General features: G+C 39.3%; 1 long non-coding RNA gene across 1 annotated transcript; it reads left to right on the top strand.

Moving 5' to 3' along the window:
* Positions 1-33,351: 33,351 nt before the first annotated feature.
* Positions 33,352-60,600, top strand: LOC129636461 (uncharacterized). The gene is made up of 3 exons (XR_008706940.1): positions 33,352-33,492; positions 45,225-45,428; positions 60,497-60,600. It is a non-coding gene; the product is annotated as an uncharacterized LOC129636461 (long non-coding RNA).
* Positions 60,601-72,089: the final 11,489 nt, after the last annotated feature.

Here is a 72,089-nt window from a genome sequence, read left to right as displayed (position 1 = left end):
TCCAAGCATTTTATTGCATGATTTTAAATTTAAGAGTAAGACTCAGAAACCAAACCATCCTTCCTTAAATTGCCTCCCTAAGTGCATTTTGTAATATATGAGAGTTCTGTAAATCTCTTCAAATGATGCAAGGAAAGAACTAATGAAGAATACTGGCTCCTTATTCCTGTGTGTTTACAGAGGTCCCATTTTCCTTTATGGGCTTTTAATAAAGTTTAAGCAAAGTGATTCCCAACAAAGTGAGAAATTGTCAGTACAATTTTTAATTTAAACCAGGGCATTAAATGGTTTTATAACTCTCAGGAAAAACACATCCATAGGTAAAGTTCCTATCATCCTAATTGATATCCTACTTATATCATAAGAAATTACTTTTACATAAATATGATTAGTGAGATCCTATAAAGTCACAGTCTAAGTTGAAGATTTCAGCATTCTTCTTTCACTACCAAGACTAGTGAAGTGGTGAAAATGAAAGTCACTCAGTTGTGTTTGACTCTTTGAGACCCCATGAACTGAATTCTCCAGGCCAGAATACTGGAGTGGGGTAGCCTTTCCCTTCTCCAGGGGATCTTTCCAACCCAGGGATTGAACCCAGGTCTCCCACATTGCAGGAGAATTCTCTACCAGCTGAACCACAAGGGAAGCCCAAAAATACTGGAGTGGGTAGCCTATCCCTTCTCCAGTGGATCTTCACGACCCAGGAATGGAACCAGGGTCTCCTGCATTGCAGGAGGATTCTTTATCAACTGAGCTATCAGGGAAGCCCATGTGGTTATTCTCACCACATCCAAACTCCATGTAGAGTTTCCATCTTATCTTTAAAAGTACATTTACTGAAATGTGCTTAAAATTTTTCTACTCATTCTGCTTCCTTTGTTCTGGTTATAGTCATTTATCTTATAGAATTTCTGTGGTTCCATTCCCTACTTGCTTAACCTTGTGATCTGAGTGGGCAATTTATAAACATGTATTATTAAAGTACAGTTTGTGCTTTATTTGTGTTTCTGTTTCTCTCTTTTTTCTGAAACTGGTATTGTTCTTGATTTGAGAAATTTTGAGCTGGTAAAGACTTAAATGTTTATTTATATATACTGGTTCCTCACCAACCTCTTCAGAGCAATTCCTCAGGGCTGAGAGGCTGTTTCCCAGGCTATAGTCCTCAGTTAGCTTTCTGAATAAAACTGAAATTCACAACTCTTACGTTGTGTATTTCTCTTTCAGGTGACAGTTTGCACTAGATGAAAGATAGTTACTGAGCATTGAAACATGATTGGTCAAATTTGAGAGGTGCTGTTAGTTTACAATTCACACCAGATTTGGAAATCTTAATTGTTTAGTTGCTAAGTTATGTCCAACTCTTGCAACCCCATGGACTGTAGCCCATCAGGCTCCTCTGTTCATTACATTAAATAAAATACATACCTAAAGTTAATTCATCTGTTTCTTTCTACTTTTTTAATATGGCTACTAGAAAATTTAAAATTATATATATGGCTTGCATTTGTGGCTCTTTCACCTAGCATATTTTCAGCTTGCTGAAAATTCAGATAAAGCACATACCTTAGCTCAAATCCCTATTGCATATGAGGTTTCTTTATCACTTGGTTGAGACTTCTACTTCCAGTAATATAAATTCATATCACACTATATTTTAATGGGCAATTGTTCACATAACTAGCTTATAACCCATCCAGTATCTAAATAATTTAAATTTTTCTTGGTATGTGTGTGTGTGTGCATATGTTGAGAACCCATAATTTGCTCCCTTCACTGAAGAATTTTAAGTAGCCCTATTATCTTCTGCTGCCTATAAATGCACATTCTATTCTGTAACCTCACCAATTTTATAGATCAGTAGTTCTCAATCAATGATCCTTGCTACACCAGTGTACCATGAAGTTTTCATAACTGTGACACAGAAATGTTGATCATTAAAAATTTGTTTTTGCACTAAACATGCTGAAAACAGCTCTGTGTTAATATATATATGTATACATTATACATACATACATATATCAGTTATATGGAGCATCAAGCTGAGAAAGCAGAACTGAAAAAGCATGTATACATTTTCATGCAGTGCTGAGAGGTATAACGTAATATCAAGCAGGCACCACGGAACCAGAACACACAAAAATGTTGCCTCACACATGCATGTGAAAGTAGAATGCAGCTAAGACATTAAACTGTTCTATTCTGGTAAGACTACTCTAATAAGGAACTAGGAGAAAGGGTGACCAAGAGAAAAGCCCAGTAACTATGGTTGTCAATTATTTCAATCATAGTATTAAAAATTCTAGATTGGAAAATGTGCCACAAACTTAAAAACATTGAGAATTACTGCTTTAGATTAAAATATCACAGAAGAGGACCAGACTAGACTTACTGGACCCAGCACTGGAGAATTTACAAGACGACATTGAACTTAATTGGATATACTCTGAATATAAAATTCAGCCAATTTTGTCATAAGTAAGTCTATTTGTTATTATCTTTTCCATAAGTGCATAATATGTAACAAATTGTATAGTGTCTATAGCATTCATCTCTTTAACCAGTATACAATACTGTTTTTATGAAACCAGATTTAGCATTACATATTTTGCAGAAGCCTATAATAAACTGTGGAAAATTCTGAAGGAGATGGGAATACCAGACCACCCAACCAGCCTCTTGAGAAATTTTTGTGCAGGTCAGGAAGCAACAGTTAGAACTGGACATGAAACAACAGTCTGGTTCCAAATAGGAAAAGGAGTACATCAAGGCTGTATATTGTCACCCTGCTTATTTAACTTATATGTAGAGTACATCATGAGAAATGCTGGGCTGGACGAATCACAAGCTGGAATCAAGATTGCCAGGAGAAATATCAATAACCTCAGATATGAAGATGATACCACCCTTATGTAAGAAAGTGAAGAACTAAAAAGCCTCTTGATGAAAGTGAAGGTGGAGAGTGAAAAAGTTGGCTTAAAGCTCAACATTCAGAAAACGAAGATCATGGCATCTGGTCCCATCACTTCATGGCAAATAGATGGGAAAACAGTGGAAAGAGTGGCTGACTTTATTTTTTTGGGCTCCAAGATCACTGCAGATGGTAATTGCAGCCATGAAATTAAAATATGCTTACTCATTGAAAGGAAAGTTATGACCAACCTAGACAGCATATTCAAAAGCAGAGATATTACTTTGTCAACAAAGGTCCATCTAGTCAAGGCTATGGTTTTTCCAGTAGTCATGTATGAATGTGAGAGTTGGACTATAAAAAAAGCTGAGCACAGAAGAATTGATGCTTTTGAACTGTGGTATTGGAGAAGACTCTTGAGAGTCCCTTGGACTGCAAAGAGATCCAACCAGTCCATCCTAAAGGAGATCAGTCCTGGGTGTTCATTGGAAGAACTGATGTTGAAGCTGAAACTCCAATACTTTGGCCACCTGATGCGAAGAGCTGACTCATTTGAAAAGACCCTGATGCTGGAAAAGATTGAGGGCAGGAGGATAAGGGGACAACAAAAGATGAGATGGTTGGATGGCATCACTGAGTCAATGGACATGGGTTTGGGTAGACTCCGGCAGTTGGTGATGGACAGGGAAGCCTGGCGTGCTGCAATTCATGGGGTCGCAAAGAGTCAGACATGACTGAGTGACTGAACTGAACTGAACTGATGTTTGTCTTTAATGGTTCCTTCTTTCTTTTATAACTGTTCCTAAGTTATTTAATAATCAGTTTAAATGTCTGGATCAATATTGAGCTTATGAACTTTAGTTTTGGAGATTCAAATTTTCCTCTTTTTTGAAATTTGGAATATTTGTCCATTTCTAGAGTTTTGAAAAATTTAAAAAACGGTTTGGTGTAATATTTTTAAAAGATATTGTCTCAAGCCAAACTAGCTCCAGCTTTGGCACCGTCTATGGCATTTTAAGCAAGTTACTTTACCATAAGGCTTCAGTTTATTCATCAGTAAACTAAGAAAAATAAAACTACTTGCTGGGTATTTGCAAGGACAAATAGAACTTATAATTGTGAACTGAGAGGCATTCGATGGATCTAATTCTTAAAGAAAAAAAAAAACTGAAATGAACATTGTTTATGTAGATATATGCTATATCATTTTTAACCTATGAATGATTCAGCACAGCTTGTCATAACATGAGCAAAATGATAATAATTTAGCATAGTTAGCTCCATGATTATATTTTTTTTTAATTACAGGTAACAAACCTATAAGTGTTTCAAGAGAGATCACATAGCTCAGAGAGAGAAAAGATCTTTCTGTGTTCAATCACTAACAAGCTGGTAATGCTTGGGAAAATTTCTTCACATCTAGGAGATTTGTTCTTAATTTTTAAAATTAAAATAATCATATCTACCTTCAAGAGATATTTTAAGACTTATACAGAACATGCTGTACAACACATATCTGACACAGTGTTCCCCTGAAAAGAAAATAACAGTTGCTATTATTACCCTGGGATATAATTGTTATGGACTTATTGGTACAAATTTATTTGTTGTTCAGTCTCTTGGTTGTGTCTGACTCTGCAACCCCATGCCAGGCTTCCCTGCCTTCACTATCTCCCTGAGTTTGCTTTAGAGCAAACTCATGTCCATTGAGTCAATGATGCCATTCAACCATCTCATCCTCTGTCTCCCCCTTCTCCTCCTGCCCTCAATCTTTCCCAGCATCAGGGTCTTTTCCAGTGAGTCATCTCTTCACATCGGGTGGCCAAAGTATTGGAAATTCATCATCAGTCCTTCAAATGAATGACTGGTTTGGTTAGGGTTGACTGGTTTGATCTCCTTGTAGTCCAGGGGACTCTCAAGAGTCTACTCCAGAATCACAATTCAAAAGCATCAATTCTTTGGCACTCAGCCTTCTTTATGATCCAGCTCTCACATCCGTACATGACTACTGGAAAAACCAACTCTTTGACTATACAGACCTTTGTCTGCAAAGCAATGTCTCTGCTTTTTAATATGCTGTCTAGGTTGGTCATAGCTTTTCTTCCAAGGAGCAAGCATCTTTTAATTTCATGGCTGCAGTCACCATCTATAGTGATTTAGGAGCCCAAGAAAATAAAGTTTGTCACTGTTTCTATTGTTTCCCCATCTATTTGCCATAAAGTGATGGGCCCAGATACCATGATTTTAGTTTTTTGAAGGTTGAGTTTTAAGCCAGCTTTTTCACTCTCTTCCTTCACCTTCATCAAGAGGCTTCTTAGTACCTCTTCACTTTCTGATATTAGGGTGGTGTCATCTGCATATCTGAGGTTATTGATATTTCTCCCAGCAATCTTGAATCCAGCTTGAACTTCATCCAGCCCAGCGTTTCTCCTGATGCACTCTGAATAGAAGTTGAATAAGCAGGGTGACAATATACAATGTTGACATACTCCTTTCCCAATTTGGAACCAGTCCGTTGTTCCATGTCTGGTTCTGTTGCTTCTTGACCTGCATACAGGTTTCTCACGAGGCAGGTAATGTGGTACTGATACTCACACCTCTTTAAGAATTTTCCACAGTTTGTTGTGATCCACACAGTCAAAGGTTTTAGTGTAGTCAATGAAGCAGATATTTTTCTGGAATTCCCTTGCTTTTTCTATGATCCAACAGATGTTGGCAATTTGATCTCTGGTTCCTCTACCTTTTCTAAAATCAACTTGTTGAACTTCATCTGGAAGTTCTTGGTTCACATACTGTTGGAGCCTAGCTTGGAGAATTGTGAGAATTACTTTGCTAGCATGTGAAATTAATGCAATTGTGTAGTAGTTTGAACATTCTTTGGCATTGCCCTTCTTTGGAATTGGAATGAAAACTGACCTTTTCCCTGTCCTGTGGCCACTGCTGAGTTCTCCAAATTTGCTAGCCTATGGAGTGCAGCACTTTCACAGCATTTTCTTTTAGGATTTGAAATAGCTCAACTGGAATTCTATCACTTCCACCAGCTCTGTTCATAGTGATGCTTCCTGAGGCCCACTTGACTTCACACTCCAGGTTATCTGGCTCAAAGTGAGTGATAACATCATGGTTTTCTGGGTCATTAAGACCTTTAATTTAAATTTACAAAGTACTTTTTCTTAACAATACTAGTTTCATAGAGTTTTAATATTTCTTTGCTATTTCTTTTTTCCTTTCCAGTTCAAGCATCATTTTTCCAGCTTATGAATAAGTTATTTATTTAGGCCACCACCTCTCATAAGCAAAGCGATACAAAATCAGCACAATGGTGATCAAGTATAATAGTCATCACTGGATACAAGATGCTGAGCTTAAGGTCCTGTATACTTTTCTGGCCCGTTTATGCAGAGCAATTGTCCAAACAAGTGCTGTGTTCCCCACTGGTTAGTGGCCCATGTTCTCTTTATTCAAATTCATAGCCAGTTGGAACTGGATTCACACAAAGTTTATGGAATAGAGTATGGTTACCATTTCCCCAGGGAAAGGGCTTGGAAGAGGTAGGCTATGAGCTCAGGTCTCTTCTCTCCATGGTGCAACTTTAGAAAGACATTCATAATGCTCACACCACCCTGGGAAGCACCATGAAGTAGGTGAGGGCCTTCCACAGGCAAGCTGAACCTTCTTCACCACTGACACCACTAGACATAGGCTGACTCAGCTGCAACCAGGAACAACTTAGCAGTCCAGAAACCTGGAATCCAGCTGCCACTGCCATTTTGAATCTAGATCCTAAGCATCACCTTACACCCCTAGCCAGGTAAAATCTGACTCCTGCCCTTCCCACATTTCTCATATCTAATTAGGCATCCCACCCTATTCACTCAGCTTAAGTGATGTGTCTTTCCACAGCCCCTCCTCTCCTCTCCCACCACGATCATCTGTGTTCAAATACTCATTGCCTCTAACCTGGACTATTAAAATAAATGTTTACCTCCTGTTGCTTTCCCATCCAATGAATTCTACACACCAATGTCAAATTAATCTTCTACAGTTCAGAATAAGTTACTGCCCTGCTAAGAAACCTTCAAAGACTCCCCATTGCCTACAGAATAAAATTCTCACCTTCACTTTCTTACCCTTCATGAAATGGCCTGAACTTTTTTTCCAATTTAATTTCCCACAGCCTCCTGCAGTTTACCTTCTGGACAAGTGGGTAAAGAACTGCTTGAAGACATGATGGCTATTTCTGATTTTCTGACTTCTGTGAGTTATTTAAGTTAAGAAAAAAGTTCAGAAGGAATTGCTTGCATAATAAATAAATTCAATAAAAATATCAAATTTGTAAATTGCTTAGTTCAATTTCCTTATTCATAAATACTAAACATATCATTGGTGGAGACTTACTTCGGCTATTTTGATTGAGGTTACTTAAATTTTCTCTTAAATGTTGAGGATATTTTCCTGTCTTATTAAGTAGTAGATAAGAGCATTTCTTTTTTTGCTTCTCTAGTGTATGACAGGATCACAGGGATTACATTTTGAATCACATACTTAAAAGGAATATTAAGACAGTTTCACCTCTGTGAAAGAGGCAAGGCAATGAGTATTAGAAGCCAACTGACTAGACAGCATATTAAAAAGCAGAGACATTAATTTGCCAACAAAGGTCTGTCTAGTCAAGGCTATGGTTTTTCCAGTGGTCATGTATAGATGTGAGAGTTGGACTGTGAAGAAAGCTGAGCACTGAAGAATTGGTGCTTTTGAACTGTGGTGTTGGAGAAGACTCTTGAGAGTCCCTTGGACTGCAAGGAGATCCAACCACTCCATCCAGGAGGTTAAGTCCAATGTGTATACTAGCCACAAAGATTTTTTTTTCCTTATTTTTGTTTGTTGAAATGGTTTGTATATTTGTTTGGAAACACTTCATATGTAAGTGTATCATACCCATTTTCCTATAACCTCTAAAAATCAAATATAATTAAGAGATAGTTTAAAATTTACCATTTTGGTGAATCACATGCCAAGTATTGTTGTAATAAATAAATGCTATCACACAGACTTCTACTTCCAGTAAAGAAAACTGTCTCCAAAAGTTTTTCAGTGTCAAGGTTTTTAATAAAATATTTATTAATCTTTTTGTTTTATGTCCAATTCTATCTTTCCCCAAAAATCATAATCATTGATAGTGCAGGGAGCAAGATATGAAATTATTTTGTAACTGATATCATTTGCAACAGAGGGCTGTGCACTCAAAAAATACATTTTAAAATGAATTTTGCCTACAATTTTCTAAGTCTCAAGCAGTTATATAATTATTTACATCATAGAAATTGTTATTCCCTGACAAATTGGAAATAAAAAATACAGACATGGTGTGTAACTATAGGAGAGGCAAATTTTTACTTCTTCATCAGTTCGGTTAAGTTGCTCAGTCGTGTCCAACCCTTTGTGACCCCATGAATTGCAGCACGCCAGGCCTCCCTGTCCATCACCAACTCCCGGAGTTCACTGAGACTCATGTCCATTGAGTCAGTGATGCCATCCAGCCATCTCATCCTCTGTCATCCCCTTCTCCTCCTGCCCCCAATCCCTCCCAGCATCAGAGTCTTTTCCAATGAATCAACTCTTTGCATGAGGTGGCCAAAGTACTGGAGTTTCAGCTTTAGCATCAGTCCTTCCAAAGAAGTCCTAGGGTTGATCTCCTTCAGAATGGACTGGTTGAATCTCCTTGCAGTTCAAAGGACTCTGAAGCATCTTCTCCAACACCACAGTTCAAAATCATCCATTCTTCGGTGCTCAGCTTTCTTCACAGTCCAACTCTCACATCCATACATGACCACTGGAAAAACCATAGCCTTGACTTTACTTCTTCATACTTAGGGTTTTTAAGCTGGGCCTGAGAATTAATCTGACATAAAACAGACTAACAAGAGAAAAGCATACAAATTTGTATAAATTTTATGTGACACAAGAGCCTCATACCAAAAAGAAGACCCAAAGAAATGGCAAAACCTACATACACAAAGAGGCAAACGTGGAAAAGTACTAAAATTTATAGGGAGGCTAAAAGAAGATAGTAATTAGTTTAATGTGATCTGTTCATACAGAATTCTCATAGCTTTGACTCTGTAAAAGAATGTTTATTTCTGCTGTTCAAGGAGCACATCTTTCATATAGGAGTTTTTATCTCCTCCTTTCTGGAATAAAAGAGGAGATTGGAATGCCCTTCTTGCATCTGCTGTTTTTTTATGTCCAGAATAATTCTTTGACTCAGAGTAAACCTTATGCCAAAGTGGCCAATTTAGGGTGGCATGTATTGTCATTCTTTATAACTAACATCCATTTATTCAAAGTAAAAAGTAAGGCACACAAGTTCTTTCTTGACTCTTGAACTCCAGATAGATTTGATTTAAAAAAAAAAAATAAAAAAAGGTGGCTGTTTTTCACCTGCCACAAAGACAAATAGACTCCTGGCAGGGTCACATAAATGAGCAGGGAGCATTAACACAGGTGAGAGAGCTCCAAGAACTGCAGCTGGGACTTGCTGTTATGAATGATGTGTTATAGCACCAAATTGGAAAGCAGACATTATCTGTTTTGTTAAGTTTTACAACAGAATAAGGAAAACAAAGAGTATTTACTTCTTGGTAAACATTTAACATTTGAGGAAGATTGGGAACATTTGATCCAAGTCTCCACTAGGCCAACAACTCACTTTTGAAGTACTAAAGGCAACAGTCTGCCTACATACATGTTCAAATGGACCAGTGGGTCCATTGACCAAAGACCTGCAAACTGTTTTTCAGTCAACTTTTATTATTCATCTCATTCTTACATGGGGTATAAATTCATAAGCTATACCAGGTCTAATGAATGACACCACCAAAGTGTCAGATAATAAGAACTTTTTCCGAGGACCAAAGATTTCAGTCTAAATCACTAGTACTTCATCTTACCACTATCCTACAGAGTTATAATTCTACCCTTTGTCATAACTTTGCATTAGTCCAGGGTCCAATCAACTCTCCCCTGCGAATTTGCAGCAAGCCTCTAACATCCTTCATTTCAATCCCTACTGTGGCACATTCTTTTAACTGCCCTTTAACTCATTCTGCACACTGCAGCCAGAATGATGTTTCAAAAGTGCAATTCTGAAAAGTTCCTCCTCTGCTGAAACCTTGCCAGGGTTTCCCATGCCCTCTAGGACAAAAATGGTTTAACATCATTGCAAGATTTTCTATCTAGTCTTTCATCAGTCATATGGTTTCATCTAGCCCAATGGTTCCAATGGACATGGTACCTAGAATCCTCAAGTTTTTCAGGTATTTATGGAAAGGTTTGAAAGTTAAATAAAAAGTTGACTTTGAAACATAAAAGAAATCAGATATCAAATTTAGAAAATATTGCATGAAATTTCCCCAAAGCATAACATTTTTCAACTATTCAGTTGCTGTTCAATATAGTTTGTATGACATTATCTATGAGGTCTTATAATTTGGGATATGGGCACTAGATATAGTGTGAACTGAGAGCTTCAGGGTAAAAGTGGGGGATGCTAGTATCTTTAAACCACCCTGAGATCTTATCACTTTCTCATCCTCCATCCTACCCCACTCTCACTCTTCACTCGAGACACACTGAACCTATTTTGGTACTTTAACATGTCATGCTATGTTTTTTTCTATAGTCTTCCTCAATGCCATTCCTTCTTGTTGGATGACTCCTTTACATATTTGGCCCCTGTTTACTTGGCTGACTGCACAATTTAAACTACATGAATTCAGTGGCCTCCCATCAATTTCCACAGCATCCAGCACTCTCTGCTGTCATTAACACTTAGCACACATGACAGTACCTGATTGTCCGGCTGGTGGTATCCCCACTCAGGAACATAGTTTCTGGAAAGACATGGGCTGTTTCTGTCCTTTCTCCTGTTTACCACCAAGTCCCCAGAGGTTAATACAAAGCCAGACATGTAGTAATGAACGTCTGTTGATTGAATATGTAAAACCCTCGGCCTTGCTGCTGCTGCTGCTGCTGCTAAGTCACTTCAGTAGTGTCCAACTCTGTGCGACCCCAGAGACGGCAGCCCACCAGGCTTCCCCATCCCTGGGATTTTCCAGGCAAGAACACTGGAGTGGGTTGCCATTTCCTTCTCCAATGCATGAAAGTGAAAAGTGAAAGTGAAGTCGCTCAGTCGTGTCCCAACTCCTAGCGACCCCATGGACTGCAGCCTACCAGGTTTCTCTGTCCATGGGATTTTCCAGGCAAGAGTACTGGAGTTGGGTGTCATTGCCTTCTCCTTACCCAACCACAATTCCACTGTTTCTGTTAAATCTTTATATAAAACAGCTGATTGGTATTTTTATTTGGCAGTTGATCTCACTGGTCTTATAAAAACTGCGAAGTGTGGGGATCTCATTCATTTCTCTTACATTTGAGGTATTCTTATTTCTCTTTCAAACTTACCCTACCTTACAGGAAATATGATATGAAGGGTCGAAAATTTTCTCTTTACTTTGTATTTGTCTTTACATTGAAATACCATCTGTGTTTGAATTGTTCATATGTCTATAAACTGAATTTTCCAAAGTTTTTGCAAATTATACTATCACTGTTTCACTATATTTTTTATTGTTTAAGTGAATTTGTTTCATTCTGCAGCTGAAAAGAATAACTGATATGTATCTCAAAGAGGCAATAAAAGGATAGGTAGTTTCTCAGTAAATAGTAACTTCTGTTATGAGGATCTCGCATAGCAACCTCTGGAAAACAGCCCTTTCCTTCTTTCCTGACAGGAAGAAAGCAGTGTGATATCGTGGAAACAGTAGTCAAGCCTGTGTTCAATCCTGCGTCTATTCTAGCATTTACAATTCATTTATCTTGCCAAGTTACATATGTGCAACTAGTTTCCCCTTCTATAAAATGGAAAAACTAAAACCCACGACTTCCCTGCAGCTCAGATGGTAAAGAATCTGCCTGCAATGCAGGAGACCCAGGTTCTGTCCCTGAGTCAGGAAGATCCCCTAGAGAAGGAAATGGTAACCCACTCCAGTAGTATTGCCTGGAGAATTCCATGGACAAAGGAGCCTGGTGGGCTACAGTCCATGGGATCTCAAAGAGTTGGACGCAACTGAGCGACTAACACACACGCAGATAACTTGGACAGAATACATTGCTCATTTAATAAAAACCAGCATTCTTTTTATGCAGATTTTAAAATATTTTTAACTCTGTGCAAATGAGGTATTCCTGAAACAGTTTCTTGTAAAGCAATATTCTTCATTCAAATTCCTTTCACCATATTGGCTCTAATTATAATATGTAAATTTTCTGAGGGGTGGGAAGCAAGAGGAATTTTAAAATGTGACTTTAACTTTTTTTAAGCCTGTAAATTTTCTAAAACATGTGTTTAAATAGAAGAAACATGATCACTTTTGGCCAAAAGAAAGTGTTTAAAGTCCTATATGTTTATATGAAGGGTACACAGTAAATTTTATTTGTGGCATGATAGCTTAAGTTCAGAATAGAATAGTTTAGAATATAACTTCTAAACAGTCGATCCTAAAGGAAATCAACCCTGAATATTCATTGAAAGGACTGATGCTAAAGCTGAAGCTTCAATAATTTGGCCTCCTAATGTGAAGAGCTGATTCATTGGAAATAGACCCTGATGCTAGGAAATATTGAAGTTAGGGGGAGAAGGAGGCAACACAGGACAAGATGGTTGGATGGAATCACTGACTCAGTGGACATGCATTTGGTCAAATTCTGGGAAATAATGAAGGACAGGGAAACTTAGCATGCTTCCATGGAGTCACAATGAGTCAGACATGACTGAACAACAAAAAGAACATAACTTAAGTATATACTCAACAAACCCAGTGGAAAGAAATACAATCACATTGTAATCTGAATAGATTTGAACTGTAAATAAAGCTATAAAAATAACAATTTTTTTAAAATAAAATAACTATCTTAAGATTATCTTGTAGTAATTTGAGGCCAGTCTCCTCCTTTTTCAAATGATAGATCTGGTTGAGATAATATCAGTGGTCCCTCCAGCTGTAATAAATATTCCTTGACTCATTTATCTGATTCTATAGATAGACTATGAGAAACGTTGAGTCAAATGAGGTTGGTCATCATAATCTACCAAGGATGACAGTTTTGTGTCAATCTCAATAAAACATCATAGCTTAAAGCAGTTGTTCTTTTTTTTTTTTTTTTTTTTTATATTCATACCTTTTATTTTTTTTTATTTTTTTTTTTAATTTTATTTTATTTTTAAACTTTACATAACTGTATTAGATTTGCCAAATATCAAAATGAATCCGCCACAGGTATACATGTGTTCCCCATCCTGAACCCTCCTCCCTCTTGTTCTTAACCTTCAGGAGGTCACAGACTCTTTAAGAAGCTGAGGAAAGCTATGATTTGTCTCATAAGAACAAAATTTATAAATCCACATGCTATCTCAGGGAACCCATAAGCTGCAGATTAAGAACCTCTGCATTAGGGAGTTTCCTGCTTTGGGGCTGTCTTGTCAGTTCAGGTTACTATAAAAAAATACCATAAAGTGGGTGGCTTATAAACAATAGTAATGTACTTCTCATAGTTCTGGAGTCAAGAAGTCAGGGGTATTTATTCACCAACTGCCAGCACTCTTTGAATGAGGGCTACTCCTAAGGTGACATTACTTCTTAAGCATGTAGACACTTCTGGATTGCCATTACACAGAACTGAAGCCTAACAGCTGCTTTTAATAGAAAAGGTCCTTAAGCAAAGAGATACATGCTGCTGGTAATTCAAGTCCAGCAATAGTGAAAGTGAAAGTCCCTCCGTCATGTCTGACTCTGCGACCCCATGGACTGTATAGTCCATGGAATTCTCCAGGCCAGAATACTGGAGTGGGTAGTCTTTCCCTTCTCCAGGAAATCATCCAAACCCAGGTCTCACACATTACAGGCAGATTCTTTACCAGCTAAGCCACCAGGGAAGCCCAAGAATACTGGAGTGAGTAACCTATCCCTTCTCCAGTGGATCTTCCCAACCCAGGAATCAAACCAGGGTCTGCTGCATTGCAGGCGGATTCTTTACCAACTGAGCTATGCTGCTGCTGCTGCTGCTGCTGCTAAGTCCTTCAGTCGTGTCCGACTCTGTGCGACCCCATAGACGGCAGCTCACCAGGCTCCCCCGTCCCTGGGATTCTCCAGGCAAGAACACTGGAGTGGGTTGCCATTTCCTTCTCCAATGCATGAAAGTGAAAAGTGAAAGTGAAGTCGTTCAGTCATGTCCGACTCCTAGCGACCCCATGGACTGCAGTCTACCAGGCTCTTCTGTCCATAGGATTTTCCAGGCAAGAGTACTGGAGTGGGTTGCCATTGCCCTCTCCGAACTGAGCTATGAGGGAAGCGCAAATATGCAAGGCACAAACAGCATTTGCTGCCCTTAAAGTTCCCTTGGCTGCAAAATGTGGAGAAGACCTACACTTCAGGTGCTGTAAAATGAACCACAGTGTCTCTTAGTTGCCTGGAAATGAAGGGGCCTCTAGTATCAGTCTCTGCTCCTCAGCAATAAAGCCAATGCCCTTTTGGGCAGCTACTAACTTTCAGTTCCTATATTTGTTAATAGGTAGGCAAATCTACATAGAATACATGCATAATATGAAAACAAAGGAGTTAACCCAAGAACAAATTTGGATTTCTAAAAACAAACAGTACTATTTAAAGTCAAACTACTCCACTAACTTTTACATTCTAAGGCAAATTGAAAGAAATAAATAGAAGACCAAACATCCCAGCAAATGGGCCAATGCTTATTCATATACCCTTCAAAACAGTAGATACAGCTCAATAGGAATACACTAATAATCAGTATAACTTAGTAATGCAGCAATTCACATTGTATTTAAAGAGAAGTGAGACTCAGAAATGTTGAATGACTTGCCCAAGGTCACAAGGGTAGTTTCTGGCATTGCACAGCTCTTGATTCACTGTCCTTTTCCCTACATCATTCAGCCTTCTGTGGCTTTCCCAGGATTACAGAAGTGAAGTCTGCGAATTCCTGGAGTGATTATTTGCTCCAGTATTAACACTTAATATTATTAGTTCACAAGGAGCTGCCTTTCTAACTGGCTTTGCATTTCAACCTAAACTATAATTTAAGCTAACACTGATTTTTCAGGTGCTCATCTTTATAAAAGATTAGAAAAATGTCCTCACTGAACCTACTAACAAAAATCACAACCTGAAGTCAATACACATTTTCCAAATTAAAATACACACTATGCTTCGGCCACCTGATGCGAAGAATTGACTCATTTGCAAAGACCCTGATGCTGGGAAAGATTGAGGGCAAGAGAAGAAGGGGACGACAGAGGATGAGATGGTTGGATGGCATCACCGACTCGATGGATATGGGTTTGGGTAAACTCTGGGAGTTGGTGATGGACAGGGAGGCCTGGCGTGCTGCGGTTCATGGGGTCGCAGAGTCGGACACGACTGAGTGACTGAACTGAAATGAACTGAAAATGTGTAGTGCTCTAATAGATCAGGATGTGTTATCATTCAAGCCATGTATCACAAGCATGCCTTTCTACTACTGTATGTTACTTAACTGTGGACTGAGCAAAAAGCAGATATTTTTAAAAACCTTCAAAAAAAACTCTGTAAGTTCAAAAAAATTCCAAAAATTCAGCATTATCTATCTATCTATCTATCTATATATTTTAAAAGCAGAAAGAGGAAAAGCAATTCAATTAATATTTCTTTAGGAATGTCCTTGGGACTATCTCGATCTAAGGAAAGCATCTTCTATGCGTCATGCACTGTGATCTTTCTTCCACTGAGAGGTTACCTCAGTAATAACACCACACTTCAGGAAGAGCTATTGATTGTTTATAGTCATTCATTTTCTGTGACAGGAAGAAGATGGAAACCTTCACCTAACCTGACTTAAAGAAAGAAAAATTAGCCAAAAGTAATGGGCTAAGGGCTTTGTACAAATTTTAAAAACTGTCATTTACTAGCTGTGCAGCCTTAAGCAAGTTGCTCAACTTCTCTGTGCCTCAGGTATCTTCATCCCTGAGAACACAGATAACAAAAACTACTTGGTGAAGTGTGAGGATGAAATGAGATAATATATAAATATCATGAATCACAGAGCTTGGCAAGGAATAGGAATTTTTTATAAAAGTTGTTACGAAAGATTCTCCAAACTTGGAGGAAAAAATAAAAAAAGATAATTATGTGATCTTCTACTGTCCTGTGTGTGCATGCTCAGTTGCTCAGTCATGTCTGACTTTGCAAACCCCATGAACTGTAACCTACCAGGCTCTTCTGTCCATGGGATTCTCAGGCAAGAATACTGGAGTAGGTTGCCATTTCTATTCCACGTGTTAGTGGTGTTTTTTAAACGAATCAGCTTCAGAGCTATCTGACTTTGTAAGAGAATCCAAGTGTGTTGGCATAACTAATTAGCATGCAAACATTTTACTACACAAAAAGCTGTTAAGGTATATATAGTTGGTTGAAGGAGAAGGCAATGGCACCGCACTCCAGTACTCTTGCCTGGCAAATCCCAGGGACGGAGGAGCCTGGTGGGCTGCAGTCCATGGGGTTGCTAGGAGTCAGACACGACTGAACGACTTCACTTTCATTTTTCACTTTCATGCATTGGAGAAGGAAATGGCAACCCACTCCAGTGTTCTTGCCTGGAGAATCCCAGGGATGGGGGAGCCTGGTGGGCTGCCATCTATGGGGTCACACAGAGTCGGACACGACTGAAGTGACTTAGCAGCAACAGCAGCAGTTGGTTGAACACTTTCACCCCAAAACTCACATCTTCTTAAAACCTCAAAAGTGTTAGTTGCTCAGTCGTGTCTGCCAGGGTTCTCTGTCCATGGAGTTCTCCAGGCAAGAGTACGGGGATGGGCTGCCATTCCCTTCTCCAGGGGATCTTCTTGACCCAAGGATTGAACACAGTTCTCCTACATTGCAGGCAGATTCTTTACCATCTGAGCTACCAAGGAAGTCCTTGGAACCTCAGAATGTGACTTTATTTGGAAATAGGGCCCTTATTTATTTATTTATATTTATTTATTTGGAAATAGGGCCCTTGTGGATGTAATTAATTAAGGATCCTGAGATTAAGTCATCCTTGATTTAGGGTTATTGGTGTTTTCCCAAGAAGGGAGGAAACAGAGATAAAGAGGGAAGAGCCCAGTGAAAATGAAGGCAGAAACTGGAGTTATGCTGCCGCAAGCCGAGGAATACTAAGGAATGCTTCTATAAGCAGGAACTAACTTGCCCTGCCTAGAAAAAGGCAAGAAAGGGTTCTTCCCCAGACCCTTTAGGAGGGAGCATGGCTCTGCCAGAACCTTAATTTCAGACTTACAACCTCAAGAAAGGTGAGAATAAATATGTGTTGTTTTAAGCCATAGTATTTGTGGTAATTTGTTACAGCAGCCCTAGGAAACCAATAGAGTATGATTGTCTTACTTTCTGTTTCTTGGAGAAGGAAACCTCAATATATGGGCTTAATATGGTTTTATTCCTCTATGAGACGTGAATCAGTTTTGTTTCTAATTTGGCAATCATCTCAGCATTCTTTTTTGTATTTCTACCAATTAAAAAGACAAAAATAAGCCCTAGTTTCTCCTGTTCTCTGTTAACTATTCTGTCATGCTATTGGCACTTTTTTAATTGCATTAAATAAAACTTGGCATATGCTATGCTAAGTCACTTCAGTCGTGTCCGACTCTGTGAGACCCCATAGACGGCAGCCCACCAGGCTCCCTCGTCCCTGGGATTCTCCAGGCAAGAACACTGGAGTGGGCTGCCATCTCCTTCTCCAATGCATGAAAGTGAAAAGTGAAAGTGAAGTCGCTCAGTCGTGTCCCAACTCCTAGCGACCCCATGGATTGTAGCCTAACAGGCTCCTCCATCCATGGGATTTTCCAAGCAAGAGTACTGGAGTGGGGTGCCATTGCCTTCTCCAAAAACTTGGCATAGGCCTACATTATGTATGAGAATCATGGTTTTAACATCTAAAAAATTACACTGTGATGAAGTACTCACTGATGACTAACAATGATGATGATGTTAGAGATGGTTATGAGGATGGAAAAGATAAATATGATGATGATTCCTTGTTTTCCCATCATACAAGCTTTCATATGGGACAGAAGACAGGGCATTACTCTTAGGCTCTTGAGCCACCCAGGCCATGGCACATACAACAGACAATGTGAGACTTCCTCAAGCCACCAAGGATGATGTGTGACAACCAAGCTGTCATGGCCTGGAGAGTATTGTCTTACTGACTTTAGGAAATTACCTTAAGTTCCCACCAGCAGCCTTTCAAACAGCCTTGTCAGGGAATAAACATGCAGACGTACAGAATGGACTTGTGGACACAGAGCAGGAAGGAGAAGGTGGGACGAACTGAGAGAGTAGCATTGACAAATATACACTACCATGTGTGAAACAGACAGCCAGTACATAGCACAGGGAGCTCAATTCAGTGTTCCGCGATGACCTAGAGGGTAGGACGGAGAGAAGGCTCAAGAGGGAGGGGATATATTTACATATTGCTGATTCATATTGTTGTACAGCAGGAACTAACACAACATTGTAAAGAACTGTACTCAAATTAAAAAAAAAAAAAAAAAATTTTAAAGCCCTGTCAGAAAAAGGCCCATTCCCATGATGCCCAATCAGATTTTAGTCAAAGGCTCATTCTCAGATCTGGAACAATCCTAAAATATTTCAGGGGAACTTAAACTTGATTTTCTGGTGGGTTTTGTGAGGCATAATTCAATGTAAACACTTTCCACACACACAGATGCTCTTTTTTGTGAATTCTGGTGAATACAAATTTTATTATAGTTGAAGCCCATTTTTTCCCCTTAGAACACAGAATTTTGAAAGCCATGATTTTATCATCCTAATCAGTGAGGAAATGATTCAGTTCTCAAAAATTCTCATATGAGTTAAATTTGCCACTATGGAAGAATTCTTATAATTTTTGTGACAAGCTATATGTTTGTCTCCTTTCGGGAGACAAAAACAAATGAATAGATACAGAAAAAGAACAAACCAATTACTTTATTCTGTGTTCTTTTGACCTCCAAAATCACATCTTGCTGGATCATGATTCTTAGAAAGAGGGAAAGATGCAGGATAATAACCCCAGAAAGAAAGAGGATGATGGCACAAATCTGTCATTTTCTCAGCTGGTCAGTGGTGAGGTTCCTATTCTATCCTGTTGCCTAGTGGTTTCCTTAACCCTCCTGAAAACAATCTGTACCAATTACCTAAGAAATGGGGATGTCCATCTTCCTCTGTTTCATTTATAAACTAAATGGATAGTTTTCAGTCATGGATCACCCCATGAAAAGCATCTTGTCCATTTCAAAGCAATTAAGAGTGGTAATTGCTCCAGGGCCATTTTTCCCTCTTCATTTCTCACTGAGAGAGGCCAGCAGTGTGACCTTCCTGCCTGTACCCTCCACTGTGTCTCTGAGGGCTCAAACGGGGAAAGCAACACCCCAGGGACCTAGTCCATTTTGACAGCAATTTTCTCACTTATGTTCCCTTGCTGCAGGCTAAATCACCAATCAGATCAATAGCCCCCAAATGACAGTCTCAGAGGTGTGGGATGGGATGTCAGCATCAGGGGTTGGAGCTGAAGGCACTGAGTTGAGTATCAGACACAGAACAAGAGGCCTTGGTTCTGTTTTCAGCTGTCCTGGAAACTTAAGCAGGCCATTTACCCTTCTGCATCCATGTGATCTCATTAGATCTATTTTGACATTTCTTATGCTAAAGTCTTGGGATAGAGGTCTTTCCAGAAACATACATATTTTAATAATCTAAATGAAAAACTTAAAAATTATAATAGATCCAAAAAATGGAACATAATGTGGTCATTACAAATAATGTTAATAAAGGATTCTTACTGACAGTTAAACGTTTGCAACATAATATTAAGTGAGCAAAGCTAAGGTGGAACTTGTTTTACATTATGTTTAAAATATACTGAGAAGGAAAAACATCAAAGTGTTATCAAGTGGTTGCATCTGGTCAACCACTTTTTCTCAATACTTTTCTGAATTTTCTGCAAAAAAAAATGAACAATTTTATTATTTGCCAAAGAGTTACTGAATATATGTATTTATATGCATATATATGTGTGAAACAGCTACAGTGAAAATGTCTTACAAGTTGTTCCTCTCTTATCCACCTCTTACTATTTCTTTGTCTTACGTTTCTACCCAAACTGGCAGGTTCAAACTAGGTTCCCGTAAGCAACCTAGTTTGAATGTTACCTGTGCAGAAAAATTATAGTTTGACTCTTAATAGAAATACTAAGAGAGAGGAGATATGTTTTCTATTCTCAAAAAACCAAAAGAAAGATTTTGACTATCACCATGCACATGTGAGAAATCATATCCTCTGATGGCTTTACATCCAACCCTAGTGACTTTAAACCCCACTTGAAAAGATATCTTTCTTTAATTCCAGTTCTTTAAATATTTACTTAATTTGTCTGTGCCAGGTCTTAGTTGCAACACAGGAGATCCTCTATCTTAATTGTAGCATGCGAGATCTCATTTGCTGACCAGGGATCAAATTCCAGGCCCCTTGCATTGGGGGCATGGAGTCCTAGCCACCGGACCACCAGGGAAGTAAGTCCCTAATTCCAATAATTAAAAGCTTAAAGCAGTGATGTACCTGTTCTCTCTAGACACCCTGCTCCTGCTTTATACTTTCCCAAAGTTTTCTCAATTGGATAGTGGTTGCTGGTTAAAACACCATATAGCTAACTGGTACCCAAACAACATTCTGTGGCAATGTTATGGAGTATGACCTACCAATCTTTTACAAGATATGTGGCCAAGGAGGCTGGGGTTAAGATTCCTGGGTAAACTTTTCAGATCAATTTTACTTGGGGAACAACAAAATGAAATCGATTTCTTTATTGACAACCTCCTGAAGGCCATTAGTATACTAATGTGTATTGCTCATTGTTGCTAAGTCACTTCAATCGTGTCCGACTCTGTGCGACCCCATAGATGGCAGCCCACCAGGCTCCCCCAGTCCCTGGGATCCTCCAGGCAAGAACACTGGAGTGGGTTGCCATTTCCTTCTCCAATGCATGAAAGCAAAAAGTGAAAGTGAAGTCGCTCAGTCGTGTCCGACTCTTAGCGACCCCATGGACTGCAGCCTACCAGGCTCCTCCATCCATAGAATTTTCCAGGCAAGAGTACTGGAGTGGGTTGCCATTGCCTTCTTTGAATGTGTATTGCTCATACAGAGAGTAAATATTGTATCTAGCATTTACCCAAAACATGCAACCACAGAAATTTTTTGCTTCTCCTAAGACTCTAAAGTTCTGAGGGGAACCATTTTGGAAGTACTTCTCTAAAGAGTTGAGTCAGTTTGTCAGGTTTGACAAATGAGATCAAAATGGACCACCCTATAACATATAATTCAATGTATGATACCAATTCATTCTGAATCAAGCCACCTAGCCTACAGCATTCTGTTGAGTGGTCAGTTGTGGGTGGTGAAAGGACAGGCAACAGATCCAGGAGAAAGAATAGTCTCTGCCTCTAATTGTTTTAGGTATTCACAAGAACTGCTGTTGAACTCAGTGAGCTTAATCTTTGCTGGTCAAACCCTAGAGATTCTATCTCCCATAAACTATTTTTTAGTGTTGCAGCCTCTTCTCTCCTTAGCTACAAGAATCATGGCAAAACCACTTTGAACTGAGAATTACTGGCCACTGAAGACTCTGATGCTGGGAGGGATTGGGGGCAGGAGGAGAAGGGAATGACAGAGGATGAGATGGCTGGATGGCATCACCAACTCGATGGACATGAGTTTGGATGAACTCCGGGTGTTGGTGATGGACAGGGAGGCCTGGCGTGCTGCAATTCATGGGGTCACAAAGAGTCGGACGTGACTGAGAGACTGAACTGAACTGAACTGAACTAAAGAGAATCTGAGACTTGACTGTTTTGTTGGGCTAGTTGAGTAGCTGGGCTGGATGAGGGAATTCATGTTACACCTAAAAGCAGCAGCTGCTTGGTTGCTACTGATTGCTTGGTCCCTACTGATGTGGGAATGTAGGTTCAAGATTGCCAGATAGTTTGGATTTTTCAAAAGAAACAGGAAATATAGCTTTGTAATAGCTTTGCTAAATCTAATTTATAAAATATACAACCCATCCACTTTAAGTATCTTCACATAGGATAGTCACAGAATTGTGTAACCATTACTACAATCCAATTTTACAATTCATTCAATTTTTAAATCTTAGTTCAAATATATTAAAAACGAAATACAAGACCAAAAAAAAAAAAAAAAGTGCATCTATTATCCATGTTCAGCATGTAGGCTACTAATCAAAATGGCTTCTTCCATAGACACAAAGGGGAAAATCACCACATACCTCTTTATGACATTGTAATCAGTAGGATTGAGCTAGTACCCAGGAAATAAACAGGACTAATAGTCTAGTTAGAAACCTATTTATTGCATATTTGGGGACATTTTATACACATGTAGCAAAGAAGTACATGGGAATAGCCCAATTTTATGGGCTATCTGTAAGGAATTTTAAGCAATAAAGCACAACAACAAAAAAGTCATCCCTTGAGGATGGGAATTAAGTCTACTTTGTTTAGACATGACATGTCATGCCCAGTACGAGAGCTGGTACAGAGATGGTACTTATTAGATTGTGCTATAACTCTGTGCTCAATAATTTGTACATAAGATTATGATGATTTTCCTTTCACTAATGACCACTTATCTTTCAAGAGGAATATAAGAGGAGATAGTCTGAGACTAGATAAAAAATACACGAAAATTCTTAAGACTCTATGATTCTATTCCTTAAGAACATTTCCAAAATAATGCATTTGAGAATTAATATAAAATAAATGAGGCTTCCCTGATAGCTCAGCTGTTAAAGAATCCACCTGAAATGCAGGAGACCCCAGTTTGATTCCTGGGTAGGGAAGATTCCCCCGGAGAAAGGATAGGCTACCCACTCCAGTATTCATGGGCTTCCCTGGTGGTTCAAACGGTAAAGAATCGACGTGCAATGCTGTTCGATCCCCAGGTTGAAAAGATCCCCTGGAGGAGGAAATAGCAAACCACTCTAGTATTCTTGCCTGGAGAATCCCCATAGAAAGAGGAGCCTGGCGGGCTACAGTCCATGGGGTCGCAAAAAGTTTGACACAACTAAGCACAGCACATAAAATATATGAAAACCTGATTCACTTATATCAATTCTCTACTAAGCAATACCCCAGCACTCTGAATGTTACTAAGTCACTCTGTCAATAAGAACTCACTATATAAACATAGGGTATAGAGCATAATAAAGCCCTTGAAGCCAGGAAGTCACATCTAGGAGACAGGAACTGAATAATCTTCTCTTGCTTATCAGACCTGCAAATTGTCCTGTTATGGCCCAAGGTGATCCAGGACTGTTCTCTTCTAGGTCAGCAGAGCCTTAAGACTAGGTCAGAGGTCAGGCTCAGTTCAAAGCATTCACAGAAGTGGGGTTGATTAAGTACTCTGGGTCATCTCCAAAGTGACCAATAGCCCGTTAAGTAATAGGACCCTCGACTTAACCTCAAATGAACATACACATTCAAGGGATATGCAGAGCAAGCCCAGCTTCCTGATTTAGTCAAATCATTTGCCCCATTACATAAAAAAAGATCTCAGTTTATCAGTCCAAACTTGATGGCATTTCCAAGACAGAGTTAAAACCAAAACAACCTGATAGAATAGAGGATTGAGGGTTGGCTGAACAAGATTTTAAAAGCCTGGTAAGTAAGGATAAAGAACAAAGAAGAAACTAGCATTCTCATCTTAGACATTTAACTGTTAAATCCAGCAATAAGATTGTATCAAAACACTTGCAGAGTTGAATATATCTGAGTATGTAATCTATGAATTTTTAACATTAAGGCCAAGCTAGCAACCTTTGCAAAATGTCAAGAGCTTAAGATTAAACTCCCCTACCGACACTTGGACTTAGGTCACTGAGAGGAAGGTAACCAATTCCCAAAAGAAAGAAAACATTAAGAACAACTATTTCCTCCAATAAGGAAAGCAAGAATTAAAATTAGCAATCGAATTGGCAAATATTAATATATATTTATGCCACAAAAGAATTCTTAGTTATTTCAGAGGATTTATAAGAAAAGTGCTTTTTAAAATACAATTTTACAGGGAATTCTCTGGCAGTCCAGTGGTTAGGACTTGGCACTTTCACTGCTGTGGCCTGGATTCAGTCCCTGGTCAGAGGACTAAGATCCCACAAGCCACATAAGTGTGGCCAAAAAAAAAAAAAGAAAGAAAATTTTACGTGCAAAAATTTGAATTGCATTTCAGAGAGAACTCTGTATTCTATATCCCATAAATATAAATAATCCATAAATAAGTATACATATAAATGTATATGTATATTTATAAGTATAAAGATAAATACATCTATAAATATATTAATATTACATAAGTATTTTTATGTAGTCAGATATATTCTTGTTATCTAACACAGTAGTTTTTTCCCAGGTATTTCCCCACATCCTGGGCATAGCTATGGACATCTGGAATTAAAGAGAGCAAAACCTCCCACTCATTTTTGTTTTTTAGCTTTTCCTTTGAAAGCTATATACATCTAATGTAGAAAGCTCAGTTTCTCATCCAGTTTACCACCAGCTACTAGCCCATGAAAACCTAATTCAGCATCTTTGGCCAAGCTAGTTTTACTGTCTTGTTCTCTCCACAACTTCAAAGTCTGACCAACAGAAAAAGAAAGACAATTGGCTGATGCTTAGAGTCATCAACATGCATTCTCCATTCCCTATCATCAAGACATTAAGAACTTTGACAAATTAAAGGATTTGAGAAATCAAAAGGAAATTCCTAAACCTGAAATAGATGGGGATATTCTCTTGTTTTGATCTGGTATTTTGTGAGATAGCTTCTTCTTTCTGTCTACCTCACACTGGATCATCATCAGTCTCCTGCAACTTGAAGGCCAGAGAGTTATTAGAAGTTTAATTTCATTTCATCCCCTAAGCTCTTTTCTTCATGACACTCACACTGACAGTTTAAAGAAAAAAAGTTCTGTGCAAAATTCTTTCCAGGGCAGAATTATCCACAGTTCTTAACTGAAAAGTGAATTTTATGACAATTTCTGATCCTAAAAGTTTGTTGGGGTTAAAACTGGCAGCAAGAAATACTATTAGTGAGAAATAAATTACGACAGCACAATTGTTCCAGTCCTACAATCTTTTGGTGCTCACTTATATTGAAGATAATTTCACTTGCCCATTCCATAGCTGTTTTGATTCTTAAGACCCAAGGGAGAGAAAAATGGAAACTGAGACTTGCATCTGCTCAGATTTCCATCTGATTTTAGTCCTAAAATTATCATCATTTGTCAAATAGCTCTTCCAGAGCTACTGCTGTACTTTCTGAATTGATGTGATTAATTGGTATTCTATTTCTAACATACTGATCTATTTCAATTATTTTTCCTTTATTTTCTTCCAAACTGTTCTAACCACAAATAGATATGAATAAGAGAGCATTAATATTCAAATTCATGTGAGAGCTTGATGTTCAAAATGAGAAGCCAAAGTAAAAAGACCCGAGACGTTTACCCTTTCTCAGATGATTTGGGAAAGTGTTAGAAATGAAGAATCACAAGCCCCATCCTCCCCAGGCCTACCAAATAGGAATCTGCATTGTACCAGTTCCCGAGAATTCCCCCAACTGATTCAAATACACATAAAAATGTGGGAAGTACTGCTCTAAGTCACTTAAGTGATACATGCTTTTTGTCATAATGTGTAGTTTTTAATATTTAAAGTCAGTACAAGGTCAGGGGCTGCGGCCGAGAGGAGCAACCCCATGTCCAAGGAGCAGTGGCTGCATGGGCACAGGAGGGTTGAGAGGAGGTACCCCACGTTCAAGGTCAGGAGGAGCAGCAGTGAGGAGATATCCCTCGTCCAAGGTAGAGAAACCCAAGTAATACGGTAGGTGTTGCAAGAGGGCATCAGAGGGAAGACACACTGAAACCATAATCACAGAAAACTAGTCAATCTAATCACAGGACCACAGCCTTGTCTAACTCAATGAAACTAAGCCATGCCATGTGGGGCCACCCAAGATGGGCAGGTCATGGTGCAGAGGTTTGACACCATGTGGTCCACTGGAGAAGGGAGTGGCAAACCACTTCAGTATTCATGCCTTGAGAACCCCATGAACAGTATGAAAAGGCAAAATGATAGGATACTGAAAGAGGAACTCCCCAGGTCAGTAGGTGCCCAATATGCTACTGAAGATCAGGGGAGAAATAACTCCAGAAAGAATGAAGGGATGGAGCCAAAGCAAAAACAATATCCAGCTGTGGATGTGACTGGTGACAGAAGCAAGGTCCAATGCTGTAAAGAGCAATATTGCACAGGAACCTGTAATGTCAGGTCCATGAATCAAGGCAAATTGGAAGTAGTCAAACAAGAGATGGCAAGAGTGAACATTGACATTCTAGGAATCAGTGAACTAAAATAGACTGGAATGGGTGAATTTAACTCAGATGACCATTATATCTACTACTGTGGACAGGAATCCCTTAGAAGAAATGGAGTAGCCATCATGGTCAACAGAAGAGTCCAGAATGCAGTACTTGGATGCAATCTCAAAAACAACAGAATGATTTCTGTTGGTTTCCAAGGCAAACCATTCAATATCACAGTAATCCAAGTCTATACCTCACTAGTAATGCTGAAGAAGCTGAAGTTGAATGGTCCTATGAAGACCTACAAGAACTTTTAGAACTAACATCCAAAAAAGATATCCTTTTCATTATAGGGGACTGGAATGCAAAATTAGGAAGTCAAGAAACACCTGGAATAACAGGCAAATTTGGCCTTGGAGTACAGAATGAAGCAGGGCAAAGGCTAATATAGTTTTGCCAAGAGAATGCACTGGTCATAGCAAACACCCTCTTCCAACAACACAAGGGAAGACTCTACACATGGACATCACCAGATGGTCAAAACCGAAATCAGATTGATTATATTCTTTGCAGCCAAAGATGGAGAAACTCTATACAGTCAGCAAAAACAAGACCGGGAGCTGAGTGTGACTCAGATCATGAACTCCTTATTGCCAAATTCAGACTTAAATTGAAGAAAGTAGGGAAAACCACTAGACCTATTCAGGTATGACCTAAATCAAATCCCTTATGATTATATGGTGGAAGTGAGAAATAGATTTAAGGAACTAGATCTGATAGATATAGTGCCTGATGAACTATGGACGGAAGTTCGTGACATTGTACAGGAGACAGGGATCAAGATCATCCCCATGGAAAAGAAATGCAAAAAAAACAAAAAGGCTGTCTGGGGAGGCCTTACAAATAGCTGTGAAAAGAAGAGAAGCAAAATGCAAAGGAGAAAAGGAAAGATATAAGCATCTGAATGCAGAGTTCCAAAGAATAGCAAGGAGAGATAAAAAGGCCTTCCTCAGCGATCAATGCAAAGAAATAGAGGAAAACAACAGAATGGGAAAGACTGGAGATCTCTTCAAGAAAATTAGAGATACCAAGGGAATATTTCATACAAAGATGGTCTCGATAAAGGACAGAAATGGTAGGGATCTAACAGAAGCAGAAGATGTTAAGAAGAGGTGGCAAGAATACACAGAAGAACTGTACAAAAAAGATTTTCATGACCCAGATAATCACGATGGTGTGATCACTCACCTAGAGCCAGACATCCTGAAATGTGAAGTCAAGTGGGCCTTAGAAACCATCACTATGAACAAAGCTGGTGGAAGTGACGGAATTCCAGTTGAGCTATTTCAAATCCTAAAAGATGATGCTGTGAAAGTTCTGCACTCAATATGCCAGCAAATTTGGAAAACTCAGCAGTGGCCACAGGACTGGAAAAGATCAGTTTTCATTCCAATCTCAAAAAAAGGCAATGCCAAAGAATGTCAAACTACTGTACAATTGCACTCATCTCACACGCTAGTAAAGTAATGCTCAAAATTCTCCAAGCAGGGCTTCAGCAATATGTGAACATGAACTTCCTGATGTTCAAGCAGGTTTTAGAAAAGGCAGAAGAACCAGAGATCAAATTGCCAACATCCACTGGATCATCGAAAAAGCAAGAGAGTTCCAGAAAAACATCTATTTCTGCTTTATTGACTATGCCAAAGCCTTTGACTGTGTGGAACACAATAACCTGTGGAAAATTCTGAAAGCGATGGGAATACCAGACCACCTGACCTGCCTCTTGAGAAACCTATATGCAGGTGAGGAAGCAACAGTTAAACTGGACATGGAACAACAGACTGGTTCCAAAGAGGAAAAGCAGTTTTTCAAGGCTGTATATTGTCACCCTGCTTATTTAACTTCTATGCAGAGTACATCATGATAAACGCTGGGCTGGAAGAAGCACAAGCTGGAATCAAGATTGCTGGGAGAAATATCAATAACCTCAGATATGCAGATGACACCACCCTTATGATACAAAGTGAAAAAGTGAAGAGAAACTAAAAAGCCTCTTTATGAAAGTGAGAGTGGAGAGTGAAAAAGTTGGCTTAAAGCTCAACATTCAGAAAACTTAGATCTTGGCATCTGGTCCCATCACATCATAGGAAATAGATGGGGAAACTGTGGAAATAGTGTCAGACTTTATTTTTTTGGGCTCCAGAATCACTGCAGATGGTGATTGCAGCCATGAAATTAAAGGACGCTTACTCCTTGGAAGAAAAGTTATGACCAACCTAGATAGCATATTCAAAAGCAGAGACTACTTTGCCAACAAAGGTTCGTCTAGTCAAGGCTATGGTTTTTCCTGTGGTCATGTATGGATGTGAGAGTTGGACTGTGAAGAAGGCTGAGCACCAAAGAATTGATGCTTTTGAACTGTGGTGTTGGAGAAAACTCTTGAGAGTCCCTTGGACTGCAAGGAGATCCAACCAGTCCATTCTAAAGGAGATCAGCCCTGGGATTTCTTTGGAAGGAATGATGCTAAAGCTGAAACTCCAGTACTTTGGCCACCTCATGTGAAGGGTTGACTCATTGGAAAAGACTCTGATGCTGGGAAAGATTGGGTGCAGGAGGAGAAGGGGACAACAGAGGATGAGATGGCTGGATGGCATCACTGACTCGATGGACGTGAGTCTGGGTGAACTCCAGGAGTTGGTGATGGACAGGGAGGCCTGGCGTGCTGCGATTTATGGGGTCGCAAAGAGTCGGACACGACTGAGCGACTGAACTGAACTGAACTGAATGAACTTTGAGTCAATTATGTCATCCAACCATCTTACCCTTATCACCCCCTTCTCCTCCTGCACTCAATCTTTCCCAACATCAGGGTCTTTTCCAATGAGTCAGCTTTTCTCATCAAGTGACCAAAGTATTGGAGCTTCAGCTTCAGCGTCAGCCCTTCCAATGAATATTCAGGGTTGATTTCACTTAGGATTGACTGACTTGATCTCCTTGCTGTCCAAGAGACTCTCAAGAGTCTTCTCCAGCACCACAATTTGAAAACATCAATTCTTCAATGCTCAGCCTTTATAGTCCACTGTTATGTCTATACTGGAGTACTGGAAAAACCATAGCTTTGACTATACAGACCTTTGTCAGCAAAGAGATGTCTCTGCTTTTTAATATGCTGCCTGGGTTGGTCATAGCTTTCCTTCCAAGGAGCAAGTGTCTTTTAATTTCATGACTGAAGTCACCATCCACAGTGATTTTGGAGCCCAAGAAAATAAAATCTGCCACTGTTTCCACTTATTCCCCATCTATTTGTCGTAAAGTGTTGGGACTGGATGCTGTGATTTTAGTTTTTTGAACACTGAGTTTTAAGCCAGCTTTTTCACTCTCCTCTCTTACCTTTATCAAGAAGTTCTTTAGGTCCTCTTCCTTTTCTGCCATTAGACTGCTTTCATCTGCATATCTGAGGCTGTTGATATTCCCCCCAGAAATCATGATTCCAGCTTGTGAGTCATCCATCCTGGCATTTCACATGATGTACTCTGCATAGAAATTAAATAAGCAGGGTGACAATATACAGCCTTGTTGTACTCCCTTTCCCAATTTTTAACCTGCCCATTTGTCCATTTCTGGTTCTAACTATTACTTCTTGACCTGCATACAGGTTTCTCAAGAGGTAGATAAGGTGGTCTGGCATTTCCATCTGTAAGAATTTTCTAGTTTGTTGTGATCCACACAGTCAAAGTCTTTAGTGTAGTCAATGAAGCAGAAGTAGATGATCATCTGGAATTCCCTTGCTTTTCCTATGATCCAACCAATGTTGGCAATTTGATCTCTTGTTCCTCTACCTTTTCTAAATCCAGCTTGTATATCTGGAAGTCCTCGGTTCATACACTGTTGAAGTCTAGCCTGAGGGATTTTGAGCATGACTTTGCTAGCATGTGAAATGAATACAATTGTGTGGTAGTTTGAACATTCTTTGGCATTTCCTTTCTTTGGGATTTGGATGAAAATTGACATTTTCCAGTCCTGTGGCCACTGCTGAGTTTTTCAAATTTGCTGACATATTGAGTGAAGCACTTTAACAGCATTATCTTTTAGGATTTGAAATAGCTCATCTGGAATTCCATCACCTCCACTATTATTCATAGTAATGCTTCCTAAGGCGCATTTGACTTCACTCTCCAGGATTCTGGTTCTAGGTGAGTGACCACACCATCATGATTATCCCAGTCATTAAGACCTTTTTTGTATAGTTCTTCTGTGTATTCTTGCCACCTTTTCTTAATCTCTTCAGCTTCATGCAAGGGAGAGTGTGATAACTCCTGTTGGGAATAGGGAACAAGGAATAATGATCCTGATAAGGTAATTCACAAGGATTAACCCTCCTCAATATTAAGAAACATAGTACTAGTGGCCTAGATATAAGAGGTAAAAAGATGGTGTCTCATCCAAGATTTGGCACTGACTTCCACTCCTTCATAAAGACTGTTCATCAACTCTCTAGCACTTTCATGAATCATTCCATTATCTATAAACTTTTAGTTTACCAAGCCATGAGTATATTTGTTGCCTCTGAAACTTGGATTTTTGCACAAAAAGAAAGAGTATGTTACAAAGTAATGATGTCTCATACAATGTTCCAGAATTCATCATAAACATTTATGTGTGTACCATATACAAAAGTTCTGTGATAGCATTAACAGTGATTATGACTAAAAGTGCCTGAAAAAGGAGGGGGTTGGGGAAATTTAGGAGAAAACAACCATATACTCTGTGTGTGATACTGGACCTTTTTAAAGGCTCTACTGCTGCTGCTGCTAAGTCGCTTCAGTCATGTCTGACTCTGTGAGACCCCATAGATGGCAGCCTACCAGGCTCCGCCGTCCCTGGGATTCTCCAGGCAAGAACACTGGAGTGGGTTGCCATTTCCTTCTCCAATGTATGAAAGTGAAAAGTGAAAGTGAAGTCGCTCAGTCGTGTCCGACTCTTCGCGACCCCATGGACTGCAGCCTACCAGGCCGCTCCATCCATGGGATTTTCCAGGCAAGAGTACTGGAGTGGGGTGCCATTGCCTTCTCCTTTAAAGGCTCTAACTAGTCCCCAAATCCCTTCTCTGTAATCACTGTTGGAATAGTCCTAGCTCCAGGAGACTCTTAACACATATAATTATTGAATCACTCCAATACTTAAAAACATTTTGACTTACCATTTGAGAAGTCCTTTTCATGGGACATGAGACTATCTGTAGCAAACAATTGTTTCTTCTTATGGAAAGCAATGATTGTCATCTAGTCTTAAAAGTAGTGAAGTCGCTCAGTTGTCTCTGATTCTTTGCGACACCATGGACTGTAGCCTACTAGGCTCCTCTGTTCATGGGACTTTCCAGGCTAGAGTACCAGAGTGGGTTGCCATTTCCTTCTCCAGGGGATCTTCCTGACCCAGGGATTGAACCCGGATCTCCTGCATTACAGGCAGATGCTTTATTGTCTGAGCCACCAGGAAAGCCCATCTTGTCTTAAATGAGGTATCAAAAATGCAAGTGCCCCTTCACAGAGGATAGACCACATATCTGCAAAAAACTGAAAGAAATGCATTCTGTCCACAAATCCTCTGTGTAACATCCCCCCTCCTTTTTTATAGAAATTATGTGTGGTCTGCTTTCTTTAAAAAAAAAATTATTTTGTATTGGGGTATAGCTGACTAACAATGTTGTGACAGTTTCAGGTGTATATAGAGGGTCATCCGTCCATATTCCTGCAAGAGAACAGAGAGAAAAGTATACCATAGTTTCCCAAATGGCAGTTGTGTTTGACATCATTATGCACACACAATTTTCACCCTGAGTGAAACAATATGAGAGTTCAGTACTTTGCACACCCACTCCAACCCCTGAAATGATTAATAGTGCTGGATAGAGGGATCCTTGCCCCTCTGCCTGTCTTGAGTTCTTGTGGTTTAACTAATAATAAAATTAATGCAAGACAGATTAACAGAAGAAAAAGAAACACATTTAATTTTTGCACACAGAGGTCTCATAGAAAGGGACTTAAGAATGGTTCTTACACTTTTTACACAAAGAAATAATAAATTTGTAAATAATTTACAGAAAAAATCTTTTGTTTGAGTGCTTAATTGTTAAGAAATTTAAGTGGGAGTTTGAGCTTGAGTAGTAAATTAGTATGGAGAAGGCAATGGCACCCCACTCCAGTACTCTTGCCTGGAAAATCCCATGGATGGAGGAGCCTGGTAGGCTGTAGTCCATGGGGTCGCTAGGATTCGGACACAACTGAGCGACTTCCCTTTCACTTTTCACTTTCATGCATTGGAGAAGGAAATGGCAACCCACTCCAGTGTTCTTGCCTGGAGAACCCCAGGGACAGGGGAGCCTGGTAGGCTTCTGTCTATGGGGTCACACAGAGTCAGACACGACTGAAGCGACTTAGCAGCAGCAGTAAATTAGTAAAGAGGTTTACTTCTTTACTTCTTTACTTTCTTTAAATTAGTAAAGAGGTTTACAAGGTTTACTTCTCAGCCCTGAATTCCCTGCATCTGTTGATAATGGTGCCTTTCTATCTCCAGGTACAGGAAGGGCCCCTTTCATATGGCAGGTTTATTTCCTGCTTTCAGTGAGACAGAGAGGAATGTGTCTCTCATCCATTGTCTGTTTCCTAAGTAACTAAATCAAAATAATCAATATGCTATTGAGACATATTTTGGGGTGACTTGTCCCAGGCTGCAGTGCTGATCAGCATAACCAGGGTGGGAGGCAGTTTACTTCATATGGTCATTCAGAGACCTAGACTTATGGAGGAGTCATCATCTTGAACCACATCAGCCAGAAAATATAATCTGATCATCATGGGGGAGAAGATGGCATTGGAGGATCTCAGATCAGGCATGAAATACCAGCCTGGAAGTGACACACACCCTTCCGCTGCTGATTCATTGACCAGGACTGTGAATTTCACAGCTGCTAAGAAGGTGAAAAACACAGTCCTCCAAGTTCTTGGAAAAAGACAACTGAATATTGGTGAGCTCTGGTAATGACTGCTTCAGGTCTCTTTGGTATCTTTCCTTTTTCAAATTAAGCATCCATAATTCCATGAACTGATCTTTATGTGATATGGTTTCCACAGCCCTCATCTTTCTGATTGCCCATTGGTCATCTCTACTTTTACAAGTTCTCAACCTGCACCTAAAAATCATAAAACTCCCACAAATTATATATGATTTTTGTGATTATATTTATATTCTTTGGATAAAGGATGCAGCCTTCAAAAGGGTCAGCCCAAGAAAAGGGAGCTCTAAGGGATCAACCTGGGAATATTTAGGAACCTCCACTTCAGCACTTCATTACTGCCTTTCAAGGGCCATGCTTATGATGCAATAGCTTAGCAACAGTCTGACTCTTGGTGAATGCCATTATGCCTATTATATCATTGCTGAATACTATCATTCTGTTATATCTTCTGATTGGAACATAAATACATCACCTCTCATGAAAATGGCCTAAGAGCACTTAACTTTTTGACAGAATACTGCACTACATGGATTTTATGAGCAGTTAAAACACCTAAATATGTACCAATTAAACTGCTGTCAAGTGGTATATCACCAGTCCTGACACCACCCTTATAGCAGAAAGTGAGGAAGAACTAAAGAGCCTCTTGATGAAAGTGAAAGAGAAGAGTAAAAAAGTTGGCTTAAAGCTCAACGTTCAGAAAACTAAGATCATGGCATCCAGTCCCATCAATCCATGGCAAATAGATGGGGAAACAGTGGAAACAGTGGCTGACTTTATTTTTGGGGGATCCAAAATCACTGCAGATGGTGATTACAGCCATGAAATTAAAAGATGCTTACTCTTGGAAGGAAAGTTATGACCAACCTGGCTGCTGCTGACCAACCTGAACAGCATATTAAAAAGCAGAGACATTAATTTGTCAACAAAGGTCCATCTAGTCAAGGCTATGGTTTTTCCAGTAGTCATGTATGTATGTGAGAGTGGACTATAAAGAAAGCTGAGTGCCAAAGAATTGATGTTTTTAAACTGTGGTGTTGGAGAAGACTCTTGAGAGTCCCTTGGACTTCAAAGAGATCAAACCAGTCAATCCTAAAGCAAATCAACCCTGAATATTCATTGGAAGGACTGATGCTGAAGCTGAAGCTCCAATATTTTGGCCAACTGATATGAAGAGCCAACTCATTGGAAAAGACCCTGATGCTAGGAAAGATTGAGAGCAGGAGGAGAAGGGGGCGACAGAGGATGAGATGGTTGGATGGCATCACCGACTCAATGGACATGAGTTTGAGTAAACTCTGGCAGTTGATGATGGACAGGGAGGCCTGGCGTGTTGCAGCTCATGGGGTCTCAAAGAATCAGACACGACTGAGTGACTGAACTGAACTGAGCTTCTACAAGTTCTTTGCAATTGTTTTAGTTACTTCTCCTGGCTCTGTTCTCATGTCCATTCATCTCTTTAGGCTAAAGGTTCATATCTGCATAAATGGCCTTGAATGTTAATTCTGTCATTAAACATAGAGAAGGCAAGGCACCCCACTCCAGTACTCTTGCCTGGAAAATCCCATGGATGGAGGAGCCTGGTAGGCTGCAGTCCATGGGGTTGCTAAGAGTCAGACATGACCGAGCGACTTCACTTTCACGCATTGGAGAAGGAAATGGCAACCCACTCCAGTGTTATTGCTTGGAGAATCCCAGGGATTGGGGAGCCTGGTGGGCTGCTGTCTCTGGGATCGCAGAGTCGGACACGACTGAAGTGACTTAGCAGCAGCAAATGTATTACATGTTCTTTACGCCTATATTTTTATTTTCTGATTGCCATCTATTATATGGATTTATCCAAGTCAACTGCATAAAACACTGGGCATTTCAGTACGAAGGACTAAGCTGTGGAGCATACCACATGAGAACTCCCTCCAGGATGACACAACTCTGGTCACCCACATTCTGGATTGTCACCCTTTTCTGCATCTATTCCCAGGTTTCTCATTTTTTTGTGAATGTGTTTACCTGCCTATCATGGTTCACGTCCCCTGCCTTTTCATAAATGAGCAGGTTTCTGGTCTCATGCACACTCTTGGTGGTGCCTTCAGTCCAGTTGATCTGTGTGTATTTGTTTTTTCAAATTTCTTTGATCTAAAATGTGGTTTACTCTTTTTTTTTTTTTATTTTTAAACTTTACATAACTGTATTAGTTTTGCCAAATATCAAAATGTGGTTTACTCTTTACTTACTTACTCTTGGAAGGAAAGTTATGACCAACCTGGCTGCTGCTGTGTTTAGATGTGTTTTTTAACATTAAAATTTTGATCACAACTCTTACAGCAGATCTGAATTCAGGCAAATCACTTAATGACTCTGGGGAATATTTTTTTCATCAATAAAGAAATGGTTGGACCAGAAACCTTACAGTCCATTGTAACTCGAAAAGTGTAAGATTCTCTGAATTTTGCTAGACACTTGCATCTGAAGAGCAAAAAACTTCCCAGATATAATTGTACCAATGCTGTAATGACAAAGACACTGAAGCATGAAGGGGTTTTCCAAACTGTTTTACACAGTCTATTATGGACAGGGAAGAATCCCACTTTATCAATATTCCCTCTAGAAAGATAGCATTTTCCTCTCCTTCTAGACATTACAATGGTCCATGTGCCACCTAACAGTATTAACTATATAACCTTGGCTAATGCCACCTATCAATTCACATTACTTTGGCTTGTTAGCTTCAAAAAACCTCACAAGGTTAACTGTGTGATAATTCATTGACATTTATCTAAGGATCAAAATATTATGAGATCACAGTACAGAAAATAATATAGATGTCATACACTTGTTATAGCTATTCAGAAAAAAAAATGGAAAATTTATGGCTGTATTGCTCTGCCTATTCTTGTGTGAAATATTTATCCTAGACAACCACTATTTGCAGACTAATCCCGTTTAATCTTATTTAAAAGGATTGGTAGTCATGCCTTTCCTCCCTTACTAGGGTCCTGCCTGATAATCACACAATATTCCAGAAGCACTTCCTATATTAAGTCACCAGAAGACATTTTATGGGTTTCAGTGAGCTCTGTTCCTTTCAATATGAGAGGACCATTGGTTTACTTTTTAAAGTAAAAGAAAAACAACAACAACAACAAAAAAACCCCATAGCATATACTCTGGATCTCAAATGAATAGAGAGCTTAAATGCATTTCAATACACTACATCTTAATACATTACAATAGCTTAATGTATTCCTTAAGAAATTTAAAAAATCTATAAATAAACCCTATGCCTGAGATGCCAGGCCAGCCACTGATGCCCCCAGGGAAAATGGGAGTTGTTTTTAGGAAGAAATTAGGCTGATCATTGTTTTTCTGCCCTCTTGCCTCTGTTCTCTTCACTTTAAACTAACATTCCCTTATAAAGGAATCTTTCACTCAGGGACATCTAAAGCATCAAATAATTGTCTTATGCTTTACTGTAAGAATAAACATGTTTATTGCTGGCCTAAGCTTAAGAGGGCCACAACTTTCTCCATCTCTAGTGGCAATGAAACCACTTTGAATTGAATACTTTTTAAAGGCTTTCCTCAGGTCTTTCATGGGTGAAAATATGAGTTATGTAAAGACATCAATCATTTCAAGGGCTTTTATGAACTACTTATCTAGCAAGAAAAAAATCTTTCTGAAACCAACTACCCTCTTCCGGGGGAATGGACAAACATCCTTTGTCAACCTGGCAGAAAAAAGTCCTTAATTATTATTTTTACCAACTGATAAAGCAACAATGGCTTGCATAGTATAGGTCCTCAAGAAATATCTGTATATATGTTGACTGAAGAGTGTTTATTCAGTGCTATGCTTCCAGGACCAGAAAAAAAGTAATTTAAAAGTATAAGACATAGCATGGGGTTTCAAAAAATTTATAGTACATTTGAGGATAGCAATGACATATTTAATATAACTTGAAATCAATATCATAAAAATACACATTTTAAAAGACTTATAGATTTAAAATTCTTTGCAGACTTTGGAAAAGGAAAAACAAATATAAATTAGAATAAACACTAAAAACTTTGTGGAAGAAGTGGATATGGAACTTTTGTTTGTTTATGCTGGGTTACAACACTAAACAAATAAAATTTTCAATGGCTTACCACACATTTATTTTTGATTCAGTTACATGATACCTGGGGTTGGCTTCAGTTCTGTTCCATATCTTCCTTATTCAAGGACTCAGGCTAAAGGACCAGTCTCATTATAATCTGCTGGCACAGAGAAGTAATAGAAAAAATGAAACCAGACAATAGATCTTAAAGCTTCTATTTGGTCATGGCATATATTACTTCCACCCTCACTCCACCAGCTAACAAGTCATGTGAACAAGACTGCCATCGATGGAGAACCAAATATAGTTTTCCTACTTGGAGGAGCATAGCAAATCACTTATAACTAATGAAGATATAAAATCCTCTTAGAGTGAAGACAGCATATAATACAACAGTAATACATTACTGTAATATAACAATACAGTAATATAATCTGCTAAGAGTTTTACCATAAAGTAGATATGGAATGTGGGTTGGAGATACAAATAGCAGAAATATCTGGATCAAAAGGTATGCCTATATTGATTTTATCTGAGACTTCCAAAGGATTTTGCAAAACTGTTAAAATAATTCACATTTCAACAGTGTATGAAAAGACATTTCCAACCCATATTATCAACTGCTCAATATGCCACTTAGTAAGATAGGGTAATTCATGTTCCCATTTTCATTCCTCTGGTTATAAGGATGAATATTTGTTCATATATTTTATGGCTATTTTCCCTATTTATATACTTTAAAAACAATAACATTTTAGTATATGGAGACAATTTATACAGCTTGTTAAAATTCATCACAATCTGCTCAGATTTTAGGCCTTGACTAAAGTAAAGTGTTCTTGCCTGGAGAATCCCAGGGACAGGGGAGCCTGGTGGGCTGCCGTCTGTGGGGTCGCACAGAGTCGGACACGACTGAAGCGACTTAGCAGCAGGAGCAGCAAAGTAAAGTGGTTGAGCATTGTTGTTTATGTGGTATCTGTCAGAATTTATTTTGCTTTTTTATAAAACTAAAATACTGCTCCACACACACTCAACTTGCCAGATAAGGCATGAAATTGCCTAGAAAATTTGGCGAAACTAATACAATTTTGTAAAGTTTAAAAATAAAATAAAATTTAAAAAAATTAAAAAAAAATAAAATGCTGAATTCTGGCCATAAACAGTGTACATCTAATCATTTACGAGGCTAGTATTCAGCCTAGTGCACAACGTGATTAACTGTTCAAGAATCCTCCAATTCCTTTGGACTAAACTCTACCAAAACATAGATTATTTTTGAAATTCTGTAACATTCACATATTCATCATACACTTTTCTTTACTACTAGATGGAAGGTCTCTGATGGTAAGCTGCGTTCTGGCCTGTTTACCATGAATCACTAATGACAAGTACAGTGGTCCAAATACGTGGCCCATGAATTTTTGTTGAGGAAGATAATGAATGAATGTACACAACAGTTCAAGGGAAAGCTTTAAATCAATAAAAGTAAATTGCAAATAATTTTTCATATTGTTTAATCATTCAGTGCACCAAAAAGAATACTGAATGGCTTCAGTCAGACTTATGATTTGCTTAAAGATAAAAATATAAACTAGTTTGAATGAAATTTGCATTGGCAGAAGTTTTAAATTTTCATTTCTAGCTTAACATACATCAAGAGGTAGCTGAACCAATTCTAAGTTCTTACCAAGTGTCTGCAATAGAGCCCAGTATAAACCTAAATGCTCAGGTTTGACTGACTAAAAAATAAAGTTAACTGAATATTAAGAAAATACTGTATTTTTGCATGATAGAGACATAACACTGAATGACCAGATTCAATTCCATTAAAAAGTATATTGTGTCAGAGGTCTCCTAAGACCATCCCCAGTTTCAAAGATTCACAAGGAAGATGCACAGGACATAACCACATTAACCCTTTTCTAAATGATAATCGAAATTTCCATCAGTATCTGGAATCCTCTTCCTTTACACACTAGATGAAGTATATTGGATTTTCCCACTGTTTCTAAATCTTGTGTCTTGCACGTATTTGGGAATGATTACCTAATGCTAATAAATGAACAGGGAAGTATTCATACAAAAATGCCTATGACAAAACTGGCTAGCATTAAAATACTGACAAATTTTACATTGAGTTGCAGAAATGTATGGGGCACCAAGAACAATAAATATTATCATGACATTAATAGGTAACTCTGAAACATGCACCAATTTAAATTCAATAATATGCAAATGTTTTTTGTTTAAAGTGATATATTTTGTGCTAGATGTTTGAGGAAACATTTAAGAAAATAAATATTTATGTTATGAGCAAGAAAGCATAAAAAAGCAAAATCTAATTTTTAGATTATAAAAGCTAACATGTTGAGCAGATAATTCAGCTTAAATACATTTATTTAACATATAACTTATGTTATTTTATATATATATACACACTCAGTACATAATTTTGGCATATGAGTTACACATTTTACTATTAATCTTTCTCGCTACACCTTCTTTTACAATATCTATTTGTCTCACAAAATTAAAATCTGTAATTTCTAAAAGCCTGGGCAACATTTACCTTTGTGCTATCCATAAAAAAATAAAAAATAATCAAGTCAATAATATCAGCAAGATTAAAGGTGAGCATCTACCTCCGTAACAGAATATATTGTCTTGTCGGTTTGTTCAGCATTTCCTAAGCAAATACATCAGGACTAGAGAAAATACTGAGAATAAGTAGAGAATAATACAGATTTCATCCTGCCAGTAAAGAATCTGCTTGTAAGGCAGAAGACCTGAGCTTGATCCCTGAGCTGGGAACATCCCCTGGAAATCTTGCTCCAGCATTCTTGTAATACTGGAGTAATCACCCCAGTCTCTGGGGTCACCAAAAGTCAGACAAGACTGAGCAACTAACACACCTCCCTAAAAGACTTAACCTCTAGGAGAGGAAATAAGCTCTCAAACTAATTTACTAAGAGTGTTACAGCTTCAACAAGCAAGTGATACAGCTTCAACTTAAGCAAGTGATACAGCTTCAACTTAAGGAAGGCATTAAGTAAATTCAGAAGAGAGGGGTGACAAAATCAGGCAAGGGAAGACTTATGAAGAGAATAAAACCTCAGATTGAACTATATGAAGCTTAGGGGGCAGACAGAGGAAGGACTACCACATCCAGTGCACAGAGAATACACCAAGTTTTCTGTGGGCAGGGCTGGTTTGTCCTGTTCCCTGCTCCAGTTCAAGCCCAGGGTCAGGAGTTGGGCAACCCACCAGCTAAACACATGTTCCCTTTCCTCCACAGGCCCCCAGTGTCCCAACTACCATGGGTCAAGGAAATATTGCTGCACAGCTATTTTATGTCTTAATCTGCCAGGCTCACAAGTGTTTCATGGGTCAGAAACTAGTTTTAATCAGAATTTCTTGGCTTGGAGATTTCAGTACAATGTGCATATTATTAAGACTCAGCTTGGTCCTGCAGTAGATGGGGCTCTGATTTCTTGTGAGGCCTTGCTTCCACGAGTCAAAATGGTAGTTTTTTCTATTATTCATAGACTAGTTCCCATACCCGGAGAAGGCAATGGCACCCCACTCCAGTACTCTTGCCTGGAAAATCCCATGGATGGAGAGCCTGGTGGGCCACAGTCCATGGTGTCACTAAGAGTCAGACAAGACTCAGTGACTTCACTTTCACTTTTCACTTTCCTGCATTGGAGAAGGCAATGGCAACCCACTCCAGTGTTCTTGCCTGGAGAATCCCAGGGACGGGGGAGCCTCGTGGGCCGCCGTCTATGGGGTTGCACAGAGTCGGACACGACCAAAGCGACTTAGCAGCAGCAGCAGCAGCAGCAGCAGCAGTTCCCATACCATGCCTGGGTCTCAGTAAGTACAAAGAACACCATTTAGCGGGCTTTGACATACTAATCATTGTTACCTGTTCTTAGAATAGAAACTCTAGAAAAGAATGTTAGGATATTTCTGGCTAACCTGAGAATTTTAAAGATACAAGTCTCCACTTACTTTTAAGAAGTCATAAATCTTCTTTGTAATTTAGCTGCAATATCCCAGGTGGCTCAGATGGTAAACAATCTGTCTGCAAATGAGGAGACGCAAGAAACATGGGTTTGATTCATGAGTCAGGTAGATTCCCTGGAGTAGGAAATGCCACCCCACAACAGTCCTCTTGCCTGGAAAATTTCAGGGAAAGAGAAGCCTGGCAGGCTACAGTTAGAAATGAGTAAGCAACTAAACACACACACACACACACACACACACACACACACACACACACATTCCCCCATTAATTAACTTCCACTGACTAATGGAATTTGCTGCACTTTTGCTCTACCTACTCAGAGACGCTGATGTGGACATGGTATTACCCAGAAGTGGAGAAATGTTATACTAACAGCTATCATTTTTAAGTATGTAGTAAATACTAGGCATGGAACCAAACACTTTACATGTACTGTTTTACTGAATCTTCAACTCTATATTCAGGTTCTTTTAAAATCTTCATCTTACAGAGATTTATTTAACAGATAAGTGGATTTTGTAAGGTCACACAAGCTAAGTGTCAGAGCTAAAATTCCAATGTAGATTTGTTTGACTGCTAAGTACAAAAGATTAAACATTGTACTTTATGGCCCTTCAATCTGAAGATCAGTCAGTTCAGTTCAGTTGCTCAGTCGTGTCCGACTCTGAAACCCCATGAATCACAGCACGCCAGGCCTCCCTCTCCATCACCAACTCCCGGAGTTCACTCAGACTCACGTCCATCGAGTCAGTGATGCCATCCAGCCATCTCATCCTCTGTCGTCCCCTTCTTCTCCTGCCCCCAATCCATCCCAGCATCAGAGTCTTTTCCAATGAGTCAACTCTTCGCATGAGGTGGCCAAAGTACTGGAGTTTCAGCTTTAGCATCATTCCTTCCATACAAATCCCAGGGCTGATCTCCTTCAGAATGGACTGGTTGGATCTCCTTGCAGTCCAAGGGACTCTCAAGAGTCTTCTTAATATGAAGATAGAAAATTACAAAAAACACTCTCATAAAGAGAAATCAGTCTTTCTACACTGTGATAATGTTATCTGTGTTAGCACAACACCTGGCAAGTATGGATATCCAATAAATACAGGATGGATAACTAATTTTAATTGTCACCTTAAAGACAAATATTGCATGGTGGCAATATTATGTGGAACCAAAAAAAAAAAAAAGGCAAACTCACAGAACAGAACATAGTAGAATTACAATTGCCAGGGGCTAGGGGATGAGGCAAATGGGAAGAGATTGATTAAAGGGTATAAACTTTCAGTCCTAAGATGAATAAAGTCTGAGAATCTATTTATAACATGGTGATCATAGTTGATAATGCTGTACTGTGTAACTGAAATTTGCTAAGAGAGTAGAACTTAAGCATTCCTACCAACTGTACAAACAAAAGTAAATATGTGAGGTAATAGATGTGTTAATTCACTCAATTGTTGGAATTCTTTCACAATGTATTTGTTGTTTAGTCACTAAGTCAAGTCCAATTCTTTTGAGAACCCATGAACTGTAGCCCACCAGGCTCCTCTGTCCATGGGATTTCCCAAGCAAGAATACTGGAGTGGGTTGCCATTTCCTTCTCCAGGGGATCTTCCCAACCCAGGAATCAAACCCGGATCTCCTACATTGGCAGGCAGATTCTTTACCACTGAGCCACTAGGATATCAAATTATCACACTGTGTACTTTAAATATATTACAATTTTATTCGGCAACCATACATCAATAAATCTGAAAAAAACTCTCTTGTAGTCTTGTTCACATTATTAATTTATTTGTATTGTCTGTAATACATAGTCATATGGCATGGAGGAATGAACACAGAGCTCAGAATCCCACTCTGTCCATTTGTTTCATCCCTTCATCTTCATTTCAGAGGGTGGAGAAAGTGGAGGGAAAATGATAAGAGGCTGGGAATGATTTGCATCAATTTTGCTGCATTTCATGCCAGTGGATCATTTAATCTAATTCCCCAGAAACAGTCTCAGTCACTGTTATTTTAAAGAAAAGAGTGAAACAGAAATCAGAGATGAGAGTATCCCATCTGGTGCTACTACTCTCTTTAAACTGAACAGAGATCCTTTTATATCCAGTCTTCAGAGCCCTCCTTATGACAAGAATGATGCATATCTTTATTTGAAATGTCATCCCTGCCCCTTCCTCCATGGTAAGAATGAATTTCCTGGATATTCATTACAAAACCTCTGATCAATTTGGTTTGAAACTTTTCACACAAATACGCCCAGATGAATTGTATTTACTGCTCTGAAACAAGAATATTGCTGTTACAAAACTATTTTCTCTAATGAAACTGACATTTTCCCCCCATGATGATTAATAGCTTCAGGCACCAGAAACAATAAAGAAGATAGCTCTTAATACTCGGCTGGCAAGCAGCTGTTTCAATGGAGGATGCAGGGGAAGAAACTAGGAGCTAGCCTTGGTTCAGAGGTGACCTCTAACTATGAGCCACTCTGCTTAGTGGGAACAAAACAAAGGCAGAAATGGCAGTTTCAGCTGATTCCATCTTTACTGAGCAAAGTAAAAAATTTTGAGGGGGGCAGGGGTACATTCCAGCAATAAAGAATAAGAATTGAAAGATGGGGCCATGGAAGAATATTTCCTTCCAAGTCAGTAGTCTTTTTAAAGTGAGTCTGGAGTAAGTTGTTAAAATCAGAAGTGACTGATGGTCTTATTTTCTTAAGATAATTCATTGCAGGTGTAATTAAAGGCAATTAACTGTCTCCATGATACAGATGAGCACAAGAAGTATACCTAAAATTATGCTCATTTTTTATTAAACAATGAGCAGTTTTGTAGGTGACTGCAAATCATCACAAGGTTTTCTTGAAATTGCAGGAGGCAAGAAGGCAAATATTAACCCACAGAATTGCATGAAATCTTGCTGTCTCCTCGATCTTCCTCACTGTAAGCCATCCTACAGTCTTATAGACAGATGTATCTCCCTCATCTTCACACTTGGCTCCTCTCCCTAGGTCACTTTGAACCCCATTATTGATCTCAGGACAGCATATTGGTTAAAAGAAGTGTTCAGGAACCAGACTGCCTGGGTTGAATCCTGCCTTGGCTTTTTGCTCTAAATCACTCACTTCACCTCTCTTGGGATGATATTTACTCTAGGACTAAACGAGTTTATTGCATGTAGAGTGTATTACATGTAGTGTTATTCAGAATAACGCTTGGCACACAGTGACTGTGGTTGTTGCTGCTAGAGGTTTGTAGCTGTTTTGCTGCTATTTAAAATCAGATATGCTCTAAGTCATGGATTTCAAAGTCTTATCCTTCCCCTCCATTTATCTTGAGCTTCTAGTATGTTCTACCTTAGTAGTTTTCAAAGCAGGAGTTCAGGAACAGGGTACACATGAGAATCCCCCAGAGCACTCCTGCCAAACATTCACTTTTTTATCCTCAGTCCAGACTGTATGAATCAAATTCTCAAGAGAGAAAAGAATCTCAGGAGGCATTCGCTGGGCCTACGTCTTGGGAAAAAAAAAAATCTCTTCTAGTTAACTTCCAGTTAACAATAAATGTGACTTGTAGTCAACTGACAACCGTATGACTTTGAATAAATAATCCTTTCCTTTCCCTCGTAGCTCAGTCGGTAAAGAATCTGCCTGCAATGCAGGAGACCCAGGTTCAATTCCTGGATCAGGAGGATGCCCTGGAGAAGGAAATGACAACTCACTCCAGTATTCTTGCCTGGAGCATCCCATGGACAAAGGAGCCTGGCAGGCTACCGTCCATGGGTTCACAAGAGTCGGACACGACTGAGCGACTAAACCACCAGCAAGGAACAGGTTAGCCTCTCATTATAAGAAACCAAGCACAAGTCTCATTTGAAATGCTAATAAGCATCATTACTTCCTCTATGAAATTATTCTAAATGTAACTCATTTCTACCCACTGTTTTGTTTACTCTGATTCCCACACATTCCTGTTCGAGTAAAGCTTGTTGACTATGTACTATAAACTTTACACACTATAAACTTTTCCTTTGGTGGTCAAGGTTGGCAAGCTCAAATACCTATGGGAGCCAAGCCAATCATGGAAATTAGACAAATGTGTCCCCCAAGTGTGGAATAGCACATGACCCTCAGCTTCTGTGTCAGAGACACAGGAGGGATTGGCAGGGACTCTGGCACAATGGAGAGTGCAGGAAGAATTTGTAGGGCATTATATAGCTCAATGGAGTAGGAAATGGCAACCCACTCCAGTATTCTTGCCAGGATAATCCCATAGACAAAGGAGATTGGCAGGCTGCAGCCCATGGGGTCAGAAGGAGTCAGACAAGACTGAAGTGACTGAGCACATGCAACTCCAACAATAGAAAAAGATCAATAGTAGGCTCAATATTGCCCAGAAATTCCAATTTTTCAACAGGAACTAGAAATCTGGAATGTTACATACATTTTTGCATTATTAGCAACTAAATCAAATTTAATATGTATGAACAACATAAATCCAATGGTGCCTATCTGATGATAAAAGTCAGCTTTGGGGCTACCAATTATAATCTCTGCTTTCAATGTTCTTGCTCTTCCTAGTGGAATGGGAGATGCTAAGGGTTCCCTGGACGCCTTCCTCACAACACTCCTCACACTACATATCATTGTTTAGTATGTATCTTGTCCCTGCTAAGCTGTAAGCTCCATGAGAAAACACAACTTCTACCTTGTCCTCTAGGTACAGAAAGTGTGCTTGATAACTATCTGTGGACTGTGATTGAAGTCAGGGTCTCATCTCTAGCTCCTTTGTTAACTCAAAAGTGCCTGATATCATGTTTGGCTGATAGTGACACTATAAGGGTATAGATGGTTAATTGTCCCACCTGGCTAATGTCCAGATTGAATGTGCCTGGAATAGTAACCAACAACATCCATTGGAGATTATAATACAAACTTTGAAATATAAAAGCAAACCAGAAACTAGGGGAATTTGAACAAATCCTTGGAAAATAAGGTCAAAGTTAATCTACTTTAGGTTTGAGTTTCCTTGATATACCAGAATACCTTGGCCAGTCCTGTCTCTGCATAAAGACCCTTCAGTCAGTTCAGTTCAGTCACTCAGTTGTGTCCGACTCTTTGAGACCCCTTGGACTGCAGCATGCCAGGCCTCCCTGTCCATCACCAACTCCCTGAGTTTACTCAAACTCATGTCCATTGAGTCCGTGATCATTCTCTGTCGTTCCCTTCTCCTCCTGCTTTCAATCTTTCCCAGCATCAGGGTCTTTAAAAAAGACCTTGCCATTTTCTGTATGAGTCCTTCCTTCATCTGGAAATTAGATCTGTCATCAAGAGAACAGACTACCATGCAGCTTACATGGTTTTGTATATCTTTATTATATCTTTTGTATATAATAGAGATATTATATTCCTCAGAGATAATATACATAAATTAAAAGAATAAAATTAAATGATAAAGTTTTTCATTCTTTATATCATTATCATTTTTTTGCATTTTTGCTGCTTTGCAAAATTCTATTAAGCCTGCCTCTCAGTGCATGAAATGAAGAAGTTGTAACTGAATGCCAGTCTTCTCTAGTACAAAACAGGGAGTCAGGTAAATCCTTGGCCCCAGGAAAGCAGCAACCAGGTTATAAAAAGTTAAGATTGGGGTAAAGGGAGAATGGATGGGGATAAGTTTGCCTTTTAAAAGACTGTTGCACAACTGAAACTAATATTCTAAACAAACTATACATCAATTTTTTTTTTTTTTAAATAGACTCCACAGAATAAAACCTCACAATTAGAGACTTGACAAAGCGATTGAGTTTATACATGATTACTGGTTAATATTGAAAACCTCTTTTTGATTGATGTCCCCCTTAGAATGTTAATTTACAGAAACAACTATTATTTAATTTGGGACTTGACAAGAAAAAGAAGGAGGTTTTCTCTTCTGATACATATTCAAGGATTTTCCTAAAGCTTTTTCATTTCCTCTGGCCATAGAGACCCAAGATGATAATGCTAATGATGATGACGACAACAACAACAAAATTTATTTAGAATTTATTTAGAATTCACTGGGATTTCCCTGGTGGTCCAGTGGTTAAGACTTTGCTTTCCTCCACATGCCTTCCAGCCTAAAAACCAAAATATAAAACAGAAGCAATACTGTGACAAAATCAATGAAGGTTTTAAACATGGTCCACATCAATAAAAAAAAAATATTTTTAAAGAAAACGAACTTACTATGTCATTTGATTTTCACAACCCCTCTGTGAGATGGTATCAAACCTAGTTCACCTGTGCTCATAACCAGTAGACTCTACTATAGTTTCTCTGTGTAAGCAAAAGAAAACAACTCTGTTAGGAATCTGCTTGAAGAACAGGGTCAACATCCATGTTGCCCCATATCCATGGGAGATATTGTAATGTGAATATGTAATTCATCCTATTTTACAGAAATATTTTTACATACTTATTTGTTTTTTCATTGGAGATACCTCATTGGTGTCAAATATTGAATTTAGACCTTTGCTAACAAGGAGAATACATACCTTTGAAAGAAAGCATGTTTTCCTCAATTCTCTTTCTGCAATCCCCTTGAGCATTGTAGGAAACTCACTGTAAATATTATGTCTTATATTAGATTTCTATTCCTGTGTAAAAAACCATTACAAATTAAAAATAACATTAAATTTAAATAATTAAATTTAAATATAATCATTATGGATTAAAAATATAACAGATTAAAGTAATAAAAATAGCTCACAGTTCTGCAGATCAGAAGTACACCACCATTAGACTGGATTCTCTGCTTGCAGTCATGTAGCTCAAACCAAGGTGTCCCAGAGCTACATCCCTTCCCAGATACTCTGGAGAAGAATATGCTTCCAGGGTTGTCCAGGTTGGTGGCAGAATTCAGTTCTTAGCAGTGCTAGGACTGAGGTCCTTGTTTTCTTACAAACTGTCAGATGGAAGCCACTCTCAATTCACAGAGGCTGCCCACAATCCTCTCCTGTAGGCCCTTCCATCTTCTGTCAGCAACCCAAGTCAAAGCCTTCTTGGATTTGGAATCTAACTTTCCCTTCTTTTAAAGAACCTATGTGACTCAAAAAGGGCCACCTGGATTATCTTCCTATTTTGAGGTTAAACAATTTGGGGCTATAATTATATTTGTAAAATCTCTTCACAGCGGCACTTAGGTTAGCATTTGATTGATGAGCTAGGTGACAGGAATCCTTGGGAGGGGAAAGGAACAGAGAAGAGGCATCTTTAGAATATCATCTACCATAGGACTGTTTGCTAATTTTCTGAAGCTAAACTTCTTGGCAGCAAGATGCTGTTCTGCAAAATCTAGGCATAAGGTTTTGTTGTTGTTGTTTTGTTTCGTTGTTTTTTGTTTTTTTTTTTTTTTAACCAGAATGAGCCTTCGGATTCCTAACCAGGGATACTTAAAATCAGCAACTGCCCACTTCACCCCTCTTTCCCCTCCTGGTATTTCCTTCCTCCAAGCTGTACCTGTGACCTAGAGATAGGGCTCTGTGAGACTAAAAGATGAGTTGTGCCTAAAAGTGATCTAGGGAATGGAAGGCAAGGAGTCTCAGCTCCAACTCATCCCATCTTCCCATCACTACCTTCACATCCTGTATACCTCAGGACCACTTTCTTCCCCTTCGGGGAAGTTTGGTGCCTCTGATCAGTTTCTACCTTCCCTTCTCATCCTGTTTTCCCTAGAATTTTTTGCCCTGATTAGCACCCAACTTTCTGATTGCTGTACAACTGCACAAGAATACATGGGGAGAGAGAAATTTTCTTCCTATGGATCTTTGCACACTCTTTATGTTTCTTTTAGATTCTATGTACATAGGTAATAACACAGTGGGTCTGTAGGTGGTGGTGGAGGAGCAGATTAATTTACACATCAAAGTGAGACTCCAGGTATCCTGGGCTTCTTAAACCTCAAGTTAGAGCAGAGGAACCTAAAATAAACAGTAGGTCTGGGTCCTGCAGATGAACAGGGAAATAAATGAAAGAAGGACTGAGAAAGCTGAAAGTAGGAATTGGGGAATTTGCAGGTGATGAGAGAAGCGGGAACCAATGATTTCTTTCCTTTCTCATCACTGTTTTATCCAACAACACAGGGCCAGCTCTGTACTGAGAAATATGAACGGGGAAGGCAGGCAGGAGTTTTGTTTTCAGGCAACATTAGAGCAACGACTGGTATTTCCATGAGGAAGCAGGCTAGTGTTAGCACAGTCTTTACCCTTCGGCTGGTAGGAATTTCATATCTAAGACTCATCTAGGTAAGAAGAGACTGCTACATCAACCTGACCTCGTTTAATCCCAAATCAACTCCACGTTCAAAGCAGTATCTGCAAATAGGTTCTACAGAGTGATGAAGAAGAATTCCTTTGAGGACCTGAATGTTATTTTTATTTTTAATTGACATAATTTTTTATATGAGATCCTAGTGTTCGAGTAATGACTTATATGTTCCAATCACAAATATGGGAGGGATGAAAAGAGTGAAAGCCTTAGTTACAGAGGTCACATCTTGAGAGGGCAAACAAGACTACCAGACACACAAAGCTACCAGAACATAGGTGTTCTATATATCCTTACTTTCAAAGATTTAACCCCTGTCCAGTAAATCTGATGCAGTAATGCTCCAGAATTCTTCTATCATCCCTCAATTTCTAAAGGACCTAAAAGATAGCACAGCTTTGGACTCCCTGCAGCATATTACTGCAACCTAAAATTCTGTATTAGGTTTCAACTTCCCAATAAGACCTAACTCTTTTAGCTGTAGCAAGTTCATTTGTTCTCACTCTGGAACTGACATACCAGAAACCAAAGGGAAAATAAGCACTTTATTGGTTGTGACAGAAAGTGATTCCACTGCTTCTTGGTTCATCTTCACCAAACTGAATTAATTACAACTGGGGACTATTTCTAATTGGTTTATTTATACCTCAGGCTATTCATTAACAGGTAAAGATCACTTTTTTTGTGTGAGAAAATGAAAAATAGCCCTAGCACATGACAGCTAGACCTTAATGTTTTCAAGAAAACATAAACAACTTTTGCACAACATAAACAAGGATTGGACAAGGCTTCACCATGAAACAGTCTAACAAAACAGAGCTAAGACTTCCCTGTGATTGTGCCAGACTGAGGCAAGGATGCCCTGCAATCACACAAATACCTGAATATTCCTTGTGTTGCTCACTGGGTGACTGCTGCTTCTTTGACAAGGAACAGTGACCCCACTTTAACACTTCCAACTCCAGATAAAATTTACCAAGGAATACTTGCTGCCTGGACAATCCCTTTTAGAATCTAGGCACCATGATGTGGCATGGTGGCAAGCTCAAGCCACAAAAAAAGGCCACCTGCAAATGCTCTGGTTGACAGCCCCAGTTTAACACAGCCTGCAAGTCACCCCAGCCTAGGCATCAGAGATTAGAAAAGCAATTTTCCAGATGATTCCAGCTCAAGCTGTCGCTGCATCATTTGCAAATTCCCAGCTTGGGCTTCAGCGAACCATCTGCACTACCCTGTCTGAATTCCTGACCCACTGAATCCATAAGCAAAATAAGTTTGGATGGTTCGTTGCACAGAAGTAGATAACCTGAACAGACAGTGTAGATGTCGTCTTGTCCAGTATGTTGGCCATTACTTATGTGTGCTTATTTCTTTCTCTCTCTCTTTTTTTACTGTGGCTATTTAAATTGAAATTTAAATCAAGTTAAATTGGTTTAGTCGTTAAGCTGTGTCTGACTCTCATGACCCCATGGACTGTAGCCTGCCAGGCCCCTCTGTCCATGGCATTTCCTAGGCAAGAATACTGGAGTGGGTTGCCATTTCCTTCTCCAGGGGATCTTCCCAACCTAGAAATTGAACCCAGGTTTCCTGCATTGCAGGTGGATTCTTTACCAACTGAGCCATGAGGGAAGGCATCAAGTCAAATTAAGTAATGTTAAAATTTTTAGTCTTTGGTCACCCTAGCCACATTTCAAACACTCAAAAACCATATATAGCTAATAGCTAGTGGATTAAACAATGATATAGAGCATCTTTATCAATACAGAAAGATCTACTGAAGAGTGCTGGTCTAGAAAAGTTAGTTTTTCTGTAGTTTAACAGAGGTTGTAAACTTACATATTTTCATACTGCTACACATGTAAGTAAATGGATGAAACAGACTTGGTGGAGACAATAGAGACAGAATCTTGACAAACTAGAGATCATTTACCCTAACTCATATTCTAAATACTTTATAGGAGAAGCAAAACACATAAAACAGCTGCATATGGCCAACAGCCCATTACTTTCTAGCTCAGTTTATAACAGCAAGACTATATTAAAAATCAGAACCATCCCAGAAAACCCAAGGAGAATTATTATAATTGCCATAAAACTTTATAGAATGTTGAGCTTATCTGTAGGGATATTTATTGTCCCTTGATCATTGTAGTGAAAGTGAAGTCACTCAGTCGTGTCCGACTCTTTGCGACCCCGTGAAGTGTAGCCTACCAGGCTTCTCTGTCCATGAGATTCTCCAGGCAAGAATACTGGAGTGGGTTACCATTTCCTTCTCCAGGGGATCTTCCTGACCCAGGGATCAAACCCAGGTCTCCCACATTGGAGGCAGATGCTTTAACCTCTGAGCCACCAAGGAAGCCCTGTACATTGTAGATCAGCCATTAAATTCTTCTACTTTGAATTGAATTTGTTAAATTGCAACTATCAAATAATTCCATTCAAGATCAGGGTAAGGAAAAAATTAGAAAAATCAACACAATACATTAAATAAAAAATTTTAAACTTCAAGATCAATAGATTGAGTTGAAAGGTTTCTGAAGAACCTTAAATCCAATTCATTTATTTTATTCATGGAAAGAATGAAAGCCAGAGAAGTTAAGTGGCTTGTCTGATATCAAACAGGTAGCTATTAGCAGAACCACCAGGGGCCTTCTATCTGCAAACATCTGTGAGAGATGAAGAGGTAGGCTTATCTGATAACTGAAGACTGAGTGTTGAAGTAACAAGTCACTTGTCCTTCTCTACCCCAACCCTAACATAGCAAATTTGCATTGAACTGAGTATTCAATAGAAGTGTCTTTTTAATTAAAAGGAAATAAAAAAAAAAAAAAAAAAAAGGACTGGTTTCAGAGCCTTGACAAGCCGATTGTGAAATGCCTTGGATCAGAGCAATTTCAGGATCCCTCAAATAACATTCAAAGCCAACCTTAAACAATCTAGAAGACCCTGAAAATTAAATCAAACAGAGTTATGCCAGACAATTAAAATGAGCTTTCAGAAATAAAAGACAGTCAAAAATAGCCCTAAAGTTTGAAGTCGCCAGTATGTTTGTTGTACTTCTAACTCAAAATCTACATGTGCCTATAACTCAAGTAATTTCCTTATGCTTTCTAAATGCAGTGACTGCATGCAACCACCTCAAGAAATCTGAAATTGGTTTCACTTTCCTGGTAACATTTGATTCTTTTGTCACTATTCCCACCATGCCACAATTCTAACAGCAAAGAAACTGTGAATACAGAAAATACCTAAAAATTACAGGAGGCAAATGTCTGTTATGTTTCAATTGCAAGATATTTAATGCTGTCTTTTGTCCACATGAGCAAAATATCACCAAAAAAAGGAAAAGAAAGATAAAAGGGAGTAAAAAAATGTTCTTTTGGCATAGCTTTTTAACATGGTAAGATATTCCACACACTAATTAAGGCTCTGTTAGGGGCCTGACTTTCAGTGATGGGGTGCTTATTAAACTGCTTTGGTTTCAGCCTCTGACTATGATAGAACTAGATAAAAATCTTACTCAAATGCTAATAAGAAACCACTTTAGCTGAGAACTTTGATGTTACATATGCACTGTGGATTAGAGACTCTCAATTAATAGGCTGGGTTTGTTTTTTCACATATACCTCTCTCCCCATCAACTACACAGAAACATTTTTGTTTTCCTTGGTATTGTTTCTTAACTAAATTTAAAACAGACATGACTCATTCTACTGCATCTAGTAACTTTGTTCTGTTTTGTTTTTTCCTTTTCTAATTATACAATTACACACAGGCAAGTACAACTTGAGAATCTTAGGGTCTGAGTGATCAAAAAACTGATTTTTTAAAAAATACTGACTCTGACATAAAGATAAAGATCAGATAGGCAGATTTAATAAATAATACTGAAATTTGTCAAAAGCAGCAAATTTTTAAAATTGCTTCTTAACAAAAATTTGAGGTTTTAGACCTGGTGTTCCTTTTATTAAATTCTGAGAACCACTTATATCAGTATCATTATATAATATGACCAGATAGGCTTCTTATTTTTTCAAATACAGATTTTGAGGCTCCCCCTAGATTTATTGAATCTCTCTATCCTAGAATCTGCACTTTTATAAGTTCTATAACTGACATAATATAAATTTTTTGAAAATCACCTTTATAGAGGCATTTTCTACTAGTTTCCTTCCTGCTCAAGTAAATTTAATCCAATTTTGTAGTAATGATTTTCCCTTGGGGTAGAAAATTTATTTTACTTAAAATAGTCAGGAACCAGTCTATCAGACTACCATGCATAAAATAATTTAATAAGTATTACTAATAAATGTGGTTCTATTAAGATCTCCAGCCATCTAATGCCCTAACTCGTCCATTTCTTTCTTCAGCCACAAAAGCAAAGGCAGAAAAAGAACAGAAATGCTTTACTCATATATTATCAAAACCAAAAATACAGACATCTGAAAAAATTTCCAGAGGCTGCTTTGGAAGAATGGGCTCTACAACACAGATGTTAATTAAGTGGGTTTGGGTTAATTTTGCAAATGATTTGTCCCGAAAGACTATGTAAGATAAAGGCTTATTAGTGGAGAATGAGGATATTGGTGGTAGAACAGAGAGGACAGTGCAATGGTTTGGCCAGCCACCTCCCTTCTGGGATGCTACAGAACTCAATTAAAATTCTACTGCAGTTGTGAATGGCATTCTTTATTAATGTGCTTCCAGGAAATGTTTGCACTTGACAATCCTAATACAATTTAGTGAAAGCAAAGCCTTTACATGAAAAAATGCTGTGTTTCACAAAGAGCTGATTTTAATTTCTCTACAAATTATTCTTGCTGCCTCCCTTGGTCTGGAGAAAAGTGTTTGTTATTACCTACAAAGTGACAGAGTGCTGCAAAGTAAATATCTGTAAAGTAAATATAGTAAATGAATCAGTAAATACAGAAACTTTTACATGTATAGGCATACTTTTTTTCTAGAAGACAGTTGACAAAATTAACTGTACATTTATGCCAAGAAGAAATGAAACAAACAAGTAACATTAATGCTATAATGTGATTTAAATAGTCAGAAAGAACTTAGAAAATATCTGCCTCATCAGCTTCAGCCCCCAAATAACAAGGTATTGCTTATGGTCATTAAGAGCATCATGCAAAATTAGATTACCTTATTAATTTAAATTAAATTACAAGCATTTGGCTTGTTGATTTTTATCAATAAATTCAGTTTTTGAAGGCTTAGGTTCTACTCAGCCAGATATAGTTTTAATTGAAGAGGGACACATGGCTAAGGAGTAGCTGACCTAAATTGGTAATTCTTGATTTAACAGAACTATGAATTATTATGATTTATCACCTGCAGAAGGCTGTTAATAATAGAGAAGTCTTTGAGCAGGAAAAGATACCTTTAACATCCACTCATTTTCTTCCTGGAATGAGGCAGAGAGTGGAAAAAGAAAAGCAGATACTCTTGCTATGTCATTGCCTGCTAAGTTTCTCCATTGAAAAAATCAGTTCTGTGAGTGTCCCCAAAGCCAGGTCTAATAACAAGAACCATGGATTCAAATCAACCAGCTAATTCTATGCCTTTGCATGGGTCAGGCTGCCAGTCACACTGCTCTTCCCTTGGGACAGTCAGATTCTGCCGAGAGGCCCACTGGTACCCCAGCACCACTCCACTAGAACAGCCAGGCCTCGTTCATTTTCTAGAAAGCCTTACATATGGCACACTGCACTGGGTGTTTGGAGCCATGGTAGCTTTATTACTAATCTCACAGTCAACCTCTTAACCTGGAGGAATCAGAGTTAACAGGATCAGAAAACCAGCACATGGTGCCGAGCCCTATCAGGTCACATAGAATGGGCAGAGTACTATGCACCTTGACAATCTCTCTTGCATCCATGGAACTTGATTACTTCAGCCAGAAGCAAATTCTGAGCATCAGGAGAAAAAAGACTTTTTTGTGTCAATGAGAATTCTTAGGTTTACTCTCTTAACAACTTCCAATATCAGCTGATACACTCTTCAGGAGGTAGGGTGTTAGCTTCCAATTAAGGACTGCTTTGGCCCATTCTCATGGGGAGCGGAAATTGCTTCCTGCATAAACCGAGGAACCAAAAAGAATTATCCCTCCTCAGACCAGTAACTAAAACCACCTGTCCAGCCATTCAAGTCTTAACTTAGAAGTGGAGCTTTCTGAGACATTTATGAAAAATCAATCTTGAGACAACAGAACACCAAATTTACCCTGTATGTAGGTGTGGAGTCCAAATTCTCACGACCTTTTCACTGCCTTATTATTGTGTTGTTCAGTCGCTCAGTCATGTCTGACTCTTTACAACCCCATAGACTGCAGCATGCCAGGCTTCCTTGTTCTTCACTGTCTCCCTGAGTTTGTTCAGATTCATGTCCATTGAGTTGATGATGCCATCCAACCACCTCATCTTTTGTTGCACGCTTCTCCTCCTGCCCTCAATCTTTCCCAGCATCAGAGTCTTTTTCTGTGAGTCAGCTCTTTTCATCAGGTAGCCAAAGTATTGGAGTTTCAGCTTCAGCATCAGTTCTTCCAATGAGTATTCAGGGTTGATTTCCTTTAGGATTGACTGGTTTGATCTTGCTGTCCAAGGGACTTTCAAGAGTATTCACCAGCACCACAGTTTGAAGGCATCAACTCTTTGGTGCTCAGCTTTCTTTATGGTCCAACTCTCACATCCATACATGACTACGGGAAAAACTATAGCTTTGTCAGCAAAAAAAACTTTGTTAGCAAAATAATGTCTCTGCTTTTTAAATCACTGTCTATGTTTGTCATAGCTTTTCTCCTAAGGACCAAGTATCTTTTAATTTCATGGCTGCAGTCACCATACACGATGATTTTGGAGCCCAAGAAAATAAAGTCTGTCACTATTTCCATTGTTTCCCCATCTATTTGCCATGGAGTGATAACAAGGAGCCATGATTTTAGTTTTTTGAACATTGAGTTTTAAGCCAGCTTTTTCACTCTCTTCTTTCACATTCATCATGAGGCTCTTTAGTTCCTCTTCACATTCTGCTGTTAAAAGTGGTGTCATCTGCATATCTGAGGTAACTGGTATTTCTCCCAGAAATCTTGATTCCAGCTTGGGCTTCATCCAGCCTGGCATTTTGCATGATGTATTCTGCATATAAGTTAAATAAGCAGGGTGACAATATTCAGCCTTGATGTACTCCTTTCCCAATTTGGAACCAGTCCATTGTTTCATGTTCAGTTCTAACTGTTGCTTCTTGACCAGCATGCAGGTTTCTCAGGAGGCAGGTCAGGTGATCTGGTACTCCCATCTCTTCAAGAATTTTCCATGGTTTGTTGTGATCCGCATAGTCAAAGGCTTTAGTATAGTCAATGAAGCAGAAGTAGATATTTTTATGAAAATTCTCTTGCTTTTTCAATGATCCAGTGGATGTTGGCAATTTGATCTCTGATTTCTCTGCTTTTTCTAAATCCAGCTTGAACATCTGGAAGTTCTCAATTCGTGTACTGTTGAAGCCTGGCTTGAAGAATTTTGAGCATGACTTTGCTAGCATGTGAAATGCGTGCAATTGTGCAGTAGTTTGAACATTCTTTGGCATTTCCCTTCTTTGGGATTGGAATGAAAACTGACCTTTTCCAGTCCTGTGGCCACTGGTGAATTTTCCAAATTTGCTGAATAGTAAGTGCAGCACTTGAACAGCATCACTTTAAGGATTTGAAATAGTTCAGCTAGAATTCTATCACCTCCACTAGCTTTGTTTGTAGTGATGTTTTCTAAGGTCCACTTGACTTTACACTCTAGTAGGTCTGACTCTAGTTGAAAGACCACACGATTGTGGTTATCCAGGTTATTAAGAATATTTTTGTACACTGCCTACAAAGTATGAAAACCCAAGAAGAGAAACTAATGTAAAAATTATCTCTATCATCCAAAGTACCCATTTGTTGTTGTTCATTCACTCAGTTGTATCTGACTCTTTGTGACCCCATGGACTGCAGCACTCCAGGCTTCCCTGTCCTTCATTATCTCCCAAAGTCTGTTCAAACTCATGTCCATTGAGTCGGTGATGCCATCCAACCACCTCATCCTCTGTTGCCCCCTTCTCCTCCTGCCCTCAATCTTTCCTAACATTAGGGTTTTTTCCAATAGTCAGCTCTTCACATCAGGTGACCAAAATATTGAAGCTTCAGCTTCAGCATCAGTTCTTCCAATGAATAGTCAGGGTTGATTTCCTTTAGGAATGACTGGTTTGATCTCCTTGCTGTCCAAGGAACCCTCAAGAGTCTTCTCCAGCACTACAGCTTGAAAGCATTAATTCTTCAGCACTCAACCTTCTTTATGTGAAGTACCCATTGGACTCTCACAAAAGAAAATTCCCACTTAAGATGAACCCATGAACAAAAGTTTAAAAAGCAGGAAGAAACTCACCAGCACAAAAGACAGCCAGTCATACAATAAATGGGAGAATTCACACCTAATGTGATGAAAACAGAACAATCTCAAGAAGCAAAGGTACACATCCAAAAGTTAAAAGCATGACACTAGGAAAAAACATACAGATAGGGTGGGAGGGGAAAAGAAATTCTAGAAATTAAAAAAGAGCCATTGAATTTTTTTTTAAGTTAATATAATGCTTAAATAGTGAGCTAGATCCCCTGTATGAGGAAATGGCAACCCACTCCAATATTCTTGCCTGGAAATTCCACAGACAGAAAAGCCTGGTGGGCTGCAATCCATGAGGTTGCAAAGAGTCAGACATGACCAAGCAAGTGAGCACACACAGCACACAGTTTTTAAGAGAGAATGAACACTTTTGGAAAACAGAGCCAAAGTAATTTCCCAGAATGCAATAGAGAGGAATGAAGCAGCAATACAGGAATAGAGTGGGGATGTTTCAAGTCTAAATATTGTTGGTAAAATATACGGCAATCTAACCTTCATGAATATTGTGACACTAAGGACAGGCTGGCTGTTTTATAATAACCTGTTCATCCGAATAGCCTGAGAAGGAAGCACTGCTAAGTGTAAACTGGTCCCTGAGGGCTCCATTTCAAGTTATACTCAATGATGTCACTGTGAAAAAAAAAATTAATAAAGAGAAAACTCAACTAACTAGAGTAGGGAAACCAGAAGGGGAAGTTCTCATACTCTGCAACTATAGCAGAGTCCAACAGAAAGACCCCTTCTTGACAAGGACTCAGCCAATGAACAGCCATGGACTCTGTTATAGTCTCCCCAATTTCCTTTTGCTCTCTATAAAAGTGTCCTCTTTCTCTTGTCATATGGGAACCTACACACATGGCTTTTCCCAGTTGCAGGCCTCACATTGCTATTCTCTGCTGATTCTGAATAAATCCATCTTTGCTGGAGAAATATCTGACTCCTGTTTATTTCAGGTCAACATCACCAAACTGCTGCATCGTTCAAGCTCCAGAAACCTCTCCCAATTCTCTCCCCTTGTCTCTTCTTGGCTGTGCTATTAGTTCCTATTCTGCTACTTCTTTTTAATGTTTTAGATTTCAAATCCATGGGCTTGAGTCCCAATTGCAGAGTCATAACTTAACCTTCCATTAAATTTGCTTAGAAATATAGACTTCGCCTAAATGTGTCCATGAATGCTGGGTCTCAGGACTGGATTAGAAGGATTGTGGGTTTTGGTCCACTGTAACAGTTCTCCATTTGATCTAACATAAAGAGACTTTTAATGTCTTACTTAAAATGAGAACCAATTTCCACAGTTTCTATCTTTCTCACATTTTCACTCTCTTTAGTGAGACTCAAATTTCCTATCTAAAATTACTTCCAAAAGAAATACTGTGTTCAAGACCCCTGAGAAATGGAATATTTGCTGTCATATCAGTAAACAAAAGCTGTCGCCTTCATCAGCAATTGCAGCCACCACTGATGGTGAACTGATGAGCCCTGGGGAAACTCAGGAAGGAAAGAATAAATCTAGTAGGCATCAAACTGCAGCCACTCCCTATGGTGAGCCTTAAGGAAACTCAGGATGTGAAAACAGGTTACTGGACCCAGATAACTGAGGTACATATCAAAGGAATGGTTTCAGTGAGCCCAAACTCTTGCATTTTCCTGTACGTAGAAAAGCACTAAGTTCCTTAATTTGAGTATCTGGTTTTCCTTTAACTAACAATAAACTTTTGACATTCACCTGCTTTTTGTTGCAAAACTTCTATATAACCAGGTTCCCCACCTCACTTCCTCAGAGCAGTTCTCTCAGGGTTACTTGAGATGCTGACTCCCGGGCTTGAAGTCCTAAAAATTCTCACCAAATAAAACATAATTCTCAACTTTTAAGACAACATCCCTATTCTTTTATTTATTTATTTATTTTGCAAGACTGGTATAATATAAAATGTCTCAAAACTTGGAGTCACACAGTCACATAAGGAAGGATATGCTCAGTTCTGTCTGACTCTTTGTAATTCCATAGACTGTAGCCTGCCAGGCTCCTCTGTCCATGGGATTTTCCAGGCAAGAAGGCTGGAGTGGGTTGCCATTTCTTTCTCCAGGGTATCTTCCCAACTCAGGGATCAAACTCACATCTCCTGTGTCTCCTACATCTCCTGCATTGGCAGGTAGACTCTTTAACACTGAGCTGCCTGGGAAGCCCTAAGGAAGGACAGGACCATGTAATTGGAAGAGCAAGCTGAAGGAAGCTAAGAGGCATCATCTGACATCCAACCATCTGGTTGCCAGGAGGCAAATAACCCGCAAAGATGCTGTTACACAGGATGCTCTGCATTAGGACCAAGAAGACTTAAATTCTTCTGCTTTGGAGTCACTCAGAAAATGTTAGAATGGCACTAAGATACTTAAAGTGCCTATGTGGTCCTGAAATATATTTACAAATAAATCCATGACCTGAACAACTATCTGTAAAATAACAATAAAAAGTTACAGCAAGGTATAAATGATATCTTTCCTGTGAAAGGATTTTAAAAACCAAAAAAGATTACTTACACCAATAAAATTTGTGTTTATTCATTTGGAATCAAAGTAAGTACATTTTATCAGTTGCCTGGATTTATGGTAGAAAGTGAGGTAGATTTAATTCAAGGGAGGGAAGCAGTAAATTAGAAGAATTTACACTTAAACATTTTTTTTTTCTGACATATTTTTTCCCATTAAAGAGGGTCAAACACCTTCACATTACACAAAAAAGATCACTTTCAGGAAGATTGAGATGCTCTCTCTCGAGATGCCTGAGTTCAATCGTGACCTCCCAGAGGTCCTTCCATCCAGGATTGTCCTACCTTAAAACCATGTTACAGAACAATCTAGAAAGTGCCTGTTCCTTGGCTTCTGAAAACTCAATTCCAACGGGCTCCCTTTAAAAGGTATCAAGTGTTAAGTGTTAGTCTGTCAGTCATGTCCAACTCTTTGTGACTCCACGGACTATAGCCCACCAGGCTTCTCTATTCATGGAATTCTCCAGGCAAGAATATTGGAGTGGGTTGCCATTCCCTTCTCCAGGGGATCTTCCTAACCCATGGATCAAACCCAGCTCTCCTGCATTGCAGGCAGATTCTTTACTGTCTGAGCCACCAAGGAAGCGTCAAAAGATATCAAGTGTGCTAGTTCACTCATTCACGTCCAACTCTGCAACCCCATGGACTATAGTCCACCAGGCTCCTCTGTCCATGGAATTTTCCAGCCAGGAACACTGGAACACTGCCATTTCCTCCTCCAAGGAAACTTTCCAATCCAGGTATCAAACACGGGTCTCCCGCATTGCAGGTAGATTCTTTACCATCTAGAGCCACCAAGGAAGCCCCAAAAATATCAAGGCAGTTATTAAATCATCATGGTCTTCTTTTAATTGTGGCGGGGAAAAGGTTTAGGAGCATTCTTTCTACACAGTTAGCAGCTCTTGGTTAGAAAGAACCTCTCTCTTGTGAGGTCAAGATGAAACAACAAGAAATGTCTCCTAACTTTAAAAAAAAAGAATAGGGACTATATATATACAGTCAACAGCTGCAGCCTTGAAATCTGCAGCCAATCATGAAGAGCAACAAGTGAAGAAATTGACTTCGTTTATTTTCTGTGCTCTGACCTTCTGGACAGAAGACAAGCTAGTGAAATATAAATAGGTCATCATATGGTACTTTCTTATATAACAGATTGTATATAAATGTTGGACTGCATTGTTCTAGAATTTAAGCTCTGAAGAGTGGTTTGCTTCCCAAAATAACCTTAGCTTGTTTTCATAAAGACATATAAAATATGCGTTGTCTATATACAGCAACTTTTTTAAAACAAGGATTGTTTGGTACTTTGCTTTACAAATTATGTATGGAAAAGGTCTTCAGAGTGCAACTAAAGTAAGCAATTCTGTCAATCAAAATCATTAGCATAAGGGCTGCCATTTGTCTACCAGGCAGGCCCTCTGTCCGTTAGAAGCCTCATCACATTTAATCCCTACAAAATGTCTATGAGATTGGTATGATTATTATAACCATTGTGCTGAACAAGACAGGATTACCCCTCAGCTTGAGTAAACCTGAGATAGGCTTGACCTGACCTCTCTTTTTGGAACATTACTTTAGAAAATTTGTCATTGTAAAGTCTTTCTCTTCCCTCTTAGATGTAAGTCATCCTTCAGGGACCTGGGAGCCATCCCTTTTAAATGTAATTCTAGCACTCTTATCTCCTAGTTTCTGTGGAAGTGTGGGAGCCTAACTTCTTTAAGCAACAATTAGTAAACATGGATGAGATGGCCTCATCACCTGGACCAACTTCCCTTAACAACCTCCAGTCCTTTTCCATTAGCTTCTGCATTTGTCTCAGCAGAGTTGTTGTTCAGTTGTAAGGCATGTCCAACTCTTTGCAACCCCATGGACTGCAGCACACCAGGCTTTCCTGTCCTTCACTGTCTCCCGGAATTTGCTCAAACTCATGTCCATCGAGTCAGTGATGCCATCCAAGCATCTCATCCTCTGTCATCCCCTTTTCCTCCTGCCCTCAATCTTTCCCAGCATCAGGATCTTTTCCAATGAGTTGAGTTTCAGCAGAGTTGAGTTTTCTCCTATTGCCAAAGCCTCAAATCATGTCTTTCTTGCCTGCTAAACTCTGTTCGGTGCATCTTTTCTTGACAGTTCAGAGGAAGAGATTGAGCTGGAAGAGACTGAGCTGTATAAAACTTCCTTAATTTGCCAGATATCATCCCTTTAGCTGTTGGGCTTGAAACCAATCTTTATTCAATGCAGGTAAAAAGGAGATGCCCAGGGAGAGCTTTCTGAGCCCTCCATCCTACACAAGAGCATGAAAACCAAGAAGTGCCACAAGCAAAAAGCTCAGACTCTACTTCCATCCTGATTACCCTAAAGGCTCTTTGATCATGGTGAATACCTGTGATTTCACCCACCCTCTAGGCCCTGACCTCCATCTGTGTCACATGCAGCCCAGGGAGAACATAGGTTACCCCCTCAAAGCGAATAATATCTGACAGGTAGCCCTTCCTGCAGAGCTGGACCTGCACTCCACTTATTTCTGCTACCCCACGAGTCATGAGGAAACCCCTCCTTCTCTTTTTCTCTGTCTCTATGTATCTCTTTCATACACACACACACAGTTGAACTCCCACAACCTCAAGAGAGGTTTCCTCAAGCAGGCTTCCTCCACCCTTAATATTCATGTACACACCTGCAGACTTCTAACCATCTACCTCCTAAGAATATCTGAATTCTTAATGAGCTCTTGTCCTCAGCCTCAAAAGAAGGAATAAGACATTTTGTAAATATGATGAATTCAGATAAAACTTCTCAGACTCTTCCCAAATGCCAAAGCCTCTACCCAGACACACCTCAGCCATGTACACAAGCCTGTACATGAATTCTGAAGCCCCAGATGACTCTCTTCTCCCACCCACCCTGACCTCTCAACTTCCTGGGTGATTCTACATTCTCAAACAGCAGAAATTTTAGTGTTTCTCTTAGAGAATCCAGAAATTTTTCAGTTTATTTTTTCCAAGCTATACTTCATCCCCTTAAAAAATATACCTTAAAAATTTTTACTGAAATTCAGTCTTCTTGGTCAGTTTTAGTCCTGGCTCCATAAAGGTTTCAGCCTGACATGACTGCAAAATCTGTGCCCCATCAAAGAAAAAAAAAAAAAAAATAGGAAGGGAGGCTAAACCTTGCATGGTCCCAGAGTGCCATCTAGTGTCTGAAAGTTTAAACAACAGACTCCAGATCTCCAAAAAAAAAAAAAAAAAAAAAAAGGCAGGATCCCAGGACACACTTGTTGTCCTTGTCCTTGTCCTTACACTTGTCCCTTCCAAAAGTGGTCTAGTTAGCTGGTCACAACATCCATATACGTGGTGAACCAAGGGGAATGACAGGCTCTTAGGAGTCTTGCTGCTGCTAAGTTGCTTCAGTCTTGTCCCCTTAGACGGCATAGACGTCATAGACGGCATAGACCCCATAGACGGCAGCCCACCAGGCTCCCCCGTCCCTGGGATTCTCCAGGCAAGAACACTGGAGTGGGTTGCCATTTCCTTCTCCAATGCGTGAAAGTGAAGTCGCTCAGTCGTTTCCGACTCTTCCCGACCCAGTGGACTGCAGCCCACCAGGCTCCTCCGTCCATGGGATTTTCCAGGCAAAGAGTACTGGAGTGGGGTGCCATTGCCTTCTCCTAGGATAGAATAATAAAATGATTTAACTATATATTAAAAGGATCTTTCTGGGTGTAAAGCAAACCTAACAATACAAAATGGAAGATGGTTGAACAGTTGAGAAGATATCTTCCAACACTGAAGGTTCAGAAGCTATGGCTAGCAAGGTGGAGGAGAAGGAGAAAGACAAGCATTAGGTGAGAAATGAGAGGAAGCAACCCTAACAGCCCTGTCTAACTGCTTATTGCCCCTCTGTGTCAGACTTGAACTGGGGGATGAAGAGAAGCCTCAGTGTTAAATTAAGTTCAACATTTTTATAATAATATAGGTATAGAACAGTCTTTTGGACTCTGTGGGGGGGATGATTTGGGAGAATGGCATTAAAACATGTTTAATATCATATAAGAAACGAATCGCCGGTCCAAGTTTGATGCAGGATATAGGAAGCTTGGAGCTGGTGCACTGGGATGACCCAGAGGGATGGTATGGGGAGGGAGATGGGAGGAGGGTTCAGGATGGGAAACATGTGTACATCCCTGGCGGATGCATGTTGATGTATGGCAAAACCAATACAATATTGTAAAGTAAAAAAAAAAATAATTAAAAAAATTAAAATAATAATAATAATATAGGTATCAGGGTTTTCCAGGTGACTCTAGTAGTAAAGAACCCGCCTACCAATGCAGGAGATGTAAGAGATTCAGGTTTGATCCCTGGGTTGGGAAGATCCTCTGGAGGAGGGCATGGCAAACCACTCTAGTATTCTTGCCTGGAAAATCCCATGGACAGAGGAGCCTGGCAGGCTACAATACATGGGGTCATAAAGAGTTAGACAGGACTGAAGCAACTTAGCACCAGGTAATGACATTTTAATTACTTGTCTTACCTAAACAATGACTTAGACAAATAGAAGTGAAAGTCAAGGTGCTTTATAATTACTTCCCATGAGTCATGCTTATTCAAGGTACAGCTCAGTAAGTATTCAGGGTCTGTCAGCTGTTTGTATCATTTTTGTTCCCCTTTGTGCTTTAGAGCATCTTGCACAGGAGGTGCTTATTTGTTTACTTATCCATTCAAAGAGCTATGGAGCAACTGCTATGTGCCAGGGTAATGGCTGGGAACCAGGGATGGAGATGTGACAATGAAATGGCCCTTATCATGTAAGACTAATCACTAAAGGACAACTTTTAAAAATGAGAATAGAAATCTCTGTAGAGATGTGCAAAGTGCCACTGAAGGGGGAAAAAAAAGGAATGAATAATGCCTGGGAAATCAGGGAGCTGACACAGTAAAAGAACTGTTTGCCTTCAAGATATATTTGTTAACTTTGATCTATTTGCCTTTTGCTACCTTGAAAACATTCAAATTTAGAGGAGGCAGGAAATTTAGATGGAGCCCAGGTGAAGGTCAAGTGAATGCTGGTGGAGAAAAAAAAAAAAATTACTGAGCTTTTCTCTTCTAATGTGCCAAGGGTAGGACTATTGCTCTGAGATGCAGGGATCCAAATGCAGGCTCTCAGCATCTCAGAGCAATAGTCCTGACTCCTACAGAAGCAGCAACCTCACCACCAGCAGGCCACCTGTGGGGTGCATTTCAGAGGCACATGTGTGGTACCTCCTTTCAGGCACCCAGAAAGATTCCCCCACTCAGTTGCTTGGAGCTCTATACAGAATTATTTATTGTTTTGTCCTAAGGGTCTCATGCCCATTAAAAAGGAGTGGATAATTACATTTACATTTTAGCATGAAGGAATTATTGGACTGTTTTCCAAGGGCTAGTTTTGATATAGAAAAAGAAAAACAGAAATGCATCACATCTCAGGGTAACAAATGAAAGAAAAACAGCACTTTTCCCAGATTCTCCAGAAAACAGCCTCTTCAGCTCTGAGAATGGCCTGCAAGAGGTTTATAAAGGATTATTTAGGGGAACCAGGCTGAAAGAGGCAAGTATGGACAGAGGTAGCGCTGAACTGCAATACAGTTGCAACAGAGACATTAGTTGTACAGGTTAGGCTAGGAAGCCAGGCTTTGCTATCAGCTATGATCTGTCACTGGATGAGGTTGCCTCTAGGGGTTGGGGGTTGTGGGCTTGCAAGGTAGCTTCCTTCAGCCAAGAGCAATTGCTGGAGAAGGACTCAACTAAGAGCCACGGCCAAGTAGTGGGCATGAATGCTTCTGTCATAAAGGGAGTTCTGGAGGTACAACTCAGTGTTCATTACAGGAACCATTGAGGCTAGCAAAGAAAACAGAACAGACCACAGCTAAACACAAACTTCCATTCCTCTCCCCTGCATCCCCACTCTAATAGTGTATTTATTTACTTGTGATGTCCCCTCCCAGTGTTAACTGTCTATAGTTTCTCCTAGTTCCTGAATATTCAACCGTCTCAAGAAAACAAGTAAGAAACATTACTAACATTTATTAGAAGTGGCGGTACTGCCTCAGTTTCCCCAACGAGGTCAGGAGAACAAAGAGAAAATGAGCCGGAGCTTACAGTAAACATGAGGGTTATTGGCCCCTCTGCTCAGAAGTACTGTCCAAGGTTGGATCCGTGATATGCCAGGGAATAGTTGTGCTCAATCACACCTTCATGGATATCAGAAGCATATCCTGAGTTATTACTTCTAATCCTCTAGTTCTCTGGGTGTCATTAAGGAGCTACATGGGCCAGAAATTCCCATTGTACATTTTATACCTTTCTATTGCCAGGAAATTTGCAGCAGTCCATGAGCCAAGTCCATTGGACTTGGAAGAAGCTGATATCCAGATCTCCCTTCATGAGCAAATAGTGCCCTACATCCATGTATTCACCAAACATTTCCTCAGTGCCTACTCTGTGCCAGGAAGTGTGGTTGGCATAAGCAAGACATACAGCAGCTTTTTAGGGCCTCAGTTTACTCTCATAGAAACTCCATGTGTGTGCATACATACATGGTCACTCAGTCACATCCAACTCTTTGTGAACCTGTGGACTATAGCCCAGCAGGCTCCTCTGTCTGTGGGATTCTCCAGCAAGAACACTGGAGTGGGTTGCCATTTCCTCCTCCAGTAGAAAAGGCATGGGTGAGACTTAATGCTATCAAGCACGGCTCTACCAACTTGTTGGACAGGAAACAGTTCACCAGGCCAAGGCAATCTATTCTGAACTCTGCCAAATTATGCTAATATCCTTTGCCAAAATTTTAATAGGAAACACTATAGCCAAGCAGTGATGTGATTCCTCTGGAGTAGGGCAATATTTAAACGCCTCTATGTTAGCAGGGAGTTCTTTGTGAATCCTACAATTGGCTTTATGATGGTGGGTTTCCATTCTCCAGACTATCAGGTAATTTTACCTTCATGCCAGGCCCTTTTTTCTGAGGCAAGGTCAAACTGTTGGAGTCCGCTCCAGTTTAAACAAAAGCACAACAATTTGGCATTGTCTGACCTGGAGTACTGTTGTACCTCAAATTCTGGCCCCTAGAAGAAAAAATTAAAATTTATAACTGCCTGTTCACTTTCCCAAATTTTCAGTCAATAATTAATCTGTAGTTTCAAACAATGTAGGCCACAGAAAATGTAGTGCTGCAATATCCAAATCACCAAAATTGGAAACTGAAATTGTTTAAATTCTTCATTCTCTATGGAGAGTTTTTTAAGTTGCTTTGATTTCCAGATGTGTCATTAAAGAAATTACTGAATTGTTTTTATAAGTTAGGCTTATCAATTCCTCAGTTCTACAAGAGTTTTTTGAGGGACACATTGTGTGATATAATGTGTTAGGCTCACAGTGGGCAATAAAACCAGATGGCCCAAATGGAGCCAGACAAGGGAAGGCCTGGTAAGCTAGGCTACGTGATTCGTACTTGATTCTCTATGAGGTGACAAGCTAATGAGGCTTTCTGAGCAAGCAAGAGGCTTAATGAAAATGAATTTTAGAAAAAGCAAAACAGAAGAGAGTACAGGGTGAACTAAAGTGGAGTCTGGGCAAGGGGTCCAGATTGTGACCTGTTTCCAGCAGACAAAGATGGTGGCATGAAAGAGGGACAGGAAGGAAAGGTAAAATAAAAGAAGGAATTCAAAGGAAAAAAATCAGTGTATTTGGATTCTGATTATTTTCCCTAAAACTTTCTTACCTGCTCTATCACTTATTAGCTGAGCTACCTTGAGGAAGTTAATTAGCTTCTCTAGCCTTCAGTTTTTTAATCTGTAAAATGAGGATGCTGATAGTACCTACTACATAGGTTTATTTTTATTGTTATGGGATTAAATGAGGTAATATATGATAGAGAATGAACAGAAGAATGCCTGCCATCAAGCAAGTGCTCATTATATTAGCTTAGTAAAGCTAATATAATTTTTCAAAATACAAATTAGATAGACCTAATTTTTCCCCTTTTGGATAATATGCAGCTTTCAGTATTCACCACATTTTTCAAAGTTCCAGATGCATTGAAGCAAATGTATTTCTTTTATCTGGCAGGTGGGATCTTTTTTTAAAATATTTATTGATTTATTTGGCTGCACCAGATCTTAGTTGTGGCACTCACGATCTTCTGACTTGGTTGTGGCATGTGAAGTCCTAGTTGCACCAAATGGGATCTAGTTCCCTGACCAGGGATCAAACCAGGGTCCCCTGCACTGAGAGCTCAGAGTCTTTCTTAGTCACTGGACCAACAAATACATTCCTATATACAGAACATCCCTAGAAGGTGCACAAGACATGGTAACAGTTATTATCTGATAGGGCAGAGATAGGAGGAGTCTAGGAGAGGAAATGGAAACAGGGACAGAAAGGAGAGAGAGCTTTTACGTTGTTTTCTTTAGTACTTGTGCAATTATTTTTATTATGTGCATGTATTATTCAAGAAAATAGTTTACAAAATAATCTGTGAACACACAAGAGAAGAATTAATATGTTTATTTTGTTTACATAGATGTTTATATAGAATGAGAATAATAATCATAAAATAACAATGAATGTGTACTGGGCACTTATCAAGCTCTTTTGCATGAACTCACTTGATCAATACCCACAATACCGTATGAGGTTAATATGATTGGTGTCCTCAAGTACAGATGGTGTTTTATAAACATCCCTAAGTTCCAGATAAGGCATAACAAGTGCTAATAACTTGTAAAAAATGACCCAGCTAATTAGTAGCAGAACCAAGACCAGAACCATGACCAGAACCCAGGCTCCATAAATGTACAGATCTACATATACAAATAGGCTGAAAACCTATTTTTAAGTATCTGTATGGACTGAGACATGATGAACAAATGTAGTGTAGCATCTTGAACTCGGTCTTGGAACAGAAAAGTAACAGTCATGGAAAACTGAGGAAATCCAAATAAAGTCTATATTTAGTTATAAGTTATTGTATCCATGTTAATTTCCTAGTTTTGACAGATGTAGCATGGTCATATAAGATGCTCACATTAGGAGAAGTTGGTGAAGGGGAACTCTCTGCACTATCTTTACAACTTTTCTCAAAATAAATTTTAGAAAAGCAGTCTCTGCAGGATATCAGCTGCTGAACATGAGTGCAGTTTCAGAAAGATATTTCTTCAATGAGGAAATGCTCACTTGTCATTCTGATCTTCCCCATGCTTGATCAGCCCAACTCCATGGCCCAGTGGCTGGCCACATTTGAACAACTACAGATAGCACTGGTATTTTAGAGAAATCTACAGATTGAAACCATTTTGCAGGAGAAGGAATAAACATCTAATTCATCTTTTTAAAAATAATAAATATTTCTGGTGCCAGAATATGCTAAAACTATTGATCCTCCTCGGGTCCAAATAAAATGTAAGAATCCAAGAGAGAGTAAACAGTACTAATTTTCCTCATTCTTCCAAGATGTTGCAATTCCTTTTGAGGTATGTTGACTCTGCGCCTGCCAACTGAGTTGAACACGTGAGGGTGAAGCTATGCCAGAGCTACTGATCAGTGAAATTGGGTGCAACTGGGTGGAAGAGCTGCACCGCTGAGAACCCCAGCAAAGCACAACATCGCTCATAGTGTGGAGGACTCTCCACAGTGTGAAAACATTGCTACTTGGATGCCTAGATGTATAAGGCTCAGGGGAAAGGTTATTTTAGGAGCCTCGTGGAACTTCATTATTCTAGGTCCATTGCTCTTCAAAGAAATGTGAGGAAAGTTTGGAAGAACAGTGGCCTAACTCTGGAACTGAACTTCATTTGTTGAGATGCTGTTCTATCAAAACTCACTTTCTAGAAAATAAAACCTTGAAAGATTTTTAATTTGTCTTTAGAGAACTATCCAATTTCACAGTCACATTTAATCAACATCATAAGTAGACATACAAGGCAAAGCAAATGCCGCAAATGTGTGCATAACCCTAAAGGAGCAAATTACTCTGTAACATTCAGCTAGGAATGAATCCAACAGTGAAAGCCTAGGATTTATCCTCAGCACAATATAGCCTGAGGTGCACACTACAGATCATATGTTGTTGTTTTAGTCTCTAAGTCGTGTCTGACTATTTTGTGACCCCACGAACTATAGCCCACCAGCATCTCTGTGGGGTTTCCCAGGCAAGAATACTGGAATGGGTTGCCATTTCCTTCTCCAGGGATCATGCCGACCCAGGGATCAAACCTGCATCTCCTGCATTGGCAGGCAAATTCTTTACCACTGTGCCACTTGGAAAGCCCCAGAGAAAAAGGAAGACTCAAGGGAAAAAATCCTGATCCAATTACTATGCATTTTGCTTTTTTAAATCGAGACAGCTATGTTTTGGTTCTATATCTGAGAATTTCTACAGCAAAGTACAAGTTTTTATTTTTATGGGAAATCACAGGCCACTTTTTGCAACCAGCTAGGTCAGTTATGAAATGGTCTTCAATCAAGTTGCCTCAAAGAATACTCTGCATTGAGAACTCCTGTGTAGAAGGTTCATTTATAGAGTGCTTCCAACAGTGACCAATAAGGGAATGAGGGAAGCAGGACAGAAAAGCAGAAGAAGCCAAACAAGGAAGGGGTTTCAGGCAAAGTTACCCAGAAGCTAACTTCAGCTTCATGCTGTGGGGAACTCAGAACTATAAGCTTTGCCCTAGAACATGTCCTAATTCACAGTAAGGTTGCAGCACTTTGGTACTGACAGGGTATGGGTCAGTTGTTGGCTAAAGGTTACCATGTGTGCATGCAAATTCCCTGGCATTTCTGCAAGCACAGGCCCAGAAAGCTCCAGGATCCAAGGGAAGCCTTCAAAGAGAATCACAGGTATGAGTAACAGAAGCTAAAGTAAGTAAAAGCCAGGGATGTGCAAGCTCAGTCGCTTCAGTTGTGTCCCACTCTTTGAGACCCATGGACTGTAGCCCACTGGACTCCACTGCCCATGGGATTCTCCAGGCAAAAATATGGAGTAGGTTGCCATGCCTTCTTCCAGGGGATCTTCCCAGCCCGGGGATCAAACCCGTGTCTCCTGTGTCTACAGCACTTCAGGAAAATTCTTTACCTACTGAGCCACCTGGGAAGCCCAGAGTCCAGGGAATGGATGTGTGAAGAAAAGAGGACACAACAGGTTCTTGGCAGAGCTGGCAGAGTGCCTCC

The sequence above is a fragment of the Bubalus kerabau genome, chromosome 22 (assembly GCF_029407905.1).
Source record: "Bubalus kerabau isolate K-KA32 ecotype Philippines breed swamp buffalo chromosome 22, PCC_UOA_SB_1v2, whole genome shotgun sequence".
Classification (NCBI taxonomy): Eukaryota; Metazoa; Chordata; class Mammalia; order Artiodactyla; family Bovidae; genus Bubalus; species Bubalus kerabau.
Note: the sequence above shows the minus strand (reverse complement) of the source record. Positions and strands in the feature narration are given on the sequence as shown.